At 38.1% G+C, this 53,809-nt stretch overlaps 1 protein-coding gene and 1 long non-coding RNA gene across 3 annotated transcripts; one reads left to right on the top strand and one right to left on the bottom strand.

The window, feature by feature from the left end:
- Window positions 1-19,713: 19,713 nt before the first annotated feature.
- LOC110007731 (uncharacterized) lies at window positions 19,714-23,632 on the bottom strand. The gene is made up of 4 exons (XR_002281868.2): window positions 23,141-23,632; window positions 21,268-22,325; window positions 20,237-21,180; window positions 19,714-20,155 (listed from the first exon to the last, which is right to left on the bottom strand). It is a non-coding gene; the product is annotated as an uncharacterized LOC110007731 (long non-coding RNA).
- A 2,519-nt stretch (window positions 23,633-26,151) lies between these two features.
- PHO1;H1 (EXS (ERD1/XPR1/SYG1) family protein) lies at window positions 26,152-35,957 on the top strand. Of its 2 annotated transcripts, XM_006849713.4 has the most exons (14): window positions 26,152-27,163; window positions 27,293-27,584; window positions 28,007-28,403; window positions 28,507-28,555; window positions 28,675-28,746; window positions 28,959-29,088; window positions 29,309-29,429; window positions 29,528-29,777; window positions 33,962-34,066; window positions 34,157-34,201; window positions 34,279-34,431; window positions 34,512-34,790; window positions 34,863-34,999; window positions 35,491-35,957. In XM_006849713.4, exons 1-14 carry the CDS (start codon window positions 26,912-26,914, stop codon window positions 35,576-35,578), a joined length of 2,370 nt encoding a protein of 789 aa, XP_006849776.1. In that variant the 5' UTR covers window positions 26,152-26,911; the 3' UTR covers window positions 35,579-35,957. The 2 variants fall into 2 exon arrangements, with proteins under 2 accessions (XP_006849776.1, XP_088720288.1); XM_088864162.1 differs by lacking the exon at window positions 26,152-27,163 and having other exon boundaries at window positions 27,293-27,418.
- Window positions 35,958-53,809: the final 17,852 nt, after the last annotated feature.

Raw genomic sequence — 53,809 nt, 5'->3', positions numbered from 1 at the left:
TATTTTTAATTAACTACGTATAAAGCGAGTTTTCACCAGATCTAGTATCAGATCGGGCATGGATTCAACTATATACAACTATTAGTACCGTGATACACCGATCACTATAAAAAATCTACTCATCCAAAACCATTAGTTTCCAGATCGCTCAGGTAAGGAATAAAATTGTCTACAACTATTAGTTTTGAACCGCTTATTATAAGGAACCAAAGTAGTTTGCAACTAATATTTCTAGATAGCTCATTAAAAGGATAAAAGCGGTTTGGAACTTTTAGTTTTGAAAGATTCATTATAAGGAATATTAGGTGGGACTCAATAAAATATTAGATAAAAAAAAGGGAAAACAATAAAAAACAGGGGTTTTAAGGGGGACATGTAGTGTCTCGAAACTGGTTTGGTGTGGGTTGATTTCCATCCAAATCGATGATCCAAATTGGAATAGCTGGATGGAAGCGATTTGACTAGCTAAAATTGGAGCTATTAGTTCGAAACTAATAGGTCTATTATCCAGTCGGAGGAATTTCAAGAAAAATAGAAAATAATAAATTAAAAAATTATATATAATGAGACTATTTATCTTGGATACAAAGAAATAACTTGATGTGTCGTAAGTTTGAGAAATTTTATATCTCTTTTTTTTGTTTGGTGAGTTAGTGGAGAGACTACTAATATTTTAAAAAATGCAATGAGGCACTACTAATATTTGGGCCCAAAAGGAGTCAAGTTGATCATACACTCTTTGTGAAGAAAGATATTGTTGGAATTACTACCCTTATTGTGTATGTTGACGATATTGTTGTGAATGTGAATAATACGAGGGACATTGAGGATCTTAAATCTTGTTTAAGAAAGGTGTTTGATACATAAGATTTAAGACCCCTTAAGTACTTTTTGGGAGTTGAAGTGGCGAGATCAAAGAAAAGGATAGTCATCTCCCAAAGAAAATATGTGTTGAACTTGTTACAACAAACGGGGATTTTCGGATCTAGAGTTGCATATACTCCTATAAAAGTTAATCATAAAATTCATGGAGGAAGGGGAGAGCTATTCAAAGATCCTAATCAGTATCAACAAAATAGTGAGCAAGCTTATATATCTCACAATCACTCGACCAGACATTTCTTATGCAGTTAGCATTGTTAGACAATTTATGCATGCACCACGTAAACCCCAACTCGATTTTGTGTACAGAATATTAAGATATCTCAAGTCAGCATCAAGGAAAGGGATATTTTTCTTTAAATCAAAGACATCCTGATGTTGCAGTTTACACAAAATGTTGATTGGGTTGGTTCCCATATTGATAGAAGATCCACAACTGGTTGTTGTACCTTCGCTTGGGAAACCTGGTTACTTGGAAAAGCAAGAAGCAAAATGTGGCAGCTAGATCAAGTGCTGAAGCAAAATACTGAGTAATGGCTCATGGTACATGCAAAGTACTGAGTAATGGCTCATGGTACATGCAAAGTAATGTTAGAGTCAAGCTTCCCATAACTCTATATTGTGATAATGAAGCAGGCATTCATATCATAAAAATATTGTTTTTCATGGAAGGACTAAACACATTGAAATAGATTGTCACTTTATCAGAGAGAAGGTTGTTGCTAAGATCATTCAGACTCCTCAGGTAAAGTCGAAAGATCAACTTGCAAATATCTTCACCAAAGCCATTGGGCGGGACAAATTACATGATATCACAAGCAAGCTGGGCATAATTGGTATTTATGCCCCAACTTGAGGGGGAGTGTTGGAAATGAAAAGAATAAGTTTGTATTTGATGGATAGAACTACCATTTATCTTTTGTTTGTCATTATTTGTCTTATGTCTCTAGCTAAGGGCATTATTATCCATAAATTATAATTAGGGTTATCACTTAATGTTATAAGAGGGGTAGATGTTACAAGTAACCTCTAAGCCACTCACTTTCCCTCTCTAGCTCTCTATCTCTCACAGGTCTCTCTCTCTCCTTCTTCACCATATTTATTTTCTTTCTTCTCTTTCTCTCTCTAAATCCTACCAAACTATTTTCTTCTCTACTTTAAGTCAGGAACTTCCAAATGAGATATTTTTTGATGTCTTGGTCATAAGAAGAAAAACCGCATTAGCGTGAAAAACCATGACATGACTTTGGATATTTTTTGTTATTAGATGTATAACCGCACTTGCATGAAAGCCTCATGACAAAAATATGCACATAAATGTTAAATTCATTAAGTGGTAAAGACTTTATGATATTTCAATATATCTTGCGTCATAGCCAAGTGGGAGATGTTGGTACGTGTGTGTGGCCATGGGGCCTTTAAACGTACAATATTTCTCTCTCTTATAATTTAATGCTTATCTCTAAAAAAGGGAGGCTTCTTAAAGAGAGAAAGTACCGTTATCTAACGGCTAGAAAGTAACCACCCACTTCCCAAGATTACAGGGCCACGTTTTTTCAGAGATTTCAAGAGGAAGCCGAACGTTGGAGAACGACCTCCTCCATCTCTCTTTAAGAAGGGTTTCATGACCATGAAGTGGTACACATAAATTTATAGTGTTCTCACAGTTCTGGTAAAATCTTGGTCTTTACTATTGATAGTCTCAAGACATTGCTCTTAATCCTAGAAGTGGGTCCATCTCTTCCCTCAAGTTTTTCAACAATATGGGTGTTCAGTGTTGCAATCAGCATTTATGTAGTTTGGATTAGTTCTTTGACTCATAGAAGGTTAACAACAAGTTCTTGTACCTTTGTTTGTGGCAATCTCATTTCACAGAAGACTAGGAAATGCATTGTAGGGGCCAAATAAAGTACTGAAGCATAATAGAAGGCCACAACTCATGGAACTTGTAAAATTATGTGGATAGAGTAGAATTATATTTGCTGATCTGGGAGTTGAAGTTCAGTTATCGTGACCCTTCATTGTGATAATGAAGCAGCCATCTCAAATTTCTAAGATTCATGAATATCATGACAGAACAAAGCATATCGAAGTGGATAATCATTTCATAACGGGAAACAAATAGCTGGAATTATTTGTACTCCACATGTGAAATCATGAGACCAACTAGCAGATATCTTCATAAAAGTAGTGTTCACGTGATAGACTACAAATTATCAAGCTGGGCATAATTGATATCCATGCTCCAGCTTAAGTCGGAGTGTTGAAAGTGCAACGATAAGTTAGGTGCATAAATGGAATACATCACTTAATAAGGATATAATGTGGGTTCTCATTTAAAAAAAGCATTACTGTAATTTTTCCATGTCAACAATATATAAAATGTAACTAATTTTTCCATGTCAACAATATATAAAATGTAACTACTCTAACTCAATAGACTAGGCCAAACATTTAGCCTCATTTTTCTCATGCCACCTCTCTCTCCTCTTCTCGTGTTCTCTTTTCTTCTTATGTATTGATCTTACACCAATAGTTTCATACCTAGATCTAAATCGTTTTTCCAATTCCAGTTGGGAGTGATGTACAGAAGATATACAAAGCAGTAATTTAACATACCAATATTTTTAAAATATTATTTGTAAATTTGTATAATTATACATAATACTTATCACAATATCCAGAAAGTCTGTTGAGCAATGACAAGGAATGGAAATTAGCACATTTTCCCTACATAAAACAAACAATGTCCAACATAATTTACATATGTTCCATTTCATATTAAAGAAATATCAAGCCAAAATATCACTCAAACTTTACAAGCCATTGCATAAACCATATGAATTTAAGTTCAAATATGTTGGCTTGAAATAACATACAACATTAAATTTATGCCAAGGCATGATAAATGCTTTGTAAACTAAGTAGAAAGAGTCCAAACCATTGATTTAAACAATGTTAAAATCCTTTATCATCCTAGTTTTTGACCTAAGTGTCCTAATTCTTTTTGTATGGGCAATTTTGTCCATAACATATTTCGTTAAGAAAATATAAGGTTGAGAGGTGCGTAGGGGTGAGTTAGACCTCACAGCAGCCTCTTTTCTCTCTCACGTCTCTCTCATATCTCTCTCTCTTCTCTCTTCTTCTTTCGCTTTTTTTTTTCTCGCTCTAGGTTCTCTAACTTGGTATCAAAGAAAATATGAATTGATCTTCTCATCTTCCCATTTCCTTTCAATTTTCCCTTTCCTTACATCTTCCCCTTTCTTCCATTTTCATATCATCTTCCCCTTTCCTTTCAAAAAGAAAAAGGGGACCCTAACCCTGTTGACATTGATCTCGTCAAGGGGTAACTAGTTTTCCTTTTCTTTTTTGTATGCAAGCAAAGTATGGTGGCATGTGGATGCAGTGGATGCCCATGGTACTGAAGTATTCTCTCTTGGATGTGGAAAACAAAGAGGAATAGTTGCTGAAATGTCTAATAGGGTGTGGCTAAAGCTATAGGAGGCATGTTGGGTTTCATATGCCAAGTGGATCTGCAATTAGTGTGATGAGGTTGTTATGTGCGTGATTATTTTTCCCTATCAAGATCTAAAAAGCGATCGTTGTTGGGTTTCTTTGGCTATTAAAGGCCTTATGAAAGCTTGTATTCAATTATTTGATCTAGTGAAATATAAACTCAGTATGAGTATGGTCCTAGATTGAGATTAAGCAAATGCTATTTGCCGATACTCAGACTTGGCTTGACATACCAGGCCAGACGAGTTGGAAAACCCCTAATGCTTGGGCATGAAACAAAACTGATAAGGGTTTTACGGGTCAACTCTTGATGAGGTCGGACTTGCCTAGGAGAGTGAGTCAAGAGATTGTGCGACCCTTGTACGTGATGGTTGGCCTCTAGAGACGAGGGCCAAAGCCTCATTACTGGACCATCATATGATAGTTATATAAAGAAAGTGAGTCACCATTGAGGGTGAAACATGTACATGTGCGAGAAATTACCCTTATGCACCATAGAGCTGTGGTTGCATCTGGTTTATATAACTTTGGACTCGTTTCTAGGGGAGAACCCGTAATCCATTGACTGGGATTATGTCCCCTAGCCTATTGACTGATTTTGGTAGCCCAACCATGAACCCCTGCAATAGTCTGTACGTCATGAGACCTATTGGGTTAGTTTGAAAAAGCAAATATAGATCATCGTCCACAGTAGAAGGTGGAGTGCTTCCGCAATATTGTAAGTCCTAGATCTTGTCAGATCTGATTCCCAATCAAAATTATTAAGATTTAATTATTTTGATATTAAATAATTTTGATATTAATTATTTGAATTTTTGTGAATATCTAGATATTTTATTTTTATAAATTGGATTTATAAATTGAGAGATATTCAATTTTTCAATATTTAAATATTATGAAGAAAATAAAATTAATTTCCAATTAACTAAAAATCAATTTATGGATTTATAAATCACTAAACATATGGGGGCCCACCATTAATTTAATCACATAAAAGAATTGAGTGGGGCCCACATGAGGCCACCAAGGGTGGCACGCCCCCCTCAAAGGAAACGTCACTTACTATTATATGACCAAGCCAACAAGACTTGGAAATTAAGCTAACATAATATGGAATGCTTTGAAATTAAAAGGAGGTTTATTTAAATCAGTATTATGTGTAAGAAGATTATAGAAAAATAAACTATGTATGAGAATATTTTCCATATTTCATTATTTGATGGGATTACGTTTAGGAAGCTGAAGGATAATGTTTTAGCACATTCCTTTCAATCATGATGGTAGATCTAAGGATTGGATGGCTCAGAACTCTCACCCCACAGATCTCCTATGATCAATAGTCTGGAGTCAATCTGCATAAAGATAGCTAACCCTAAGGAAACCCTAACCCCTTGAAAATCTATAAATAGGGGGCTCTCCCTTCACAATTCTCTACACCTCTCAACTCCTCTCTCTTCTCTCTCCTAGGGTGGCATGCCACCCCTAGGGTTTCTCTCTCTTTTGTCTCATCTAAAGTTCTCTCTCTCTCATAGCTTAGAAAGTAAGAGGGGGCACACCCCCTCTAGATTTAAGAGGGGAAGCACTCCCCATAGCCTAAGGCATTGAGGCCTTATTTATGATCCAGGTTATTTTATGCTCTCATATTTTGTAGGGTTATAGCCAAAAGCTTTCTCATACTTGGTAGATCCGAGATAGACCATTGATCTCGTAAGCTATTAGAGGAGTAGACCCGGTGTGGAGTGTACTAAGTCCGGTTGAGATAATCTTTCGACATCTTTACTTTGTGCTATGTAGTACTTTTATTTCTTATGCCTTTCTTGTTCCCATAAGCATTATATTGGTTTTTATTTAATGAATAAAAGAAGTTGTAATTAGTGGCAACAAGTGAGAACCATTTATTATTATTTATTTGTTTATTTCGAGGGAGTTTTATTATATGTTCTAGTCCGTGAGAAAAAAAATAATAAAAAACTATATACACCGTGCTAGATCACCTCGTCCTACTTTCAATCGTTACCTAGTTTCAAGTTGTTGTCAATCTATGCTATTGTGTGTGACTCCTCTTTCGACAATCTATAGTTTCAAGTTGGTAGCATGGTAATGCCCATATGTGTTCAGTTTGGTGTTGCCCTAATTAGTTCAAGTGTGAGAATGTGGCCAGATCGGAATGATAGGTATCTATGTACTTTTAAGTGTTTTTTTAACATTGTATTAGGCTTGTGTGAGTGACAAAAATTTGCCAACTGTGGTTGCCCTTTTTCTACTTTCTCTTATATTCTCATGGATACAAAAATTAAACTTGGAATCCTGAGTCTTCCTGAAACTGTGGGGATACAAATCACCTGGTGAAATTAAATGAGTCCAATTATGTTGTATGCGATCAGTCAAAATATCCCTTGATGCTAGGGGTAGCTTAAATATTTTGATTGAAGACAAGCTTAGTAAATTTGATAGTAAATATGAAGAGTGAATGAGGGAGAATTACAAAATCATAACCTATCTATGAAGTAGTATGGAACCCCAAATAAGTGCCAATGTGATGTTTCTCGATACAGCTAAAGAATTTGGGACACTCTAAAAGTAACATACTTATTAGATAAAATATATCTCAAGTATATGAGTTGTTTGAGAAAAAGTTTCAATTACAATTGGGAAATAAAAATGTGAGTGAGTATTAAAGTACCCTTAGGGGTATATGCGAGAAGAGATGAATCTATATCAGCCTATATCTGGTGATGTGGAATTATAGATGAGGCAACGTGAGGAATTTAGGGTTGCCAATTTTTATCTAGCCCATAGTTGTTGGGTACGAGAACAGGAACAGTTCTGAGATCGGGGGCAGAATCGGCAGATTCGAAACTATACTGACGATCCTTGTGTTAAGGATCGATGCCCGTATAGCCTCAAAAGTCGGGATCGAGGTCCATGTGTGTTGGGGATCAAGCTCCTTTATTGCATAGGATGAAGTAATTATATTAAGGTGCGAGATCCTATATGTAAGAAGCAAAGTTCTCAAGGGAATTTTTTTGAGTTTCTTAACTCAAGGAGCACATTACTGAAAGTGATCCAAAATATTATAAAGCGAGGAAAAACTTTTATAGGAGTGAGCTCCATTTTCTTAGAACACGAGTTCCACATGAAGGTAATACGGATCTGTGGCTTTAAAATGCAGCTCCTGGCGTTGTTAACCAATAATATGTAGGCTTAGTCCTTCTATGAAATAAATAAGGAACTTTTAAGCGATACCATATTGGTGGGATTTGAATGCCATATATGGCGATGCTTGTGTTTCCTTATTTTGGAATCTAGATCCCAATGCACTCTAGAGCACAAACCATGAGACTTGGGAACTAGGTCCTGTAATGTTCAAGAACGTTAAATTAAATTGCACGGAACTTGTTCCCTTATAAGATGGAGTGAGATCCCGAAAATAGTAAATTGAGTTTCAAACGAGATCCGCTCCGGGATTGAGAGAGTCGAGGTTCTGCAAGGGGTCGCCAAGCAAGGGAGGAGATCTCGGTAACCATGATCTAGCCTTAATTTTGAGAGGCATTTTGTGCATGAAGAGATCTTGGCAAGCTGTGAATTCCCATCTCTCAATAATGTTTACTTGTGCATTTAACGTGTCAATATATCTGCTTTTCCCTCTCATTTTGACTCAACTATTAGTGATAGATCAACATTGAATACAGTTGTAGGGAGAGGTGATGGAGGCAAAGGTCGGGGACATAGTTGTGACTCTGGAAGAGGGCGAGGTAGACGTGATTGTGGCAGGGGTCAAGGAACTCGCAAGTGTACGCATTGTGGGCATACAAAGTGTTCGGACAAAGTTGGTAAGCCTACTTGGGCAAACCAGATTACTTACACATCTGAAAGTGATGACCTTTATTTGAATGAACCCGGTGACTACCAACAACAATTGGATTCTATTGGTGACTCTTTGGTCTTCCAAAGAAGAATCTGCTAAACTTGTTAAGCAAGTATAACAGTATGTAGTTCCCTCTTCCTCTTCTACTACCACTCTTGCCAGTTCAGGTACTTAGGTACTTCTTGCCTCTCAGATTCCTACAGCCTGGTCATTAGGAAACTCTGATCACATGACTAGTGAGTCGTCTGTTTTACCTCTAAATAAGTGAATTCCTAATTCCTCTCTTACTTTGGATGATGGATAGTTGTCCAGTGTATCAGGCAAGGTGTATTTTTTCCTACTTCTTCCCTTCTCTGCCATCTGTACCATACGTTGTTAAGTTACCTCTCTGTTTATTATCCATGAGCAAATTAACCAAATCTCTTCATTTCTCTATAACATTTTATTCTTGTGTCTTTCAAGATCTAAAGATGAGAAGGACGATTGGTGGTAGGCATGAGTCAAGCAGCCTGTACTACTTGGATCATAACCTCATTGGCGATGCTCTTCACTCTGCCGATTCTCTTTTCTTATGGTGTTGTCAACCGGATCATTGTCTCAATAACTTGTAGTTGTTAGTCCCTTTTTTGAAGTATGTGTATGTTTTAGAGTGTGAAGCTTGTCACTTAAGAAAGTATAATAGGGTGCGATGTCATCCGGGAGTTGACAAATGAAGAGTTCCTTTAACAATGGTTCATTCTAATATATGAGATTTAGGTAGGGTACAAAGTTTGTCCGGTCATAGGCATTTTGTAACTTTCGCCGTTGATTATTCACAAATAACATAGTTATATTCATAAAAGAGAGATCAAAGATTTCCCCATTTTTAAATTCTTTCACAAGGAGATCTAGACTCAATTCAATAAGAATATGTGTATTTTATGTTATGATAATGCTAAAAAATATCCTTTTTTTTTTTGAGAAAAGTTAACTGTCTTCCATTGAAAGAGTTTATACAGAAGTATTAAAATAGAGGGTCCCTTTTTAGTGGGACTCCTCATAAAAAGGTTGTTAGTCAACCCTATACAAAATTGGTTAAAAGGACAACCCTTGATGCTACAAGATTTACAATGATATTACAAAAAAATAGGCTTATAAAATTGCCCCTTTGTACAAAAAACTTTGTGACATACATCAAAATTAGGTGGTCGAGAACTGCTGTTCCTTTATCCCTCTGTGGTTTGGATCAAAGGTGACCTGTAAAATCTTCAGTGTGAGCTCTAAGCCCGTCCTTTGCTAGAAGCTTAGCCAAGTCGTTTGACGTCCTCCACGTATGCATCCAAGAGACGTCCATATCCCTGCAAATGTCAACGATCTCGTAAAAAATGGGAGCAAGATATCAAGGAGGGGAGGAGCCCCCTGATGCCCAGGAAATGATGTTACTAACGTCCCCTTCCACAGTAAGGTTTTGCCCCCAAGACAAATTGAAGCTTTTAAAACCCCAAGAGAAGGGCCATTGCCTCAACATGCTGAGAGTCTTTGTAACAATCCTAAACTTAAAAAAAAAAAAAAGAAAGAAAAAAAAAGAAAAAGAAAAGAAGAAAATAAATTTTTAATACATGATGATTCGTTTAAACATGATGGTCCTTAGGGACCATCTCTACTTTTCAAAGCTTTTCGTTAAAAGCTTTGTGTTTCCTTGCTCTTGCCACGTCCATTAAAGGACGTGGGCTTTAGGTGTTTAAAGCGTAAACTAACGCTCACACCTGTAACGTAATAAAAGAATAAAATAATATGTTAGTAGAATTTAAATTCAGAGAGGTGAAGACTCCTACCTTAGAAAACTTATGACATTTTTCTCTCTGGTCGAAACACAGTGAACTCCTCTCTCGAGCCGAATTTTTATCGGAAGCTCCCTCTCAAATATTTGTGTGTAAGTGACATCATCTTCCTGAAAAATAGTCTGTTTTTAATAAATAGTGATATTTCTGTCCAGGATCTTTATTTTATAAGTTCTGTGTGTAAGTGACATCATCTTCATGAAAAATAGTCTATTTTTAATAAATAGTGATATTTCCGTCCAGGATCTTTATTTTATAAGTTTTGTGTGTAAGTGACCTCATTGTCTTGAAAAATAATCCATTCTTTTTAAAAATGAAATGAAATAATTATTTCTGCTTATTATCATGAATTTTAGGCGTGATAAATTTTATGCGCACGTGACCTCATTATCTTGAAAAATAATCTTTTTAATAAAAATTGTGATATTTTATCCATATTAAAAATTTTGAATGCTGTAAATTATGAAAAATGTTTTAAGTGAAATTCATATTAATGATTTCAGTGATATGTTGAGTACATGATATTGCTGCTTTCGAATATTTAAAGAGATTTAGAAATAATTTAAGTATGCAAGTGGACTCATCCGGTTCGCCGTTGAGGTATAAGTGGACCTATCTGGGATGCTGGTAGGGATTAAGTGGACTCGTCCGGTACGTCGGTGAGGTATAAGTGGACCTGCAGGGATTAAGTGGACCTATCTGGGACGCCGATAGGGATTTAAGTGGACCCATCAGGACGCTGATGGGGTATATAGGTGACCTCCTTGGGACGCCAGTAGGGTATTTTGTGAAATTCCTTTGAATTATGCATTGCCGTTAAAAGTGTTATAAGCATTTCAATTACTCGAATTATACTTAATTATGCATTTATTGAAAGTGAAACTGTTGATGCATTTCTGTTAATAGATCTCATTTTGAAAAATATTGATATCTTTCAATCATGATTATTTTTAGGATTATGATGATCACTTACTGAGTAGCCAAACTCATCAAACTATGGTAAACATTTTTTCAGGATAACTGCGGATTCATTTTGAGTGCTAGTCAAGATCAACCTTGGAAGATATTGTTGTTGTGCTAGCTTTCTTTTGTTACTTTGTAAAAACTCGCCACTGTAAATTTGTCCTATCAATAGATGTATATATGTTTTGTCTGTCACATCTCAGGAATAATAGTATTGTAAATTCTTGGGGTGTGACAGTCTTGGATGCCCAAGTATTCGGAGTACGTAAGCAAAATTGCTCGGTGGTGGTCCCTGAACACTCCTCCCTCTCGGGCATGACCAGTGTTCCCCAAGGAACACCCATCGAAGTTGAGTTTAATATAACCTCGGGTGGGGGGTCGTCAGTTATGGGATCCTTGGGCCTTGCGAGGATGATGAACCATAATGTTTTTCCAGTTGTAGAGGAAAGTATTAGCAAGGAACCCTGCAAAGATGTGGTGATTGGAAGCTCAGAAAGTTTCCAAGGATGTACCTTTGTGGAACAAAGTTGGACCTTCTATAGCAATTCCTTAGAAAATCCTAGAATTCCTCTCATTCCAAATTATCCAAATAATTGCTTCCACTGTGGCCTTCCAAATTGTTCTTCCTGCCTTTGGCCAGTGAATGACGGGGTAAAGAGATAACAAATCCTTAACTGTTGCTGGTATGACCCATTGGACTCCACAGAGCTGCAACATTTGACCCCAAAGACCATGAGCCATGTTGCAATGGAGGAAAAGATGTGGGTTAGATTCTTCTTTCTTAGAGACATAGAACACATGTTGGGAATTGGAATTCCTCTTTTTTGAAGCTGATCCACCATAAGGGCCCTCTGAGATCCTGCTATCCAGTTGAAACACTTCATTTTGGGAGGTGCGATAGTGCACCACTTCTTTGATAACACCGAAGGAGGGTTAAGAGGGAAAGTGGGTGGTTGTATAAGTCTTTTATAAAGAGATGCCACCGTGAAAGTACCAGAAGGAGTGAGAGGCCACATGGGTGGCAATGAAAGAGTTTGAAAGAGTAGTGGAGAGAGAAAGGAAGTGTGAGAGTTTCTCATCTAAGAGAGTCCTTCTGAAGGAAGGGTTCCACTCCCTTCGGTTTCCCACCACTGCCATTGCTTTTGTGACAGTGTCTTCTTTGTTCGAGGCAATAGAGTAGAGGGAAGGGTACAGTTCCCTAAACGGGGTGTGTCCAAGCCAGGTATCCGACTAGAAGCGCAAAACTTGAACCCAAAGGGAGTCAGTCTGGGTTGCGAGGTTTCACCACCATTTACCTAGGAGGGCCCAATTATGTTTTGGTAGGCAAACTTTATCCCAAGAGATTAGGTGAAACTTAGATTGCTCCACTTGGCCCGACCAAAGAAAATTTCTCATAAGTTGTTCCAGCCGGTTTGCCACAGAGATTGACATCTGGGAGAGTGACATAAGGTAGACCGGAGCATTGGCTAGAGTTGCTTTAATTAGGGTAGAGCTGCCTGTCTGAGAAACGTATCTACCTTTCCAACCCGCCAGGCATCGGTTAACCTTGTCAATAACGTGTGACCAGTGCTTCTTTTTGTGTTTGCCAAGGCCTAAGGACAAACCAAGATACACAGTGGGGAGATCCTCCACTTTGCATTCCCATGTCGGAATCAAATCCTTAATATCAGCGGTGGATATGAGGACCCGCATCATTTTTTATGTTTCCATGTTAACTTTGAAACCAGTGGCCTCTTGGAAGCACTTGAGAAACAATCTCAAATTTTCAACTTCTTGTAGAGTGGCATCTAAAAAAACTAATGTGTCGCCTGCATACTGCAGGTGTGACACCACAGGGCCTCGACGAGAGGTATGGAAACCCGAGAGAAGGCCTGCCATGAAGAGGCGGGAGATGGACCAGCTAAAGACTTCAGCCGTAATAGTGAAGAGAAAGGGGGAAGGAGGGCCCCTTGGCGCAGCCCCGTTGTGGAGGGAAAGAAACCTTTAGGGGAGCCATTGATAAGAATCGAAAAGAATGCATTAGAGAGACAACCTGTCATCCATTTCCTCCACCAATCTCTAAACCCCATTCTTCTCATGGACTCATCCAAGAGGGTTCAGTCTGCATGATCGTAGGCTTTCTCCCAATCAATTTTGAAAATGAGCCCCGAATTTTTCGACAAGTGTCTGGAATGAATACACTCGTGAGCTTGTAACGCTCCATTTAGGATTTGTCTGTCTTTGATGAAGGCAGATTGGGATTGGGAGATGATGGAAGGGAGGACCTACTGCAACCTTGAAGCCAAGACTTTAGTCAGGATTTTGTAAGAGGAATTCAACAGACTTATTAGCCGAAAGTCCTTAAGCTCCTCAGCCCCTTCCACCTTTGGTACCAGAGCTATAAAAGTGGCATTAATAGGCTTATGTAAAATTCACTGGTGGAAGAATTCTTCGAAGAAACTCAAGAAGTCTGAGCAAAAAGTATCCCAAAATAATTTGAACGGGGCTATGGGGAAACCGTCTGGACCAGGGGCTTTGTCTCCAGCTAAATCATGTAGGACTTTAAGAATTTCCTCTTTCAGGAATGGACGCTCAAGCCACAGGGCCTGCATGTCCATTAGAGACAGGAAATCCAAGTCCGCCATTGCTAGTCTGGAGACAACAGGGGCAGTGTAAAGGGCTTGGAAGTAAGAGAGAAAAGCCTGTTCGATGTCAACAGGCTGAACCAGGTAAGAATTATTCACTTTAATGGTGGAGATAATATTGTCTCTCCTACGTTAATTTGCTATCCGATGGAAGAACTATGAATTCAGGTCTCCAGCTTTAAGCCAGTTAACTCTAGATCTTTGGAACCAATACAGTTCCTCTTTTTTGAGGGTGGAGAGGTAGTTAGACTTCAATTGACTCCTCGACCTGAATTCAGCTTTTGTCAATGGTTGTGATTCCTCTGCCCTATCTAGAGCTTGAATGGATGCGAGGAGGAAGGCCTTAGATTGGCAGTAATTCTCGGGGATGGATTTACTCCAAATATTCAAGGTAGGTTTAAGCCTTTGAATTTTGGTTTGGAATCGAAAACCTGCCCTGCCCGAGACTTGACTAGAGAAGGAATTCCAACAGGCAAGGGATGAGGGTAAGGAGAGACTTTTCTTCAAGCCAGGCTAATTCAATGCTAAAAAATTGCTAAAAATGCTAAAAAATATCTTTCTAGAAAATTTTGGAATTATTTTGCTCAAAATGGAATTTTGAACCAAACTTCTTGCGCGCATACTCCTCAATAGGATGGGGTTGATGAAAGAAAAAATCGTTTGATTAAAGTAGCCCATTCTGCTCATTAATATGCATGTTCCAAATGTTTATTAGGGAGACGCCTTACTGACTGCATGCTATTTAGTTAGTCTTATGCCCTCTTCAGTCTTAAATAGAAAAACACCACACTTAGTGCTCTTACCTGACGCCCACTGTTTGTTTTTCCCCTCAGGTGTTTGGGTGTGTTTGCTTTGTTCATGTGTTAGGTACTGCTAGCGATAAGCTAGATCCTGTAGCTGTCAAGTGTGTGTGTCTCAGGTATTCACTCTTCCAAAAATGTTATCGCTACTATCATCCTGGTTAAAAGAAATTTGTTTATACCGATGTTACGTCTTTTGAAATACTACTCCTTATGGCCTCAAAGAGTCCCAGCAGCATGGTTGGAAAAAGTTCAACAAAATTGTTATAGCACATGGATTTTAGATGTCTACATTGATGATATTATTGTTACTAGCAATGATCAATAAGGAATCAGTCACTATAGGAGACATCTTAAACAATATGTTCAGACTAAAGTTTTAGTCCTGCTAAGGTATTTTCTAGGAATTGAAGTAGCCATATCAAAGCATGGCATTAGTTGTCTCAAAGAAAATATGTGATTGATTTGTTAACAAAAACTAGAATGTTGGGTGCTAGACCAGTGGATACGCTTATGGATTCAAATAGAAAATTATTTGCTAATTAGGGGGGAGTTGTTCAAGGATCCAAGAAGGTACAAAAAACTGGTGGGCAGGCTCATTTATATGACCATTACTAGGCCCTATATTGCTTTTGCAATAAGTACTATGAGTCAATTTATGCATGCTTCAAGGACTCCTCACTAGGATGTTTGATTTACAAACCAAATAATCACTTAGCCATTGAGAATTACTCATATGCTGATTAGGAAGGTCACAATCTGATAGGCGGTCTACCACAGGTTTTTGTACATTTATTGGTGAAAACTTTGTAACATAAGTAAGCAAGAAACAAATATTGTGGCTAGATCTACTGCAAAAGCTAAATATAGAGCTATGGCATATACTACTATGTGGTTGAAAGCATTGATGTAGGAATGCTGTTGCTAAAACCTATGAAGATAAATTGTGATAATAATGTTGTCACCTATATAGCCAATAATCTAGTGTTTCATGAAAGGACCAATAAATGCCATTTTATCCGAGAGTTTATCCGAGAGAAAGTTGCTAGTAAATGGGTATATACTCCACACATGAATTCTAAGGATCAAGTGGCAAACATTTCACCAAAGGCCTTGGTTGTAATATGTTCCAAACAATTTATTCCAAGCTGGCCATGGGTAACATTCATGCTCTAGCTGGAGGGGCAATGCTAAAATCCTTTGTTATTTAAGTTTTGGACCTAAGTATCCTAATTCTTTTTGTATGGGCAGTTTAGTCCACAACATATTTCTTTAATAAAATAGGAGGCTGAGAGGTGTGTGAATGTGTTAGACCTCACAGTATTCTCTTCTATTTCTCTCGTGCCCCCCTCGTATCTCTCTCTTCTCTCTCTCTTCTTTCTCTTTTCTCTTTTCTCTCTCTAGGTTCTCTAACAAACACTAATGTTTCATTGTGATGCATCTTTAAGGTCCCAAAATGGACCAGCAAAAGGAGAGAGGGGACTCAAACTTTAAACATCAGGGATCAAATTCCAAAAAGTTGAGAAATGCATTGCCTAAGAGAAAGGAATGCATGTGTGGGAGTGGGAGTGCCACCTTAGATGGAAGATCCTGCCAACTATGATATAGACTCCCAGAAAGTGAAAAAACAGACACAGTAGTGCCTATGTTTGAGGTTCTTAAAGGAACAGTTCAGCTATTAGTCAAAATGCAGGGGATTTAAGCACCTTCCTGAATTTTATGAGTAATTGGCAATTTGGAAAACTCATGGAGAAGAAATAGCATTAAATAAATTGGAAGTCAAAGAATGTTTGCAAGCCCGATTAGGGCCAAAGAAATTCACAACAATTTTAAATACATGAAATAAATTCCTCTGATAAGTAATAGAAATAAAAAAATGCATATTGATGAAACAAACTCTCCAACCATTACAGCAAGTGTGCATTACAAACTCAACACGACATTGCCTTACAAAGGCCTTTTAATCACACATACAATCGATAAAATAATGATAAAGGTTCTAAGGAGCTTGCAAAAGTTTGGGCCCAATAGAATGTCTGCTTCCAAACACTATAACCATACAGAATTGATACAGGACAAATGAGATGCTCCTGCATGCTCAAGGAGGTTATATTATTGAAATGAATTGAAAATGGTTTCCAAATCACGACACAGGTAATCACCTTAGGGGCAAGTGTGGGAATGTGGAATGAATAAAATATTCCTTGAGGGAAATATAAAAGCAATCTCTCTCTCTCTCTCTCCCTGTAGTACATGTCCTAACACTACGTCAAACTGGAGCGCTCATTGATATAAGTAACATTTTAGTCACCGAGTAATTAGATCACTGATTGTTGGATAGGTATTAATGGATAGGTAAATCAATTTGTAACTTGTGTAGATGTGATATGAGATAAAATGATGAAAGACTATCTCTAATTAGTGACAGTCTACTGAAACACATTTGGTTCTTTCATGAAATTGAGGATTGATAGTTACTTTTATAGAAGGGAATTTAAGTCTAACGTGAACTCCCATATCAGCTAATATATGATGAAATCATATGAGCCCAGTTGGAATCTGCTGACATGGCTCTGTGTTTGTAGGGAACTAGCTTAATGAACAATCATGAGAAGCTCGTTCAACTATAGTCACATGAAGAATGCTCCCAGTGGGAAGGATTTAACTGAATATTAGGTTCTTCTTGTGTTTCTTATATTAGGACTGAAAATGTCTCAAAAGCCAACTAATCTCGATAAACTATCAATTATGAAGAATGCTTTGAGAAAGAAGGATTTAAACAGACATCCATTTCTGATTGAGATTCTTATACATGAGGACTGGAACTGTTTTGAAAATCAAAGAGTGAAGCAGTTCTTCTTAAATATTCACCCGTTTCATTGAGATGTGCCATGATTCTAAAAACAGTCCAAATTGCAATTTCATCACGAGCATGCATTGAGTTCCAAAATCATTCCAAGTCAAATTCTTTGCATGTTTTTTGAGCACGCTCAATCAGGTAATTATTAGTTCAGTGGGAAGCAGACAAGAGGTGACTATTCCCAATGCAAGAGGTTTTTAACAGGTACATGTCAGATCTAACACATGGAAGGCGTCCTTGATAACTGAAATGCACAATAGAATTAGTATCCATATAGGGTCATGGATTTACAACATAGATTTCTTCAGTTTAAATAATTCACGAAATACACAGCACATAAAAAATATGTGTTTCTGACATAAGACTTTAAAAGAATTGCACAATTGATGTCTCGTAAAAGAAAAAGAAAATTGAAGAGATACCAGCAGGCAAGATGGGGAAGGCGGATGGGAATTAGTAGAGGCAAAGCCTAAACCACACACCCGAGGTAGCGCAGTAAGGTGAAGCTGAGACGAGTGACGAGGTAAGTTTCAGCAGCGGCGTGACCCACATCTTGCCTGAATGATTGCTGGCGAGGTGGAGTGGGAGATGGGGTTGGGCTGCCCGTGCCCGTGCCTGTGCCTGTGCCTGTGCCTGTGCCTGTGGCCCCTCCCCTTCTCCTCCTCTGCTGGAAAGCAATAGCAGTGGCAGAGGCAGAGCGAGGGAGAAATGGCTCCTTCTCATCTACCTTATTTTCATCATCATTACCAATATCATCTTTTGAAGAAGAACAGCAGCCATCAGCAGCATCCTTGTGGCAGTTATTGAATGAAACTAAGTGCTCGCCATCCTCGATCCCATCACTTTTTCCTCCTCCTCCTCCCCAAAATGACGAGTAGTGCTGCTTGGGGAGTTGTTGTTGCAGTTCAGATTGAGAGGAAGAAGGAGAGGGGAAAGAATAAACCATGGCCTTCGCAAGAAGAAGAGGGGAGGGAATGATTATATTAGATTTGGAATTACAGCAGCCGTAGTGAATGCCAGAGGGAGAAGGAACGCCACCCCTGCTGCACCAGCAACCAGCAAATGCCAGCACTGATAAACGAGGAAGGGAGGATCGAACAAGGTACATGTGTCCACCGTCGAACCGCAGAGGATATCATATTCCAATTCCAAATCACATTTTTTCATTTTTTTTTTTTCATTTTTATGAACACGAAAAAACCATTACAAGGCATTTCTTCATCATCATCCTCCTCCTGCGTTAACTCCTCAACTCTCCCGCACCTCCCGGGAGAGAGATAGTGAGACTCGGTCACGTTGGTTTGGTTGCTGATTAGTTGAGAGAGAGTCTAGTCCACTCCACTCCAGTCCAAAAAATCAAGAAATTCGGATTTAATATTAGGAGATCCCAAAAACATTAGAAAACTAGAAAAAACTTCTTCCTAACCTTTGAAAATCTTAGGTGAACCCTACCTAGAAATCCTAGTTTTTTTCCTAGCCTCATGAACTTTAGATTTACCTAAAAATCCTACTTCCTTAATAAATAATAGTCACTAGCATTGGCTCAAATTTCAAGAATGAAAAGATTGCCAGGGTGTACAAGCAATTTGGAATCACTCAAAAATTCTCAACACTACATTACCGGCACGTAAATGGCCAGGCCAAAGCCACCAACATGATGCTTATTAAAATCATCAATCGAACTATAGAAAATGGAAAGGATTGGCATGAGAACATATAAGAAGAACTGTAGGCCTACCAAACTAATGAGAAGACACCCTCAAAGAACCTTATACTCCTTAGTCTATGGAATGGAGGTTGTCCTCAGTGTCGAAATAGAAATACCACCCTTAAAGATTGTTGCCCACAAAGATTCAAACGATGGTCAAGTAAGGGAAGCTCGATTGGTAGCTCTCGAAACTCTAGCTAGAAGACGCCTTTGAGCCTCCACCACTATGAGGGCTGACCATCAACGACTAGAACGAGCATATCAAATCAAAGTGATCCCATGACAATTCAAGTGTCACCGAACCACCAAGGGGTCACATGTGGCAAAATTGTAAGACCTGTTATTCTTTCAAAAGAAGTTTGTGAAAATAATTTCATCTATTTCTTCAAAGTTTTCAAAAATCTATCTAAAAAAAGGGATTCCCTCCATCACTTCACGAGGCTAAACTGCTTATCCCATGTTCCCTCTTCAGGAACATGAGGACAACCTCTTACGCCTGTGAGGTCAAAAACCAATCAGGCACTCCATTAAGCGGTAATATGAAGGTACTAATCTACGAAAGAAAATTGTGCTCTCATAGCTCGACCAAACTCGTGTGTGTGCAACAATGTCCTTCACAACAAGATGAAAATTACAGATGCATACACCATAAAACACCTTTCAAGGCGAATGGAACAAAAACAATCATCATATAGATGTAAGGAAGATCCATACAACACTTGAGTGCCACAGTACAGTGATACAAGCGAACAAAAGAAGAAAAAGACAGTAAAAAGGTACAACAAAACTGGAGTGTGCAAGAAACAAAATCACCCCTCCCTCGATCTAGGAGTCCTCAACCGGGGTTAAACTGTTCCCACCCTCCTCCATCTCTGATAGGGCGGCCTCGAGGTCACAACACTCTTAATCCCAATAGGAACAGGAGCAGGAGGCTAGGTGAACTCCAAGACACGCTCCACATCCTTGGGGTCTCCTCTTCTTGCAATCGGCATAGTGCCCAAGGTGGTAATGGCATGCTAGGACCGCATGAGAATGATTGTATCGTCCTGCACCCGTTCACCCTTAGCTCATTCTACAAGATAAAAGAAAAGCACCCGTTCACCCTCAGCTCATTCTACAAGACAAGAAAAAGAACGACCAGTCAATATAAGAAATGCAAATGATGAAGGAATGAAAGAAGATGAAGAATACATACCCTTTCTTGGTGAATGCAGTCAATATCCACCCTCAGCCGCCGAATCTCCACCTTAAGTTAATTGACATACTCCTTTGGGACAATAGCAAGAGCAACTGAGACAGACCCGCCTCTGAGGAGCTCGATGTCCATATGCAAGCGAACGATCTGGGGTCGAGGCACTCGATGTCCATCAGCAAGCGAGCGATCTGGAATCGAGGCACTCAATGTCCATCTGCAAGCGAGCGATCAGGAATCGAGCGTCATCTGTGTGTGTGTGTGCGCGCTTGCCTCCTCCTGCTCAGCTCCTTCAGCTGAACCTCCTTATCAATGGACCTTCCCTCTCGCACTCAGCACAGGCATTGCTCAGTCGGTGTTCGATCTCTTGACCCCAGCTCTATAGGAAGACAATATCCCTCCAGAGCGCCCAATAAATGTGCTCATAACCAGATAGGGGCATCTCTAAGTGATTGATCTTTGCTCTCCTCTACTCCCTGGTCCTCCACTCACAGACCCATGCCTGATATCCTCATCATATGCCTTTGAAGTCCCACTCATGATGTAGGAGGCTCCCAAAATGGAGTAAAGATGTAAATGGGGCTGTGGCCACTCTAGCTGTCGCATCACCCTCTGTGATCGATGCATCTCGACCACATCTAAACAAATCATGTGGATCCTTGCCAAGAAAGCGTACGCACTCTCTACGTACACACTTGCCCGAGGACTACCTCCAATTGGAGACCAAATAATTTGATAATAGAACAAGAGTTAAAGTCAAAATTTTACCAGCTTAAGCGAAAACAATGAAATTAAGGGACTAAAGGGAAGATAACTCATCTCTTGCTCCTTTAGGGAATCCAAGAATAGGGTATAAAACAAGTGCAAATGTCTCGTCTATTTCCCAAACCCCAAAAAACTGAAGAAATAGGGCGGCAAGGGGTCGCAATGTGCTCCCAAGCCCACACCTGAATATCACCAAGGCAAGTTAGAACATGTCCTTAAAGGATGAGCATGATATACTCAAGAAATGAAGCAGAAAAACAATTCCATACCTGCAAGCAACCACCCAGGGCGTGCACTTGTCCAAGGGCGACCTGCCTCAGACTATGTAGTAAGAAGCCAAGGATGGCAGGTCCCCATGCCACCCTCTCCAGCCTCACCAAATCACGAATGGTCCAAATCATCTTGTGTTTGGTCCTCCCTCAGGACATGTCTGCAAATAGAAAGGAGCCGAAGAGGTACACTACAAATGCTCTCAGCGAGCGTGTCTACTCCTCTCCCATCAACTCCACATTATCATCAATGGCCACATCAGCCCTGAATCTCCTCTGTTCTGCTTCCTAGACCCACTGAAACTCTGTTGTCAGTGCCTTGGCTCTCAGCCTCTCGACCGACTCTCTACAACGTAGGTGGGGTTGGCCGCCTCATCATCAGCAATGGTGGTGCTAGCTTTCCCAACCTCCTCAACCCCCAAGAGTCTCTCTACCTCCTCGGCGGCCCTCTCAACACCGCCAACCACCATCTCCATCTCCTCCTTCTCTGTCACCATGGCCTCACTATCACCCTCATCATCCATGGCCTCATCAGCTACTGGGGGGTCAACTGCCTCCCCCCTCCTCTAGCGAGTCCTATGATTGGTCAACTCAGTCGCTATTGCCCTACCCCTAATGACACAGCCTTCCTGTGCCTGGTGCTGGTCCCTCTGAGGACCAAACTCCTTCTTAAGCCAACTAAGCTGGAGAGCATCCTTGCTTCCCATGCTAGGATCTGGGTGGTCCCCATCAAAAATTTCAAAGAAGATCCCAATCGAAGTCTCCTCTGGACCAAGGGGGGTACATACGTAGGGATCCCCCTCACTCCTCACACCCAGGATGTGGGTGGCATCATCTAAAGTGGGTCCTAACTCTCCACAAGAAAATGGAAATGTGCCAGTCTCCGACCTAAACCGAAGACACAACTCGATAATCAAAGGCAAATCTAGGCTACATGGCCTGATTCTACAGATCTCCCACAACCCTATCCTAGCCAGATGCCTAATATGACATTGGATCAACAGCAGTACCCACCCTCTAAGGGAGAAAAGATAACATCTAGACCCTAGAGAGTATCCCTGCCAAAATGAACAAACAAAGATGAAAACAGTGTTACAAGGAGTCTCATGAAGTCACTGCAAATTAAGAGCCCCAAGCAGGGTATGTTTCAATTTCACTGTTGAGGTGTTGTATGTTTCAAAAGCCCCAAGCAGGGGAAAATTCTAACAAAAGTTAGCGGGGATGAGCTGTCACATGCTGAGAGCCCCAAACATGGGCAATTTAAGGGAATACGAAAAAGTTATAGGTCAAGTTGTCAACGACTTCCGAGATGCGACAATTTCAGTTCAAGAATAGAAAATGAAGAACTTTTGTGTCAAATACTGCCCCAAGCACAGGCAATTTAAGCGATCAGGTGAAAATTACCATTAAGGGCTAGCTCACCCGACCCTAATGCATCATACACCCCAAATGAGGGCTACGATACCAAAATAAGTTTAAAGGTTATGTGTGAGGGCTCAACAATGAAGGTTCTATGCATCATAATTCAGAAAACAAAAGAGCAGAACAGAAAGCAACTCTTGCGATGTGTGAGGCTCAGTCGAAGCTGAAATAAAAAATGGTCTTCACGGCCCTATTTTTGTAACCAAAAGTGGCCTACAAACATTGTTCTAAAAGAAATAAGGGCATTTATGCTCATTCAAGCAAACAATTAAGCATTTTGAGCTAAAAAACACACATGCATTAGTGGCAAAACACGAAAATTCGAAAGCAACATGGGGGTTTCTCAATTTTCGATCAACAGAAGCATGCTGAAACATCTTACAAGCCAAAAATTTCCGAAATTTTCGCAAAAATCGAAGAAAACTGAAATTGGAGGTGTTTGGGGGCATACTTTTTTGATTGCTTTGCTCTTTGAAATGCGGCTACTACCCATCCACCATTGCTGCTCTCCATTCCAGCCATCCCCCTCGCCCACCATTGTCGAAAGAATCAACGAATCGATTTTCGTTTTGGCGCCCTCAGTTTAGAGAGAAAAGTGATAGAAATGGGAAAAGGAGAGATTTTAGAGAGGGAATCGGTGCCGGGAGGGTATGTCACAGAGGAAAAGAGCCCTAGGTGAAGTTGTGACAGACCAAATTTTTAAAGAGAGAAGAAATTTCGCTCTCATGATGATGATTCATCATTCTCTTTTTTATATTTCTTTAACACCATTCAAAGTTGTGAGAGACATAATTTTTAGAGAGAAAAGAAATTTGGCCCTTTCATTTAGAAAAGGTTCTCAAGATGATGATTGATAATTTTTTTTATTTTTATATATTTCTTTAACACCATTCAATTTTATTCAGTTATTGGCGAGGCCACTGTTTATGATGTCTGATGCATTGGGGAATGCATGAAATACTTTTCCTTTCTCTTTATCCGATGTATTAAGCATGAATAAAGTACTCATCGGTTCGAGATTTATTTATTTTTGGGTGTGGTTTCTATAAGGATGCAACCTTAAACAATCCACACTTCTAAAATTTATCATAACATGTGATTTTGGTGTAAACCATTCTTAGGATTATCTTAAAATTTAATTATAAAATTTAAAACTCCAAAAATAGTTAAATCCAAGTAGATCTATAATCATATGAAAATGTTGAAAATGGATGGTCTAGATAATGTGCGGCACAATGCACTATTTTTAGGACTGAAAATGTATTTTCTTTTTCATATACATATACATACTTCTCGATGTTGAGATGATCAATCAAAGGGTTTTCAACATTAAAATAACCTGTTTCCATGGATTTTTACGTGCATCTTTAATTCTACATTTTAAGGTTGCAACCTTATATACACTTTTTCCTTTATTATTATTGATAAGGTGTTTATTTAGGAGATAGAGATTGACTTGAAGTGGGAGATAGGTGCCCCAAACTTGCTATCTCTGTATACCCCGATCTAGCCCATCTCAAATTGGACTAGTTTTAGATATTTTAAATTAAGTTGGGTGAGAAAGAGTTCCCATTCATGAATAATTGGAGCGACCAAATTAGCGCCCTAAATTATTTATTGCAGGTGGGGGATAGATAACGTGATTATTCATGATTAAATGGTATGCTCAAAATGGGGCTGAATTTCAAAAACGCCAACAACGTTGTACATCGCTGCTTTACCCAAGACATCGAAGTCTACACGACTCAAAAACTATTGTGACTGCATGCCCGATATAATTTTGGAAAAATTTCGTATAGAATTTTAATTCTTCGTATTATTTTATAGCAGATATTCTTTTTGTTTTTCTTTCAAGCGGCATAAAAAAACTTCTAAAGATTTTACCATACCCCCTCATCTCTTATCTCCCTATTTTATTGACTTTTGATCATAAAAATTAGCTCCAACAAATAATTTTATATCATTTCGACCAAAATTTTTTTTTTTTAATGGGTTGAAAAGGAAAAAGAAAGTTAAAAAAGTTTTTACGATGAAATGATATAAAAAAATTTGGTAGGGATTTCTTTATGCCGCTTGAAAGAAAAACTGAAAAAAAATCTACCATGAAATAATATGAAGAATTGGGGTTCTATATGAAATTTTTCCCATAATTTTTTTTGAATGATTAACTACAAGATTCATTAATACCCAAGAAATTACACGTAAGAAGGATGTAAACACCTAAGAAGATTGGTGCTACTTGGTTGGGGTCTAGGTTGGGTTTAGCCCGACCCGGAATCAACGACGACCCAACCAAATTACTACGTCCGCCACAATGGTCCTTATGATAGCCGGATGGCTGTGGTGGCAAATGTAGTGTTCCCCCTTTTTGTTTGATACGTTAACGATGGGAATGGAGGGTAGGATGGTATGTTGATGCATGCGCCCCTAACCACCATTGCTCCAACCCCATTCCCAAATCTGAAGTTTCCCCTTAGTAGTTCTTTCTGTCCAAAGGTCGCAACTAACTAGGAAAACAGAGGTGTCTCCCAACTTTGTGTGCACAAGGAATTCATGGATAGGGATCTCTTCAACTTTTTAAGATGTCAATGTCCTTTCATTTCACGTATTTATGTGTGTCATGCGAAAGAACCATGGTACATGTGGGTTATGCTCTGTTGTGGTGACCAAGTGATGAGCATGTTAAATTCAGAAGAAAGAAGAGGTGGTGGACGTATATCAAAGAACATTCTTACGGAATCCTATACCCTAATCACTGGTCTAATGGATATAAAAGAGAGGGGAACCTAGGTGAGGTCCCCGCATAACGAAGAAGTAATGTTAGCAGGAGATTCCAAGCACAAGAATAATAATGGTACTAAAAGATCATTCGGGGTTCAAGGAATGAAATCTGGACAGTTGAATCCAAGAAGAATATAAATGGTTCGTTATTTATTTTATTTGGCTATTATTAGCATGTAATGAATTGAGGAAGAGGCTTTTTTGACTGAGGTAGCATCCATTCCGAGAGAGAGAGAGAGAGAGAGAGAGAGAGAGAGAGCGCTCGAGCTCCAAACAAACAAAAGTGGAGAGAGAGAGAGAGAGAGAGAGAGCGCTCGAGCTCCAAACAAACAAAAGTGGCTCCTTTAATTGATGTGGGTGCACAAGTTGGTATGTGTGTATTGTTGCATGATGTACACACACAAAAAAAAGAAAAAAAAAAGTGAGGTAGACAGACACACTCACTAACGCGGAGAATGTTATGTGTCATCATCACTATGGGCACAATGCAAAAAAGATCTCATGTTTTGCTCCAACATATGGCCACTTTTGCTTACTAGGAAAATGGCAGGGTATCCCCCTTTTTTTCTTATTATCATTATTATAAAATTTTGAGGGGTTGACGTGGAAGGGAATTAGCATATAGGTGGGGCATGGCTGCGGGCCTTCTATTCCTCCCTCTTCTATCCACCAAATCCCCTCGTACGCCCCAACAGCAACAGCTGTACCAGGGAGAAACCCATCTTTTGCTGTTCTGGAATTTCTTGCTGTCCTTGTACTACTACTACTACTACCACCACCATCCCTGCACCACTTGTGAAGCCTAGCCCGGTGTCAATTTTCTGCAGTTACTCCATTGTGCTGTAATAGAATAGCACCTTCACTTCAACACATTGGGCATTTTTGTGGGGGGGGGCGGGGGGGGGGGGTGTGAACGAAAAAAGGAAGCATCTGTGCCTGGAAGGTGATGGCGGTGGTGGTAGTGCTAATCCCATTGGATAAGCAGAGCTGTGATGATCCCATCCTCTCTTCTATTCTAAGCAGAGGTGGGACCCACCAGGTAGTGGGAGTGTCCAAGGCTCTTGGGGGGAGAGAGAATTTTGTACAAATGATGGCGAGTCAGATAGCAAATGCTGGGAATAATCGACACAGTAGTAGGATTATGAGGAGCATAAATGGATATGATTTTGGAAAGTAGTAGTAATACCAGTGGGTCTTGGAGAATCCTTCCCCCTCCTCAACACCAAGTGGAAGAAGCCACAGGATAAAATTTCTATATATCTTGTGGGGGAGGATATCGCAGTATGTGCTGTCGGGCATCCATCCGTGCATGCAACATCCCCCTCTTTCCTGATGGCCATAAATTCTTTCCTCCCGACGATGCAATGCCCATCGGAGCAGGCAATTGTCACCTGCCGTGATCGATCCCCACTGCTGTTCCATCCCCCTCATTTCCTTGAAAATGGTCAAATTCTCGAAGCAATTTGAGGCTCAGCTGGTCCCAGAGTGGAAAGACGCCTTTGTCGATTACTGGCAACTGAAAAAGGACTTGAAAAGAATCCACTTCCCCAAGCTCGAAAATCAGACGAAGAAAAACGACGCACCATCCAAAGGAGCTCTCCAAGCTAGAATTTTCCCATTCCATGCGGCTGCTCTTCTCCAACGGGTGTTCGGCCCATGCGCCACCGCTTCAAGCGAGCACAGGGCGATTCAGGTACTCTTTCCCATCCCTTACTCAGAGCTGAATGCCAATTGCTTCCCTCTTCACATTAAAAACTCAGACATCATCTAACTACTATTTCTCCTCGCATGGCTTGCTTTTTCATTTCTTTTCTCGCAACAGGTCCATAGGAAGTTGGCTACTTCTGCAAGCAAGGGCGACGTGTATGAAACTGAATTGTTAGAGCAATTTGCAGATACAACTGCAGCAAAGGCTTTCTTCGCCCGGTTGGATCTCCAGCTGAATAAGGTGAACCAGTTTTACAAGACCAAGGAGAGAGAGTTTTTAGAGAGAGGAGTCACGTTGAAGAAGCAATTGGCGATTTTGGTAGAACTCAAGGTATCTCTCAAAGGCCAGCCATGCATGATGGAGGTCATTGAGGATGCTTCTATCTCGAGCACCACCAAATCATGTGGTACCACCATCTAATCCTTCCTTGTTTTGCGGGTCATCTTTTCGGAAAAAGGAAAAAGGAAAATAAATATAACATAGAGGACATTCCACTTGCACACTACTTCGACAACTAGCAATTTATTAAGACCCTCCTGCAGAACACACAAGGAACTAGGACCCATGTAGAATTACAAAGTAGCAAAATCGATTTGAGTTACACCCAGCTTATAATCACATCCCTAATGTGCAAAACTTTCATAATAACTGGCTTGGGCTTAAGTGGTTAGCAATTGACTTCCAACACATCTCCAAGCTCAATGCCAACCATGGAACTACCACAAACAAAAAAAAAAAAAACAGAGAGAGAACTATGACAGTGCAGTCACATTGACAAGTTGCCTACCATCACATTGACGAGTTGCCTAACATCTTACACCCATGCAGAGGATGATTCAATGGAAGATCCTGCTGACCCAGACCCACAGCAGCTGGAGCCCGTGGCCTGTTGTGAGGTAGAGGAGGATGCAAGCACTCCCAACTCCAATGAAGCAGTGAAAGCTGTCAAGGAAAGAAGGGATGAAGCAAAGCTGAGCCTGTCGGGAAGGACATTTAGCTGCCAGGGGAGGAATGTGAGGATGAACATTCCCCTGACCAACCCCTCGAGAACAATTTCTGCCATCACAAACTTAGTGTGGGAGGATCTAGTCTCCCAGCCCAAAAAATGTAGTCCTGAAGGAAGCAAGTTGAGCATCAACAAGACTAAGCTGCACCATGCCGAGAAAATGATCCGGGGAGCCTTTGTCGAGTTGTACAAGGGACTTGGTTTCCTAAAGACTTACAGGTAATTCTTGCCCCCTCTCTTTTGGTAAGCTGAAAGCCTATACCAAACATCTTTTCTTTGGTTGTCTTTTCCTTTTAACACAATTCCACTCCATTGCACGCAGATCTTTGAATATGCTAGCTTTTGTGAAGATCTTGAAGAAATTTGACAAGGTATTTGGCGTATTTTTATTTTTATTTTTGTCCCCTGTATTAGTCTGGGTAGGTATGGCAACCTTTTAAATATACCAAGTCACAAATTTGAAGGAAATCAAAATGGCCTTCGCTTTCAGGTCACAGAACAACAAGTTCTGCCTATTTACTTGAAAGTTGTGGAGAGCTCCTACTTCAACAGCTCAGATAAGGTACACTTGCAACAAAGCTTACCCATTTAGTACAAAGGTGCATTCTGTGCAAAATAACCACAACAAGAAGAAAAAGGTCCATGTGCATGAGTGCGTAGGCGTGTATCTGACTGAAAAAGAGAGAAAGAGGGAGTGTGTGTGTATGTGTGCACGCTGGGGGGGAGGGGAGTCCTTTAGTCTCCGTAATTCCTGCTTTCCTTGCTGCATCACAGGTGATCAAGTCGATGGATGAGGTTGAAGATCTATTTGTGAAAAATTTTACTGGAGATGACCGTGTGAAAGCCATGAAGTATCTCAAACCGCGCCAACTTAGAGAATCTCATACAGTGACCTTTTTCATAGGTCAATAACATAATGCATGTTTTTTCCTTTTCTTTAAACTTTAGTTGTACCTGGACAAACACAGGTGAAGAAACTTGTTTTGATAATCCAAGCTTGCTTCAATTACTTTTTAAGATTATTAAGTGGAACCAAACTATGAAGATACTCAATTAGTCTTACAACAAAATAGAAAAGTGAAGCTATTAATCAGGGTTGGTTGTCTGTTGAATCCCATTTTCAGGACTCTTTATGGGTTGCTTCATCGCTTTGCTTGCGGGATATGTTATCATGGCCCATATAATGGGCATGTACACCAGACAGTCAAATTCTGTATACATGGAGACTGTGTACCCAGTACTTAGGTACCTCCTTGCGGACATAGATGGCATCTTTCTTCTCCCCCATTTATGAGAGAAAGTGATTTTTGATGATATTATTTTATTTTATTTTTTCTTTGCAGCATGTTTGCTCTCTTGTTTCTACACTTGTTCCTGTATGGTTGTAATATAGTGATGTGGAGAAAAGCCCGTATCAACTACAGCTTCATCTTTGAGCTTGCCCCAACCAAAGAACTAAAATATCAAGATGTCTTCTTGATTTGCACAACCTCCATGACCATTGTAGTGGGAGTGATGGTGGCACACTTGTGTCTAATTGCAAAAGGCCATTCCTCCACCAGCGTAGATGCCATTCCAGGCCTTTTGCTGTTGGTAAGTTTTCTTTAGCTTTTGAAGTATTGAAACTTGGTAAATGGAATTACCTAGAGAAAATATGGGGGATTCATAGTTTGCTTCAATAGGTGGGTGAAGAATTTCAATTAAGAACTTCGTAGTCGAATGTGAAGAATGCACACCCGGGCTTAGTTGGTTAGCGCAACGCTACGTCCTAGACTCAATTCCTACCAAGGGAAGGGGCACTCTCCCTACTGACTCACCCAAAAAAAAGAAAAAAAAAGAGGGTAACTAAAAATTTCTTATGTTATCCTTCTTTGCATAATTGGGGAATGGTCAGTCGGACGGGGACCTTCCACTGATTATCATGGGAGTCCTCCCATTACTGTTGGATCACCTATGGCAATGAGATGGGATAACTAACAGAACCAGGATGTGGGAGATTAAATAGTGTGGTGGAAAAATCCTTAATGACGCATGAAGTGGGTCCACATTTCTTTGTTTATGTAACTATTCTGGTGAAGAAGTTACAAAAAGGTACTGAATGGGAAGTGCGAACTTTTAACAAGAGAGAACTAAGAAAATGCAAGATAAACAAATGATAAAGTAGTAGTTCATTTCGCCAATCAGTTGCCATAGTGTGTGCATTACATTACATAAACCATTTGCTTCCACAGTTTAGATATCAAAATCAGCTTGGCATTAGAACAAAGTAGTCCTCCTTTCTAACATGCTGAGAAAGGAGTTCCAAGGCTAAACTTCATGATATCTAGAATCTCATGTAAGAACTTTCACTCTACAGCTTACTCCCTTCTCCCATCTATAGTGGCCATTGATGGTTATGAGTTATCGTATTGAGAGATCATAATGATCCATCTTTTTCCGTTCTTAGGTTTGTGGAACTGAACTTTATTCTTATGCATGTTGCCACATAAATCGCAAATGACCTAAAACGTTACTTTGTCACATGTGAAGAAATTTAATGTTCTACGCACTAGATTTTTCATTAAAGGAAAACAAAACGAAAATCAAAGGATGCAGAACTTTGCTTTGATATATGGTAGCACTTACTCTTTTCCCATAAATTCCATAGATCAGAGCAAGGAGCCCTATAATATAAATCAGGGAAATTCAATTCCTATGTGAGTTGCAGAAGTTTTCACATCATAACCAATATATATATATATATATATATATATATATATATATATATATATATATATATATATATAAAGAGAGAGAGTAAACCTTACAATAGCGGGGTAGATATACGTGGAATGGGAGCCGTTAGATCTTCATCATGTGGTTCAAAATGCATATCACTATATGAATTTTAATATTTTTTCTAGAAATTGAATTATAATGAAATTTGAATTATAATGAAATTTTACATGTGTATACTAAAAATTAGGGTGCACAATTAAAAAATATATAATTTTTATTTTCAAAATATAAAATGACCAAAATAACCCTGAAAAATGATGGGGGTAATTTGGTCATTTTAAATTATTGAAAATAAATTTTTAATATTTTTATATGGTGCGCAATAGTGTTAGGTATATACAATTAAAATTTCATCTTAATCAAATTTATAGGAAAAAATTAAAATTAAAATAGTGATATGTATTTTGAACCACTCGATGAAGATCTGACAGCTGAGATTCTACTTATATTACTATTCATTATAAGCTATTGTTAGTTTTTTCCACACACACACACACACACACACACACACAACACACACACACATATATATATATATATATATATATATATATATATATATATATATATATATATATATATATATATATATATATATATATATATATATATATATATATATATACAGGGTGTTTTGTATAAGGTTGCAACCTTAAACAATCCAATTAAAGCACACCTCCAAATTCTACCATAAGATGTAATTTTGGTAAAAAACATTCTTAGGATTTTCTTAAAATCTATTATTGTATCTAATTATAAAATTTTAAACTCCACAAATGGTTAAAATCAATTAGATATGTAAACATATGAAACTCTTGAATGTGGATAGTCTAGATAATGTATTGCAAGATGCACTATTTTTAGGACTCAAAATCTTTTTGTTTTCTATATTCATACATCTCGATGTCTAGATGATCAATTAGAGGTTTTATTCAACATTAAAACAACTTTTTCGATGGATTTTGGAGGTGCATTTGTAGTTCTACATTTTAAGGTTGCAACATTATATAAACTTTTTCTATATATATATATATATATATATATATATATATATATAAGTGAAAAAGCACTCTTCAAAGAATATAAATGAAACAAAGATGAAGTCACATAACGTTCAAAAACTTAATTTCATTTCAAAATTCGCTCCAGGTTAGAACAAGCAAAAATCTCTTTCTTGCTTAATAATCCAAAGCAAAGGCCTGAAAAAAATAGCACTCAAGGAGTCCTACCATATCTCCATGCCTTAAACAAAGAATCAAGCATGTGTATAGAGACATTCATGAATAAATTTTCCGTATGGATTTGAATGAAATCATTGCAGTGAGATTCTGATGAGATATCCACCATTACATTCTACAAATTTTTTAAAAATAATTCTAATTCAATTCTATACTAGATATACTAAATTTCTTGTGCTGTATATATGTCCATCATCTTGCAATCATAGCCTTCCTTTTCCAATGGTTTGATCATAACCGTCAGAAAATAAAAGTGATATACTATTCAATTAGAGAGAGAATTCTGATATGAGTAGAAATTTTCTTATAGAGCCCTAATTGAGATTTGGGCTATATATTGTTTCACAAAATAACAATGTCCTAAAATAAGGTTTTCAACACATATGTAAGCGAGATAAATTTCTAGAATTTAAAATATTATTTATTTATTTATTTATTTTATTCACTTTATTTTATTGTTATATTTTTTTTTAAAAAAATAAGAAACATGACACTTAAGAACAAGCAAGATCTACAATATATTGTTCGAAAAATTTTCCAATTTAGAAGAAGCTATATAAATGACACAGACATTTGGGCTATAGTACATATTCTCAAAATAGGAAATCTCTTCTTATAGAGTCCTAATAAAATAAGGTTTTTATACATTTATAAGATTAAGATAAATATTCAATGTTTTATTTAAATAGCAAGGTTTTTATACATTTATAAAATTAAGATAACTATTCAATTTTTTATTTAAATAGCAAGAAATATGTTACTTTCTTAATTTTTATTTTAAATATGAATCTCTATTGTAAAATAAAAATTCCTTGAAAGATATAAATAAAAATTATCCTTATATGATAGAGTCCTAATTAATATGTTCTAATATATACTTAAATCTATACTATACTACGTATACTAAATTTCTAAGGATGTATTTGTGTCAGTCATGAACAAAAAATGGAAGACCAACCATCTTGCTTGAATAAATAAATTTTTTTTGAGAAATATTAGCCTTAGATTTCTAATGATGTATCCGCGTAAGTCATGAACAAAATGTGGCTGACCAATCATCTTGTTCGAATAATTTTTATTTTTTTTGGAGAAATATTAGCCGTAGATTTCTTGCTTTCCTGACAAACTAGGATCTCTCATTGCATAATAGATTCATATTCAACGGGGTTTCCTTGCCTGTACAAAAGAAAGATTTGCATTATTTTTTTTGAAGAAAATATGAGTTTGGTATTATTTAGATTTGTTATTTTTTAATTTTCAATAAAAAACGTAAGAAAAATATTATTTTTTATTTTATTTTTTAAAGTAATAGAGTATTTTTTTTTCCAACATGATTTCTAGTTAAACTATATAAGATGTGCATACGAAAAAAATTCAAAATTAATGTTCACATGATGCTTGCCTGTACATCACATCGGCTGTGGACTAGTTCAATTCCAAATATGTTAGAAGATAAGCTACAAAAGCCACGCTTCCCAGAATATTTGTTTTCTGTTAAAAGTCCTATTGTTCAAGTTCTAGGACCCAAGTGTCCTTTTATATTTTCTATGGGCAGTCTTGCTCTTTCATGTTTTTTTAATGATATATAACATGTTTAAGAGGCGCGTGAGGAGTTAGTCATGAACCTCACATCACTTCTCTTCCTAATGTCTCTCTTTCTTCTCTCTTCTTTCTCTTTTCTCTCTCTAGATTTTCTGACATTTTCATTTAAGGACTTGAAAGCAACATCTTTTCATTGCCCCTCTATTTTTGTCTGGGCAGTTGTTCCTGATGCTGTTAGTGTGCCCTTTCAACATTGTCTACAAGTCAACCCGGTTCTATTTCCTTCGGGTCATACGAAACATTGTGCTGTCACCATTGTACAAGGTACAACAACACTGGGCAGAGGACGTCTTACAAGCAAAACCCATATCATTGTTAAGTGAAAAGGTATCACATCTTCTTCTATGTTTTCAGGTGGTAATGGCGGACTTCTTCATGGCGGATCAACTTTGTAGTCAAGTAAGTCACGACTATTTGTTCCATGTCTTGTACGATAAGCTAGATCTTTAACCAGAAGAAGCCAAAACATTGCGCAGGTGCCAATGCTAAGGAGTCTAGAGTATGTAGCTTGCTACTATATCACAGGAAGCTACAAGACCCAAGACTATGGATATTGTATGCAGAGCAAGCACTACAGAGATCTAGCTTATGCTGTTTCCTTCTTGCCATATTACTGGAGGGCAATGCAGGTTGCTCCTTATGAAACCATTATCAACTTCTTGCCAATCATATAACAAGGGGATTTAACAAAATGTTTTATCTGAAACAGTGTGCACGGAGGTGGTTTGACGAAGGACAAGGAAGCCATCTGGTAAATCTTGGCAAGTATGTGTCAGCCATGATAGCAGCAGGTGCAAAAGTTGCATATGAGAACGATAAAAGCATTGGTTGGTTGTCAATGGTTGTCATCACATCGAGTGCGGCAACAGTATACCAACTGTATTGGGATTTTGTCAAGGATTGGGGATTACTACAACTTCAATCGCGCAACCCTTGGCTAAGGAATGAATTAATTCTACGTCACAAGATCATCTACTTCTTTTCCATGGTACACATATCTCTCTTTATCCCTATTCAATATGTTTTCTAGATGTGTAGTGTGAGAGGTTCTGTGATGCAGATCTTAAACCTCATTCTAAGGCTTGCGTGGTTACAAACCATTCTCCATTCCAACTTTGGAAGCGTGGATTACCGGGTAACCAGCTTATTCCTAGCAGCTCTTGAAGTGATCCGAAGAGGGCAGTGGAACTTCTACAGGTACAAGATTCATGATGGTACTGGTAATAAAATAATGCAAAGGCTCCTTGCATTTGAAGTTCTCAAAGCAAAGGTTCAAAATAGGCCTATCATTGAACTCTTTTTTTACAAGAATCATGCTATCCATAACATGGCTACAAGATAGGAAAGTCCTGCAGAATCTTGTTGGTTTCATATAAAAAAGGCGTCAAATGAGTTACCAAAGTTTGTTGGGATTTGGGGCAGAAATTCTCATAATCTCATTGCATTTTTGTAATGATACTTAACCAGAAAGTGCCTTTTCAAAATAATTAAAATATGTTTTGATTAAGGAAGTAATTGCAAGAGACAACCCAAATTTAGTTTTTATAATCTCTGTGAGTTATCCTTCAACTTCTGACGCAGCATCCTAGCCCCCTTCGTTTTCCAATGCAAACAAACACACACACACATACACATATATACATCTCAAGGTCTTATGGAAGCTGAGAACAATATTTGTGATGGCTTAGGTTGGAGAACGAGCATTTAAATAATGCTGGCAAATTCAGAGCAGTCAAAACAATACCACTCCCTTTCCATGAAGTGGTCGAGGATTAACTTTCACTGGCAATGGTGGATTGAGAAGCTGTTGCAATAATCCTATAAATAAAGCTTGCAGAATTTCCAAACTACCAATTGTTATTGGCAACCAAGGCTCATGTTGGAATCTTAATGTTCAACCATCTCGGATGTAAATTGTGAAAGCAAGCCCAATGGATCAGATTGGAGATCTTTCTCCAGCACATAATACAATTGCTGAGGGGGCAGCAATACAAGCCAAGTGAATATGAAATCATTTGCCATTGTACAATCCAAAGATGCATACATACTAGGATCTTAGTAATAAAGTCATGTATGAACTGACTTAACACTCAGTAAATTCATGTCACATTTCTTTGGATACTTAAAATAAGGATAGAGGCAAACTTTCTCAAAAGTGAGTGTTTGACAAAATTAAAAATTGCGTGTCTTTTACTTTTGCAGAAACAAATTTAAGTCGAGAATAATAAATAATTAAACATATCAGCCATTGGTACTTGTCTTATTTGTTGAGACAAGGTTAGTTTGAATTCACCAAGTCAAAGGTTCTTGGGTTGCTTCTCATTCTGCCTTTCAATCATGGAGATAGAATCTGGTGGCACACTTTCTTTTATCAAGCTGTTATCAGAGTGCCAGAGTCAATAGATAGTAAGAGATATTTGGCTTGTCTGACACTTTCTAATGCCACTGAGAGTTATCCAATTTGTTGAGCAACTAAACAGGGCCCTTCCTAGGGATCTTCTTCAGCGCCGTGATTTTGAGTTACCAACTTGTGTAATGGGTGAGAAGCTCTCACTGCATTTCCCCTTGACCAGGCTGATGATATGCAGCTCCCTGTTAGATAGATCCCTTTGTTGTCTCTCATATCAGAGGTGCATGGCAGCTACAGTGTTACACATGCATTTCATGCATTTTAGATTCCAACAACACCTGTATATGCCAGGTTCCTGTGATTGTTAATTTTGAGAAAAGAAATAAATTTTAGGTAAGGGAGGGTACAAATTATGAATAAATAAATTTATCCAAAGAAGCAACAGGAGCAATCCTTTATAGAAATAGAAAGGAGGAAAGAAAAAAGAGAGTTAAATTAAAAAAGAGAGTTAAATTCTGTTCTAAAAAGAAATAGAGGGAAACAGATATGAGGAAGAAGAAGAATTACTTTTCCGAGGAGAGGGAGGGACAATGGGAAACACTTCTTTTTTTCGAAGTCCTAGACAGTTTCTTTAATGCTTGTATCCTTTTTTCACTCTCCTGTCTGTTTTTCTTCATTTAGTTAAGCACAAATACAAGGCAACATGCCTGCCATTTTCTACCATAATCTGTTCAATTTTCAGCTTAAATGCCCAATTATGTTCATGCAATATCTATTTTTTAGGAGCTAAGCTGTAAAATAGGATGAGTTTGTTTGACTAAAGCTGTTAGGGAAAGTGATCAATGGGTTGGAAGGCCGTGGAGAGTTAAATCACCAGGTTGGATGTGGGTGGAGAGAAAGTAGGACCCATGCAGAGAAAAAAAAAACTTCTTTCAGATTAATTACATGTTATTGGGAGTGTATTTTACCATGTCAATAGCTGGAAGTATTATAATATCATTATAAATTCATTTTATTAGGAGATTATTGGAGTTATTAGTAACATTAGATCTTAACTTGATAAAATAAATATAAATTGAAAATTATAAGAGAATTGCCGCTGGCTACTATAATATTTCGACCCAAAAACCTGCACCCATATATGCTTCCTGTCTACTCCAAATCACAAATGCTACTTAACAAGCAACATCTTGATTTCTCTAATGCTCCTAATCATTCTGGTTTACAGACATCCTCCCAAACAGAGAATGAAACTTGTATCTGGCAATAGCTTTACATGACATGATATCTCCAAGATACAAGCAACAAGAATGGGATTTGAGGGCATATCTCAGTTCCCTTACATGTTAAGTAGGGATATTAATCAAATATGCCTAGTTTTCTTTCACAATTTTTTTTTTCACTGGGTCGATAGACTTTTATTTGCCTTCCCCAAAAATAAGGGAATCCCATTGCACTTGCTCATAGGGTTTCTAGCTTGCGTCTCAAGAGGAGAGCTTCTCCAACTGGTCCTTAGGAATTGCTATGCTCACCATTACGTTTTTGCAGCAGTTTTCTTTCATCATTCTCTAATTTAGGGATATATATTGGGATTATTTCATTCTTTGAATTCAGCCAACAAGAATGGTATGAGAATGTCCAATTCAGCCAAAACTGGACCGAACAACTCAACTAAGTTAACATGAGCCGGAATTGTTAAGAATAGCAGTCTTAGGAATAGCAGTCTAAGGACAAGCATGTAATTTATGTAACATTTATTGTGTACTAGAGCAGTGTTTATAGTATTTGTCATGTGCAACAATGGTCTAAGAAAGGTAAGGACCTTAAACTTTCCCTTAACCCGTCCCAAGCCCGGGTAAAGGGGGTGGGTTGTGTTAGGTAGGCAGCCAATGTAAAACTTCGCTAAAACTTTTAATGAATTTGGAATATATAATATTAGCCGAACCTAATTAGTTGGGAAAAAGGCTTTGACGATGATGATGACAACAATAGTTTGTAATCTGATTAACCCTAATTCATTTGTAACGCATTAAAGTAGGTGTCAAACCCTGAGCAACATAGGGGTTGTATGTCACATCATTTCTGCCACACACCTTCGTCTTGTTTGTTCGTAATTTGAATTTTTTAACATCGTATCAGACCAGTGATGATTTTTGTAGCCTGCAATTACCAAGCTAAGCCCTTTCTCTTCCCTTCTTTCCTCAAACTTATCTTCTACATTAAAGCCTCTTTCATTATTTCTCCTCTCCACCTCGATCCATCTTCTAAACAGATCTTGAAAAAATCGTAGTTTCTTTCTTTGGAGCCTAAGTTTTATATAAGAATGAGCAACAATGTAATGATGGATCATATGTTCTTTTTTCTTAAAAACGGTAGCATTATAATAAAGTATAGATATGATTACAATCCACGAGATGTGGGTGTCATCAACCCACAAATTGGGTGCCCAGAACATCAAAAAATCATATATTGTTGAGGACAATACACTAAAAAAATCAAATGTCAAAAGGGAATATCAAAAAACTAAGGTAGAGAGGAGAGAAGTTTGATAAAGAAAAGGTCGGAGGAAAAGGAAGAAAAAGGGAAGGAGAAAAAGAAAAGATTGTAGAGGAGAGAGAGGCGGAAGATAGGGAGAGAGACGCCGTGATGCAGGAAGGAAAGGTGGGAAATTGAATCCACCTTTCTCCTGAACCTCAAACAAGTAAAAATCAGTAATTATAAAGAAAAGACATGGTTGTAAATCAAGTTAAGAGAAGAAGAAATTTTTTCTTGCATAAAATAAAATTCATTCCAAATAACATAAGCATCTCAAAATTTGACATCAAACCTTCTATAAGCCTATTAAATCTTAAAATTAACTTGAGAACCAAGTAAACATTTAAGACTCTAAAATACCCCTAAGCAATATTAAAATTTCAAAATTTACCCCTGTAAACAATAACACATGAACAATGCCTGTAAACACTATTGTAAATAGTACCCATGAACAGTAACGATGAATATTAAACTAGAGAATAGTAAATAATATATATATATATATATAAAGCTAGAATTCCTAAAAACCTTAAATAACCCAAAAATAAACTCTAAAATTAAAATTAAAATATATAACTTTTGTAATTAAACAACAATTAAATATTAGAATAATTGTGTCTTGCGTCACAGTGTGTAGAGATCGAAGAGTGTAAAAGAGAGAGGGCAGAGAGGTTTTCGAGAGAAGGGTGACAAGAGGGAGAAGAGAGACAACGTGCAGGAGGAGGGAATGACCAAAAGTTTGACATAAGTTTTATATTAAAGCATGAGTCAGTGCATAATGATTGATCACAAGCATGAGCCACATAGGACGGATGCTATTCTTAGAACGAGCTTTATATGAAGCACGAGTCTTATGAGAGGCCAACCCTATTAGAAATTAGAATTCAAGCTCATCATTCTCGCATGTAGACTAAATCCTATTAGGCATTCTAATCTTGAATGGATCGAGCATATATATATATATATATATATATATATATATATATATATATATATATATATATATATATATATATATATATATATATATATATATATATATATATATATTGCATATCTCCAAATAGGAGATTTGTTTTGATTGGTCTTACCCTAAGTTGACTTGCAATGAATGTGTATCAAAGAACCAAGGGATAATGTTCTTAAATTCCTCTCTAGATCATGATGGCTGATTTTTTGGATAGATGGCTCAGATATGTTTCTCTCTCACCTCACAGATTACCTAGAGTCTTATAGCCCAAGATGAAATCTAAATCAAATAGGCATACCTATACTCACCTGGAAGCTCTATATTGGAGGTAGCCCCCCTCATTCTTAAAATCTGAAATTCCTAGCCTCCCTCTCTCTCTCTCTCTCTCTCTCCTCTCGTTTATGTGTTTTCTCTCTCTCTCCTCTCTCATGTCTTAAAAGGCGTAACACACACCACCCTGGAAAGCTTGGGGTGCCACGCTGCCCACAAGGTTCACAGAGGGGCATGCCCAGCTCACTTTGAGAAAAGGGAGGTGTCAATAAGGTGGTATGCTCTAAGAGTCTCAAAGAGTTTTCAAAACCCTAGACGTAGCACATGCTCTCATAAAATCTTAACATCTACTAAACGTATTGCCTAAAGAAGCTTCCCAACTTGGAGAACTCATCAAGTCCAATAGGATCATCATGTGCCATCGGTCAGGTAATCCGGTGTGGGGTGTACCTAGTGGTAAGGGGTTGACCCTAGGCAAAGTCAAATAAGTATTCCCAACTATTCTAAGTTTATTCTAGGTAATCGAGTATGGGTTGTCCTATGTTCTAAGGAGGTGACCCCAGGTAAAGTTAAGTTAGTCTTCCCAACTATTCTAAATTATTTTCAATCATTCTTGTTCAATTTATTGCAATTTTCAGGAACATTATTTTATTAAAATTCCTTGTTAAAGCTTATTAGTGAAGTGAGGGACCCAATTCCCATATGCATTTAGTTGAATGTTGAAACACACAGATGAATCACATAGATGAGGCATAAGATGGAAGACAAATTCAAAAGCCATAAAGAGAAATATAGCAATAACTGTATAGTGAAAAGGATACATCTATATAAATTCTTTTCTTGAACTAGTGGAAATTGAAAGGATGCCTATCATGCATGAGATGATTAAAAAAAGGAGGATTTCAAAGTAGACCATGAGAAATGCTCAAGTCCCACTTTCTCATGTTATTCGTAATACAAAATGTACTATTTGGACTTCATGCCTCGCTTATGTCTCTCTCGTGTTCATACTTTTATTTTCAAAGGGAGTGGTTTCTATAGGTTTAGGGGCTATATATATATATATATATATATATATATATATATATATATATATATATATATATATATATATATATATATATATATATATATATATAGATATATATATATATAGGCGATTTTCAACAGTATTTTGCCCCCCCACAGACATGCTATGTCGATGGCAGTTTATTGAATGGAGCTGCAATGGACGATGCGTGGTCTGTGGCGGTTCCGCGCGTTTTTTGACCGCCATGGACACGTTATGCTCGTGACGGGGGTACTGCCACAAACATGCTAGCTCCGTAGCGGTCTTAAATCCTCTGAAAAAATCAGGAGGCGCCGAGCCTAGGGGCAAAAATACTGTTAATTTTCACTCATAGGTGTGTGTATATATATATATATATATATATATATATATATATATATATATAGGGAAATGATATCATGTCGCCATGCCATTATAATATAATGAAATTACAATTTTTAAAAACCACGTTTGTAGTACTTGTATGACCCAAAATTTTGCACACACACTCTATTCATCTCAATAATCAATCTAAAAAAAATAAAGTTAATTTATAATCTATATATAGTCAAAATGATTCATCTCCAACAATGAATCTAGATCGTCCATTTGGTGAATTTCAAGATCTAGGCCTTTATGAATTCAAAATCAAATTTTTCTTTTTTTAACGTTGTTAATGTAATGATAATAAAGTTATCTAAAAACGTTGGAAAAAAAATGATCCTAAAGGCTAGATCTAAGCATCTCACCAAAATGGACGGTTTATGTTAATTGGGCTAAAAAAACACTTTCTAGGTTATGTTTTCAAATTTTTATTTTTTATGATTATTCATTAAAATGAAAAGAGTGTATATTTTAAAATTTGGATCAAACAAATGGCCATAACATGGTTTTTGAAGATTGTTTCATTATATTACTATATAACCGTTACATGAAGTCACTCATATGTATATATATATTTGGGGTGCTTCCCCTACGCTCCCATATACATGTAGATGTAGTTAATATATACAAGATTGCTCCCAGGTTCTCCTTGAGCAATGCTCCCAAGTGCTCCAAGGGTAGGGAGCTTTAGCCAAGTGCCGATCCTAAGCTCCCGCACCCGCACCCGCACCCGGACTTGCTCCCGCTCCCAACAATTATGGGCCTTCCCCTTGCCCTTTTAGAGCCTTCCACTTGAATCAAATTGCACCTCTTAATCAGTGTTGTATTGGGTTTGCGTTGCACATGGCGAGCCCTCCTCTTATTGCCTATTGAAGCCACCCTAAGTTCCCTCAAATGAACTCATTTCGAATTCTATACTTTTTTGTCTTTCCACTCGTCCATCTCAACATTCTCATCTCAACAACACTCATCCTATAGGTATGTTATTTCTTCACCGCCCAGCATTATGTTATTTCTTCACCACCCAGCATTTCGTCCTACAAAGCAAAGCTGGTTTCACAACTGTCCTATAGAACTTCCCCTTCATGATTAGCATCCACTACCTATTTATCTAATGGAATGGTTTCTATACTTCCCCTACAACATAGAAGATATATGCTTTCCCCTCCATCCAACCATCCAATTTAAATCAAGTGAGCCACTCACCGTTTGATCTAGATCCGATGCTTCACGGTACTTTATTTTTAATTTTTTTATATAAATTGTAGGACTATGAATTTGGTGCATGTCACCTTCCCAGTGGGGCCCACCTAAAAAAATATTAAAAATAATTTTTTGATACATTATAATTACCAAAATACCCTGAAATTTTTAGGGGTATTTTGGTTATTTTATTTTATTGAGGATATTTTTTTAATATTTTTTGTGGACACCCAAAATTTGGTATAAAAATATTTTGTAAAAAAATAATTAAAAATAAAACAATGAAGAGACATGACATTGTGATTAGGGCCATCTCAACAGTCCATTTAGAATGGATTGTTGGATAAGGGGAAGTACATAAGTTTCTCCAAACCATGTGTCAAGGTCAAAAAGAAAAGAGTAACTCCAAACCATGTGTCCAGGTCAAATACCAAAAACATCTACTTTCATTTTATCCATCAATATCACCTCGATCAATGGTAAAAATAACAAGAAAAAAAAAAGAATAGAGAAAAGTGGAATTAAGGCATCCATCGATACCAATCTATCAAGGTCTTATGCCAATGACTTTAGGGTGATAAATCTAGGGTTTGGAAGCAGCCTCAAATAGAGGGGAGAGATGTGGAGTAAAAGAAAACCACAATTAAGGCATCCAATCCAGAAGAGATAGAAAATAGGTTTAGAGGGGAAAAATTGGGTCATCGAGAGAAAAAAAACGTTCTCAAAGAAGAAAGTTTTATGGATCATACTAAACCTTTTTCTTGTAAATAGTAAATTCAGTTCTATAGTCAAAGAGTCTAGAGCATAAATTGTTGAGCATTTCTCCCAGGACCTTCCGAAGAAATTTTAGATCCAATATACAAAACACATGACAAGAAAGGATCAAATCAGGTGAATCATAAAAGCGTAACAAAATATGATGTGCTTCATAGTGCAAAATCAATTATAATAGAAAAAAATGGAAGAGATAACAAACAAAAACAATGAGGAAAACCTATAATAGCACAGATATAAAGAAGATTGTGGTGAGAAAACATAAAGATGCAAAAGTTAAAACCATCCAAGCGTAGGCTCTCCATTTGTTAATAAATCAGATCCCAAAGTCCCTCGAGCTCTTCTCTAGGGCTAAAAAAACACGCTTCAATCTCACAAGGTTTCGTGTCCTACCTCCTTGACCTCTACCATCTCTATAATCACCAGTTTTTTGCCAATGCACCAAACCTAATCGTTCATGGTGAGTCTCAGGTTTACAACAAATATCTTTCTAAATTGGTTTATACTTTTTTCAAACACTCGAACAATAAAAAATAAAAAAAAAATAAAAAAATAAAAAAAAAAAAAAGGAAAAAAATAGAGTTAGTTAAGGATCTTAAAATTTTTTCGTCCCCATAGATGTTTAACAAGTTTGTAAATAAAAATAAAAATTCATCACATGCCTCAGTTGTCCAAAAGCTTCTATGTTGTGTTATGTGAAAAATCTATTAAAAATAATATTCATGAGGAAACTACCACAATTTCCCAATGTTAAAGAAATTGATGGGTTCATGTATGACAAACATTCATGGTTAATACTAAGCAATGTTACAACACTTTGCTTGGGTCTTCCAGTACATAGTTGCACCTCTCCCGAAAAGATTGTTGGTTTGAATATCAAACCTCAATTTAGGTACAAGTTCAGTAAAATTGAGCACCAAACAGAAATTAATTTCACAAATAATGCAAGAGATAACAAAATTTGAACAAAAAGTACAATCCCTACAAAAGGGAATCTTAGACAAAAATGAGACACAATATCTTCTCCAGTTCAATAATTACCTCTAGAATGAGAATTCACGAACGCGTGCAGCTTTTAGAGTCCAGCTAGATGCCAATCCCACAAATATTTTCACCAACTTTGTCAATGTGATTACTACAACAAAATGTTCGAAAGTCTTGGCAGTTACCCATAAGTATCAGAAAATCAATCCTAGTGGCTTTAGTTTAGAAGTCATATACATCACTCTTCAAAATAGATGGGAAAAACCATTGCCCAATTCAACACCCAAAATGTCAAGGTTTTAGTTGAAATAAAGAAAATACGTCAGAACCTTCACAATCAAATATATCTAAAGAATGGGCATATGTTTAAACCACGACATAAGTACATTATTGCTTAAACCAGTTGCTAAACTCGAGGCTCTCGAAGGGTTTACATTCATTTCCTTAGAAACCATGGCAAAAAATAAAATTTTCATCCTTTACGATCCACATTTTCCTATCTGAACTGATACTGTTGCAGCTAACATTTCCTATTTTCTCAAAGACTTGGCAGTGGCTTGTTCATTGGCTTGCTAGTGCCTCTTTCACAATTGTTTCTTCACAAGGCAATGCACCACTTGCTCAATAAAAGCATCTAAACCAACTGTCCAGAAGTAACTACTCTTCTAATTGGTTCTTCTGGATCAATATTTAAAAAAAATATAAGTTTTGACCTTTATGAGTCAAAAGGATACAATGGCCGACACCATCAACCAACAACTAAATCCCTGTATTGCAGACAAAATTTTAATTTTGTTTTTGGTAATTGAAGTTAAAAACATTACTTACAATTTCAACGGAATTCCATACATACTATACTGAGACCTCTGTTTTAGGCCAGATAATCCAATGGTAAAGGTCCACAATTTTTAACCCAGGGTTCTCTGTAATGTCTCGTTTCCAGCATGGATAAAGCACTTCTGAAGCACCTTCCTTTATATATACATACTAGAATGAACCATCCTATTGGTGATGTGATTTTAGAAATTACTCCAAAAGTTTTGACAATAGGTTGCCCTTGTATTAGTTAAAACTACCTTAATGTTTTCCCTTTTATCAAATGAGGGAATTGAGGGTAATTATGAATGAATACAAACTCTCAAATTTCAAAGCTCCCTCATTGGATCATTGGGAACGTGTGAATTTTAATTTTAATTTTTTTTTTCATTTGAAATTTGAGGTATGTATCCATCTATCTATCACAGACCCAAAAAGTTGAAATAATAAAAATTATCAAAAACCATTTCACCAAAATCCCCTGAAATATTTGTAGGACTATTTTGGTCATTTTCACTATTCAAATTATTTTTATAGTGTTCTTAGGGTGCATCTTTCTAACAGCACACACCCTCTAAATTTCAGGTAAATTTGATAAGTAAAAAGGAAATAAAAAGTTTTGAAATTTGTAACTTCGGAGCATGCACTATTATATTAAGCACCCTCCATTTGTTTTATAGAAAGAAAAAGACACATGTATTTTAATTAATATAAGGGCAACAGTTTCTTAAAAAAATTTATTAGAGATTTCTAAAATCACCATTCAAAATTAGGATGTGTGTGTGTATAAAGATACACAGGAATCTATATTGCCCATTTGGGACTAAAGCAAAGCAGTCAAACTCACCAGCCAACTTTATCTCGGAGCCAGATGAAAGACCAGGCTGGAACAAATGAGCAAAAATATATACCACTCCTGACTCCACACACCCACACAGTGAGACCTTCATCCTCATCCTTCTCCAAAACCTTTTTTATATAACCAAGGCAACATATATAACGAGATGCAATAACCAGCAAAAAAAGTTTCCTCAAAGCCACCGGCATGCTTCGAATGTCAAGAGAACGTGAAAATGCAGCTTTACAAAAAACAATTGCTAATGCCTGCTTAGTTCCTTCAGTTTCAAATGAGAACCTCGGCAACTGGAGTAAAACATGTGCACAGAAGCAAGCTCTCCATGTTGCAGCATGGTATCCTTTTATGGCCTCGCTGATAAATGCATCGATGCCTTCGATTATTGAACGCTTGGAAATAGGAGGTGCAGGTGGGACTGGCAATTCCTTTTACTCCACACCCTCAATGGAAATGAACAACTTCTTTTATGGCATCGAAGATGGACATGTCCTCCATGCATCATGATGGGGGTGAAATACTAAACTATGCATGTTTCTGATGTAGAAAATTCAAGGTTAGTAATTTTGCCGGGGATACATGAAAAAAAGAGAGTCAAAATTACGTATTCAAAATCACTCGTTAAACCATGGGAGTAACAAGTATTCAAAATTTGAAAATTACTATGCATATATAGGAGAAAAAGGAGAATGTATAATGAAAGAGGTGCTTGAAACAGATCTATAAAAGGACAGAACAAATATGAGGAAATGGTGAGAAATGGTTACAAGATTACTTATAATGGCACATACCACCAAAGACTACAACACACAGAGAATATCCCAGTTTCACAAATCGAGCTTTAACCAGTTATTTGGATATTCCTCCAGCCTAAGGGGACAAAATATATCCAATAACAATATAAAATAGTACATGTACAGCAAGAAACCAAGCTTCCTACAGCAGAGCTGAAAACATGCACGCAATGGTTGAACAGCAAGACCTCCACTCCTGGCATGACATACTGTTCTTTTCATCCGGTATGGAATTGTCCCAAATATGAGCCAATACTACTAGCGTAAATCTCATCGCTACCAACTGCAAAAAATTATATTAATTTAACAATAGAGGTAACTGAGAAACCATCTTGTTTTTTTTTGAGAAAAGCTAAACTGCCTGAGAAACCATCTTGTTTAACAAAACAAACAACAAATATCTATAATGCAACCAGCAAAGGCAAACAAACAATATACAAAGTTGCATTTTCCATATTCAATGGCTATTTATACTTTTGTGGTCCCTATTCAAAATAATGACTAATCCCAACGTTTCATACTACCAAATGTTCCATTGGCAGGTTGCCATCCGATTATGGGCATGAATCAAATCCCAAGTCAACTAAATTATTTGTGTCTTGTGATGCAATTCATATCATCTATGAATCTCTCTCTCTCTCTCTCTCTCTCTCTCTCTCTCTTTCTCTCTATCTATCTCTCTCTCACAAACACACACACAAGAAGAGGGAGAAATATGAACAGCTAAACAAATTTGACCAAATTCACGATGAAATGAAACCAAATAGATGGATCTAGTAGTAAAGAGTTTTGAATCTTCTGATGAATCCTCCAGGCATAAAACCCAAATGAAATATATCCACATGCATCATAATTCTCCACTGTAGTCTAACAAAGCTATTATTCATTTAATAAATCTATCAGTCACAAGCTTTTTCAGAATGCTCCAGCCAAGATAGGGTCTACCCCATGATTTGGTGAGGTAAAGAATATGGTAACAAGAGAGATCATCTAATGTCCTTGGATCTTTTTGCGATATCTCTTACTCATATCTTTTGCACTCAGTCATTAGTAGAGACTTCTAAAGAAAACTGATCAACAAGAAACAAATCTTACGAAGCCTGTTTCAAGTATATGTGAAATGACATCAAAGGACATAATATATTAGTATAGCTAGTTTTAGTTGTTCTAGAATCAAGAAGTAGAAGTATTCAAGTAAACCTTCAATAGCGTGATACCAAGCATGAATTTATCATGATGGAGCACCCCTCGTCTGATTACGAATTGTTTCATGGATTTCATTACCATCTGAAGCACGGTGAGCCTGTGGGTGCGGATGTGATCAAATAATATAAATGTTTGTTTGTCCATTTGCACGTGTGTGAAAGAGGGAATAAAAGAATTAGGATTTTTTATTGACATGGCAGGCCAGTCTCACACGCTTTGATGTGTCCATATACCACAATGCACTTCCAATGGAGGAAATCTGTGGTTCTAGCTAGGGTCACTATGACAGAGAACTTGCCAATGTGAGAGGCAACTAAGGCATGTGTACCAGAGGACCCAGATACCGCCAGAAGGTCCTATTGCATCCAAAGGTAACCACTGGCAGGAAAACCCCAAATATTCCAAATTTGGAAGAGAGAGGGAGAAGGAAGCTTGGTTTCCACCAAACCAAGAAGAGATGGAGAATACTGTTAAACAAATTGACAAACATTTTGCCGTTTTCCTGGGTGGCCCAAACCCCTGATATTCCAAATAAGGATCTTCATAGCACAGGTAAGGGGCAGATGGCACTCTTGGTCGAGCGACGAGAATGCTGAGGAGCTGAGGGAATGGGGAGGACCTTAGCTGAGGGTTCTCTTTTCTCGTACCTTACTTTGAAACAACTTGGATAGCTCTAAGGAAAGTGAGTGGGGAGGAGGTGAACAAGGAATCGAGTTTCATAGTGTCTATGAGGTCGGTTCAAGTACGGCTAGTTTGAGAGCAGGTTGACTGAAACAAATAATTGATTCAATTCTCGCTTCGTTGTCAGGGGCAAGTGAGGGAGGGAGCGCGGCAAGTTCAGGCCTCCCTTCCCTTGAAAGGAGGCTGAACGACGCCCACAGGTATTTGAATTTAGTGAGAGACCATCCAGTACCTTCGCTGAGGCTCAACCGACGTGCCTCTTGATCTGCCACAAAGTTGCATGTAGCCCCGGTGTCTATCATAGCCTTCGTAGGTTTTCCATTGATAGACACTTCCACATACATAAGCTCTCATGCTAGGGGCTTGACTTCCTTCACTTGCCCCTTCAATGCATTGAGTAGCCTTAGAGTCCTCATGAGTTTTTTCAGTCTAGCGACTATGACGGTTTTTTCAGTCTAGCGACTATGACGGTTGGCATAAAGAAAAAGGAAATAAAGAAAAGGGAAATGCTGGAAATTGTGGCCTTGATAAGGATCACTCTGCACCTTGGTGAAAGGACTCTCCCTTACCATGAAGCCAAGTGCCACTCGACTTTGTCTATAACCAAGCTCCATAACTGGATTCGAGGAAGGCCAATGCAAAATGGAAGGCTAAGATAGGATGCGGGCATTGGCTCTACAACACATCCCCATGAGTCCGTGAAGCATTTGACTCTGGCTTGGTCAAGGTAGATTCTTGTCATCTTAGTTTTTTCTAGGTTCACCCTAAGGCTCATAGCCAACTGGAAGTATTGGAGGAAGAGCAACAAACAACTAACTTTTTTAAAAAATGCATCGCAAAAGAGGAGGGTATCATTGCCATATTGGTGGTAGAATATCGCGAGACCCAACCTAGCCACTTGGAAACTCGAAATGCATCCCACACTGTACACACGAGATAGTGAGGCACTGAACACCTCAGCCACTATGGTAAATATTAGGGTGAAAGGGGGTCCCCTTGGTGGAGCCCGCTCGAAGTATGAAAGTAACCCTTAGATGTGCCATTAATAAGGTCAAAAAATTGGGGTTTTGAAATACACCCTTGGAACCATGTCCACCATAGAGAGCCAAATGGCATTCTGGACAAAGTCTCATCAATAATTTCCCAGTCCACATGATCATAAGACTTTTGATTACCAAGCCTAAGATTTTTGCCCTATAGCGAGAATGTATGCATTCGTGTGCTATTAGAGCCCCATCGAGAATCTGTCATTCCTTCACAAAGGTCCCTTGGGGTGATACGATCACCTAACCAAGGACACATTTAAGGTGGGAAGCCAGGCCCTTAAGAGAATTTTGTAGGAAGTATTAATCAAACTAATGGGTCTGAAGTTTTAAGCTCTTCTACTCCCTCTTTCTTGGGGATCTTGGCAATGAAAGTGGCATTCATCACCTTATGGATAGTGGCTCAAGAGTGAAATTCAGAAAAGAAAGCCATGATATCAGTCTTAAGGATATCCCAAAAGACTTCGAAGAGGGCTATGGGGAAGCTATCAGGGCTGGGGGACCCGGTCTCCATTGAGATCTTTAATGGCCTGGAGTACTTTGTCCTCTTAAAAAGGACTTTCCAAATAGGCTGCAGATTCGGGAGCAATAGAAAAGAACGAGAAGAGAAAAGCTTGAAAAAGTATTTGACAGCCGCTGCCTCAATGAGATTGGGATGTCAACAATCTGGTCTCACAACTTGAAGTGGGTAATAGAGTTATCCCTTCTTCAACAGTTGGCTATCTTGTGGAAGTAAGCTATATTTTGGTTGCCAAGCTTGAGCCATTTGACTTTGGTCCGTTGAGCCCAATAAATTTCTTATTTCTTTAGGAGGCATTGGTAATCATGTTTGTGGATGTATCGAGAATCCAACTCAGACGGGGAGAGAGGTCTAAGTTCTTCAATGAAGTCTCAGTGTTGAATAGACCTCAAAAGGGAGTCTTTTGGGTATCATAAGTTTCCAGGGAGCTGTGAACTCCATGATTTCAGGAAAACTTTGAGCATTTGAAGCTTTTTCTACAAGATAAAATAGGCCCACCCATTCACGAGCGGGGAGAAGGACTCCCAATGGTTACAGACAGGAGAGGGGAAGCCGGACTCTTAAAGCCAAGACAGCTCAAAGCGAAAAGGCTTAGGCCCTCGAGGAAGGGACTGGGTATCCAGCAGGATAGATCTATGATTTGAGGAGAGATTGGGAAGCACCAGAGAGTGGGTGCCAGGGAACTCATGATCCCACTCGATAGGGGTTAGAAATCTATCTAATTTTGAGAGGCTTGGATTAGCCGAATGACTAGACCAACTGAACTCTGCTCCTTCCAACAGGATGTCTAGAAGACTGTTATGAGCTAAGAAGTCAGAGAACTATACCATTGAAGGGGTAGTTTTGTCGTGGGAATTACGTTCGTGAGACCATTTGGTGATTTTAAAATCACCTCCTACGCACCACTAAGAAAAAGGGAGGGTCATCAAATATTGTAACTCTCTCAAAATGGCCAATTTCTCGTTGTCTTCTTGTGGTCCATAGACCACAATGCATTTTTAATGGAGGAAATCAATGATCCTAGCTAGGGTCACTATGACAGAGAACTTGCCAATGTGAGAGGCAACTAAGGCGTGTTGAGTGGGACCATCCAGAGCTAACCACTGCTAGGGGAAAACCCCAAATATTTCGAATTTAGGAGAGTGGGGGAAGGAAACTTGGTTTCCACCAAACTAAGAAGAAAGGGAGAATACTGTGAAACAAATTGACGAATATTTGTTGTTTTCCTAGGTGGTCCAAACCCTTATATTCCAAATAAAGATCTTCATAGCAAAGGTAAGGGGCGAATGGCACTCATGGTCGAGCGGTGAGAATGCTGAGGAGCTGAGGGAGGGGGGAGGACCTTAGCTGAGGGTTCCCCTTTCTCGTACCTTACTTTGAAAGAGAGTTGGATAGCTCTCGGGATGCTCTTAAATTGGTGGCGGGAGCCTTACCTTTGACATTATTCGACTTATACTGGCATCTCGATTCGCTATCAGCATTGATGAAGGCTTCAAGGGCTTCATGTGGGCCGTTGAACAGGAAGCCCATCACTTAAAGGATCTCATGAGGAGTGCCTTGGACTTGGTCGATTGCGTTCGCAAAGCTAGAGTCCACAAAGGCCGGTGAAGAAGATTTTGAGGAATAGGAAGAAGAGGGATTGCCTCCCTACAACCACCAGAATGGAAATTCTTCTTTATTAAATGGGATTGCAACCGCATTAAATGTATCAAGGAGAATGGTGAAGTGAGACAACAACAAACAAGTTCTTACCTTCTCAAGAAACTCTAGTTTACTTCTCCTTTCCTATCTCGCATCAAATTCCGGCCAGCTAGTAGCTCAATCATAGTATTGCTTTGATATTAAAAGAAAAGAAAAGAAGAGTATCCAAAGATGGATAGATATCCAGAGAAAATGGCGGTGGTGGTTACCTGAGCACTGCTTGAGCCTTTTCAATGGCTGCATGAAGTGGAGAGGTTCAGTTATCCAGCGCAACAACTCGTCTAGTTCGCTTCTCCTTTCCTCTCTCAATCAAATTCTCAACTGCTTTGATATTTAAAAAAAAAAAAACAGCATCCAATGATGGACAGATATCCAGAGGAAAATGGCAATGGTGGTTACCAGAGCTCTGCCTTTTCAATGGCTGCATGATGTGGAGAGGTTCGGTTAGCCAGCGCAATAACTCTACTATCAACATCGTCTTCCGCTCCCAATGCTTCTAACTCTAAACATTTAAGCAAGACACCCACCCATCCTAACAGCACCATCACATGGATGAATATATATATCAACATCGGCTTCCGCTCCCAATGCTTCTAACTCTAAACATTTAAGCAAGACACCCACCCATCCTAACAGCACCATCACATGGATGAATATATATATATATATAACATATTTCAAGAACATGTACATGGTGTGGGGAAAACAAACACATGATTCAAATGCGCAATTGAACTAACGCTATCATAATACACGCCTTTCAACCACGTTAAGGTGCTGCATCAAAATACTTTGTACCTTTTTTGATAGACAACAAAATTTCTATGAATAAAAAGGATCAGAGAACACAAAAATACAAAAGCGAATGACATGGGTCAAGAGCTGCCCTGAGCCAAAAATCATCATCTAGAAGACCAGTTGGTCTCCCTCTGCCTCCACAAAGATACCTAGAGACAGATTTTCAATTTTATTTTTCTTATTTGGGAGATAACAGTAAGCTGAAGGGTGGCTACATCGAGCAGCATGAGTAAGGACATAAGTCAGGCAGCAGAAAAGCTGAAAATTGAAGTGCATCGATGATTCTCTAGAAATTAAACAGTGGCCTTATCAGAGTTATACAGATGCACATTCAAACTTTGCACAGATATGCCCCTTATCCTCTTGATTGATGATCAGTTAGAGAGAGAGAGAGAGAACTACTGCACCTTTTCCTTTTCCACTTGTTCCTTCTTCTATTTGTATTTCTGTTACAATCTCTTTATGTTCTCTCTCTCTCACTGAAAGAATGCAGACCTTCATCTCTCTAACTATTTACAAATGCACTTCTCTTTCTCTCACTAAAAAACATTGCACAACATAAGTCAGAGACAGAGCTTTGTCAAAGGATGCCCGTATGAAGTAAAGTTGGGGCATGGAAGCAAACAGAAGTCTAATCCAGTACCTCAAAAGGGATCAGATATCCTTCAATCTCGGCAATGCAATCATTTATAGGAGGCAAAAGTTCCAAAATATGGGCATTGGATAGTGCTTTCGATGCAGTAAGTCTGACTGGCACTTCTACTGTACGGTGGAGATATACACCTAATTGCCGGCCAAACGGTACATCACCATAGGATACAGCACTGAATTGCTCAATGGGGATCTCAATAAATGAGCCATAACTTTCATGAACCTCTTTTACGAAGTAAAGGATTTTTTTGCTATATACACCAGAGGATTTTTCATTTTCAAGAACGACTTCAGGTCTTCTTTGTCTCAGTTTGCCCAGACGTTGCCCATACTTGTCCTGTAAAGTTTTGAAAGTATCTCTGGTTTGCTTTTCTTCAAGAATGTCATTTCTTTTGAGGAAAACCATGGCCAGTGCATGTAATTTCC

Source organism: Amborella trichopoda, chromosome 4, assembly GCF_054954075.1.
Source record: "Amborella trichopoda isolate Santa Cruz 75 chromosome 4, AtrichopodaSantaCruz75HAP2 v2.0, whole genome shotgun sequence".
NCBI lineage: Eukaryota > Viridiplantae > Streptophyta > Magnoliopsida > Amborellales > Amborellaceae > Amborella > Amborella trichopoda.
Note: the sequence above shows the minus strand (reverse complement) of the source record. Positions and strands in the feature narration are given on the sequence as shown.